The sequence below is a fragment of the Akebia trifoliata genome, chromosome 3 (genome assembly GCF_017979445.1).
Source record: "Akebia trifoliata isolate Shusen 1 chromosome 3, ASM1797944v1, whole genome shotgun sequence".
Classification (NCBI taxonomy): Eukaryota; Viridiplantae; Streptophyta; class Magnoliopsida; order Ranunculales; family Lardizabalaceae; genus Akebia; species Akebia trifoliata.
In genome coordinates, this window is record NC_141377.1 from 12,727,258 (window position 1) to 12,780,270 (window position 53,013).

The 53,013-nt window shown below is 35.1% G+C and overlaps 1 protein-coding gene across 1 annotated transcript; it reads left to right on the forward strand.

Annotated features, from left to right (window-relative positions):
- The first annotated feature begins 1,953 nt into the window (after positions 1 to 1,953).
- LOC147406015 (P-loop containing nucleoside triphosphate hydrolases superfamily protein) lies at positions 1,954 to 34,917 on the forward strand. The gene is made up of 7 exons (XM_086433939.1): positions 1,954 to 2,323; positions 23,512 to 23,655; positions 23,739 to 23,813; positions 23,941 to 24,140; positions 24,245 to 24,419; positions 24,539 to 24,955; positions 34,772 to 34,917. Exons 1-7 carry the CDS (start codon positions 2,072 to 2,074, stop codon positions 34,901 to 34,903), a joined length of 1,395 nt encoding a protein of 464 aa, XP_086290065.1. The 5' UTR covers positions 1,954 to 2,071; the 3' UTR covers positions 34,904 to 34,917.
- Positions 34,918 to 53,013: the final 18,096 nt, after the last annotated feature.

Genomic DNA, 53,013 nt, shown 5'->3' on the forward strand with positions numbered 1-53,013 from the left:
CTATTTTGATGCTGAAAAAAAGTGCTGAAGCGGTAAGCACTTCGCTTTTTTCAACACGGATAAGTATACCCTTTGTTTTTTTGAGCATGGACAAGTATGCCCTTATTCTTAAAAGGATATTACCTCTTATATCCCATGGATAAGTATATAAACACCCCACAAATTAATAAACCCACACCATAACTAAATTATTTTGTCTTGTATGGGTTAAAAGTTTTGGAATGAGTTGATTTTTGGTGAGGATGATCTCTACAATGAGGAGATCATCCTCACAAAAAATCAGCACAATCTTGAAACTTCTAACCCTATCAAAACAAGTTCAAGAACCGTAAATTATCCCTTTTTTAAAAAAAAAAAAAAACTATTTTTAACAAGTTAGAAGTTTCAAAATAGATTGATTTTTGGTGATGATGATCTCTAGACCATATAAACCATCCTCACTAAAAATTTGCTCATTCCAAAAACTTTAACCCATATAAAACAAAACAAAAAATGGCTATAGTGTGGAATGTCCTTATTAATTCATAGGGTGCTTTTATAATTACACATCCTTCATTTCCATCGAAAATTATTCATCCAAAATTAAGTTCTTTTAAAGTTGATTTCAAATTTTGGTGACTTGTATGACATTATTATTTTTAATTTGAAATTTGTGGGTTTTTATAAATAGAAATTATTATTTTATAATTGAAGATTATTTGAGTATTATTTATTATTAAAAATAAATTGTATTTTAATTTTATAAAAAATAATATATTTTATTGTGTTTGATAATAAATAAGTATTTGAAACATGTAAACAATGTATAATATGATTGTAAGGGTAACAAAGACAATTTATCAGTTTCAGCAATGTGTAACAAACATGATTCAACATCTAAACAAACAATTTTTTCAGCACTTAAATTCAGCGCTTATAAGTTTTAGCGCTTAATGCTATTCAGCACTTATTTTTTTCAGTTTAACAAACAGCACCGTAGTCTAATACAAAAGAATTACTTGGTTCCTACAATGTCAAATTAAAAAATTTGAGAAAATATATAAAATGAACTTGAAACCATACTTAGGACAAACACATAAAATGAAAAAAATAAAAAATAAAACAATTGGAGTTTAAAAAAATAAAAAATAAAAAAAAATCTATGTTGATAGCCCATGGTGATATGGAAAAAGCCACGTCAACAGACACCTATGGACATGCTATTAATGTTGACAGTCTAGTCAACACAGATAAAAAAAGGCTTATTGATTGATTATATTTTTTTGTCTTGTTCATCTAACTCATTAGTTAATGACATTGTTTGGTGTTTTTTGAATTCACCATTCTATTTGTATTGATGTAATCTGTTGATATTTTGGTTTTAAAAAGTTTGTAACATAGGAAGTAATAAAAAATGCAACAATGGGTCCCGTTCGTCACCCTTAGTTTTACCACACACACTTTAACAAACGCGTTTTGTCTTATATGGGTTAGAAGTTTCGGAATGAGCTGATTTTTGGTGAGGATGATCTCTATGGTGAGGAGATCATCCTCACCAAAAATCAGCTCATTCCAAAACTTCTAACCCCATCAAAATTGATTTACAAAAATTGGACGGTCCACGATTTTTCAATGTGTAAACATGGGGCTAAACATTTCGAATGGGCTGATTTTTGGGGAGGATGATCTTCTAATCATAGAGATCATCCTCACCAAAAATCAGCTCATTCCAAAACTTCTAACCCATGTAGGACAAAAAACGTTTGTTAAAGTGTGTGGTAAAACTTAGGGTGCTGAACATTTCCCATATATTGAGATTTTAGTTTATCTACTACACCACTACACAAGATGTGCAATAGAGACGTTAGGAATTTTTCTTGAAAGGAGTAGGTTCACTTATTTAAAATCAGGGACATAGAAGTCTTTTTCATTTTGGGTTTAAGGCGGTGCACGCACTAAAACACTAACCAAACTTCCGAGTTGCTAGTCGACACGTCCAAGTTTTAAAACGTTTTTTTTGTTAAAAATAAAAAACTGCGAAATATTGGTTTCGTTTCAGATATTTTCATTGCTTAAAGCCGCGAAAATCGAAATGGCTTTTGCTTGTCCTTGGTCCCCATTTCCCCTAACAGCTTCTCTCTCTCGACGAAACTCTAATCCTAATTTTTTTCTTCAAATTCGTACTGGAAATCGCCGAAGAGTTGTTCTAGCTTCAACTTCAATCATGGCTGTCGCGGTATCGGAGGAGGATATCTCTAAGCCATCCACAGCAGCGACAAAATTGGTGACTTTTCTAGGTAAAGGAGGTTCTGGCAAGACTACTTCTGCTCTTCTCTCAGCTCAGGTGATTCAAATGCTCAACTACAACTAGGGTTTGATGATTTCTGTCTTTGAATTCAACTGAAACCTGTCGTATCTTTAATTTTTTTTAATTAATTAATTAATTAATTACAAGAGTATATATGCGCTGCTGACCTTCATTTTTCAATTTCGCAATTCTACTTTGAGTTGCTTGAAGTAGTAGGTTAGTTTGATTGTTGGACAAGCAAGGTATATCACTTTGACTACACTGAAATTTACTTTTTGATTTTTTAAGTTTTTGGAATCTGTTAGAATGAATTTAATGACTTGAATTAAGAAAAGACATGCTTTTAGACACAACTGAATGGATTCATCCTAAGACCCAAGCAATTGTGGGGGACAGATTTTTGAACCAAATAAATGCGGAATAATTATGTTTCACTATTCAAAACTTTGATATGATTCCTAGAATCTTTATGTATCGATTTTAATCAAATCTAGTTAACCACAAATCAAAAATTTAGATTGTCCAATAGTTTAGAGTTACCTTGTCATTGATCAACTTAATTGATTGTTGAAGATGATCTTCACTTCCAAATCCATTCATTTTGTTCTCAATGGTGCTGCTTATCCTGTCAAGCTTTTCCTTGGGATTGAGAGAGTTTCATAAAAGTAAACCACACCAGCTGTCCCTCTATTATTGAGTTATATAGAACTCAATTAGGTTGATTCCTAATTGAAGAACTCTTCCTTGATTGTCTAGATTTCTAGAACTTATTACTTTTATCCACATAGTTTCTTAAAAATTATTTTATTTCCAATAGGTTTCTCAAAATCAATTAGAATCACATTACTTGGTAAGTTCCTTTTAGAGGCCTATTGTTTTTTGCTGAATATTAGCCGCCTATTTATTAGGACTAAATTAATTAAAAAAAGTAAGTGGACCCAACATAATATTTAAATCACACAGGATGTGCATGTTACAGTTGACCCCCCTAGAATATAATATTTAACTTTTGGGTCCCTCCCACAAATATCATTATCAGATAACTCCTTCCTTATTCATCAATATCCCATACATAGATCTTTTGGATATCAATCTACTATCTGACCTATAATCTTAGGTGCTGTTTGTTAAACTGAAAAAAATAAGTGCTGAATAGCATTAAGCGCTGAAACTTATAAGCGCTGAATTTAAGTGCTAAAAAAGTTGTTTGTTTAGATGCTGAATCATGTTTGTTACACATTGCTGAAACTGATAAATTGTCTTTGTTACCCTTACAATCATATTATACATTGTTTGCATGTTTTAAATGCTTATTTATTATCAAACACAATAAAATATATTATTTCTTATAAAATTAAAATACAATTTATTTTTAAATAATAAATAATACTCAAATCTTCAATTTATAAATAATAATTTCTATTTATAAAAGCCCACAAATTTCAAATTAAAAATAATAATGTCATACAAGTCACCAAAATTTGAAATCAACTTAAAAAGAACTTAATTTTTTATGAATAATTTTCGATGGAAATGAAGGATGTGTAATTATAAAAGCACCCTATGAATTAATAAGGGCAACCCACACTATAGCCATTTTTTGTTTTGTTTTATATGGATTAAAATTTTTGGAATGACCAAATTTTTAGTGAGGATAATTTATATGGTCTAGAGATCATCCTCACCAAAAATCAGTTTATTTTGAAACTTCTAACTCGTTAAAAATAGTTTTCAAAAAAAAAAAAAATGGACAATTTACGATTCTTGAACTTGTTTTGATAGGGTTAAAAGTTTCAAGATGTGCTGATTTTTTGTGAGAATGATCTCCTCATTGTAGAGATCATCCTCACCAAAAATCAACTCATTCCAAAATTTTAACCCATATAAGACAAAATAATTTAGCTATGGTGTGGGTTTATTAATTTGTGAGGTGTCTATATACTTATCCATGGGATATAAGAGGTAATATCCTTTTAAGAATAAGGGCATAGTTGTCCATGCTCAAAAAAACAAAGGGCATACTTGTCCGTGTTGAAAAAGCGAAGTGCTTACCGCTTCAACACTTTTTTTCAGCATCAAAATAGTGCTGAATTTTTTTCACTTATTTTCAGCAATAAGCACGAGTAAACAAACGCGCTATTTTGACAAAAGTGCTGAATTTAATTTTTTTCAACAATAAGCACTGAAAAATAGCGCAAACAAACACCACCTTAGTGTATGTTATTGGATCTCTAATATGATAATTTGGGTTGGAAGATTGTTGGATTTATGTCTTCTCCCTCGTTTGTTGAGTATTTAAACGCAGGTAGATTAGGGAATTAAATTTCTGATTGTTATTATTATCAACAAAGTACAACCCCTAGGATATATATACAACAATAATCTGTAACTAAGTCCTAGATAAGTTGCACAAGAATAAGACCAGATAAGTTATCTATAGCTAGGAAATATTTAAATTTAAAATACAACATTAATCCCTAACTAATAAGATATAGTTAACCAATCCAACTAATCAGCCTATCCTGATGCCTAAGATTTCGAATCTTTCAACACTCCCCCTCAAGCTGATGTGTAAATATTACACAATCCTAGCTTGTTCGTTAATGATTTGAATTTATCCTTAGGAAGCCCTTTTGTGAAGACATCTACCACTTGTTCCTTAGAAGGAATATACGACATACAGACAATTTCACTTTCCAACTTCTCTTTGATAAAATGACGATCAATCTCATTGTGCTTGGTCCTGTCATGTTGGACTGGGTTATTGGCAATACTTATTGCTGATTTACTATCACAGTATAACTTCATAGAAGCTTCGAAACAATTCTCAGTTCTTCTAATAATTTTTTCAGCCAAAGTAGCTCACATAACCCGAGTGCAATTGCTTTATATTCTGCTTCAGCACTGCTCCGGGCCACAACCTATCGTTTCTTACTCCTCCAAGTGACTAAATTGCCTCTAATGAATGTACACCACCCAGATGTAGATCTTCGATCAACCACCGATCCTGCCCAATTTGCATCAGTATGTGCTTCCACTGTTAACTCTCCTCCCTTCCTGAATAATATACCTCGGCCTGGGCAGTCTTTTTGATACTTCAATATTTGAAAAATTGTATCAAGATGTTCTTCCTCCGGATCATGCCTAAATTGACTAACCACACTTACTGAGAAAGAGATATTGGGTCTTTTATGTGATAAATAGATCAACTTCCCAACTAGCTTCTAATAGCTTTAACGATCAACTTTCTTCCCCCTTTCCATCATTCCGTTTTTATGATTGAGAGAAATTGGAACATCCATCTGTTTGCTTCCTAGCATACCAACCTCCTTAAGTAAATCAATGTTATATTTTCTTTGTGACACAAATATCCCTTCTTTTGATCTAGTGACCTCCATACCAAAGAAATACTTAAATTGTCCAAGGTCCTTAACTTCAAACTCGGCAGCCAATATTCTCTTCAATTTTTGAATTTCAGCAACATCCCTTCCAGTAATAATTATGTCATCGACATACACTATTAGAATTGTGACTCCCCCTCCATTTAAATGCTGATAAAACATTGTATGATCAGCTTGTTCTTGTGAGAAACCTGCCTTTCGAATAGTTTTAGAGAAATGATCAAACCAGGCCCGTGGTGACTGTTTTAGCCTGTAGAGAGATTTTTTTAGCTTGCAAACTCTACCCTTTCCTTCATTCCTTCAAAACTCGGTGGTAGCTCATGTACTCCTCCTCTTCTAGTTCCCCGTTCAAGAAGGCATTCTTCACATCCATTTTATGTAAGGTCCAGTCATTTATTGCTGCCAACGATAGAAGTACTCTCACTATATTCATTTTCGCAACCGGTGCAAAGGTTTCTTGGTAATCAATACCATACGTTTGTATATACCCTTTTGCAACCAGTCTTGCTTTAAGTCTTTCTATGGTTCCATCAGCTTTATGCTTGACTGTGAACACCCATTGGCAACCCACTGGTACTACTCCTCTCGGTAAAGACACAATCTCCCAAGTTTTATTTTTTTCAACGCCCTCATCTCCTCTAAAACTGCTTCTCTCCACTCTAGATTTTTCATGGCTTCTCTAATATCTTTTGGTATAGTGACAGTTTCTAGATTCATTATGAAGGCCCTATAAGATGGAGACAGGGCATGATAGGACATGAATCTTTGTATAGGATGCAGAGTGCAGGATCGTACACTTTTTCTTTGGGTTATAGGTAACTCTTTTTCTGGACAAGGTTCAAGTGGACTTGAATTCTGAGCTGGTTGTGACTGGATTGGATTCTCGATTGCAGTGAGGCTCGGACCTGAATCTGGATTCGATTTTGGAGATTGGCTAGTGTTTTCTGACTGTGTTATTTCTTTTAAATGCTGCTGTCTCCTTGAGTAAACACTGAGTTCAGGGCCTTTTTTTGTATTGTCATTCCTCTTCGGTCGATCATCAGTAAATGGCATAGGTTGAGGGTTAATGGATCTTATTGACTCTAAGGACTGACTTGGTGATTCTACGGACTCTAAGGACTGAATTGTCCTGGAAAGTGTTTCCCAAAAATTTGCTTCACCCAACATTTCCCCCTGAAGTGAATTTGCTAGGAAATATGCTTGATTTTCGAAGAAGGATACATCGTAACTTACACGCATTTTCTTGGAGATAGGGTCATAACATTTGTAGCCCTTTTGGGTTGGAGAATAACCAAGAAAGATAGTTTTTATGGCCTGGGGGTCGAGTTTGTTACGGTTGTGGGAATGGACATGGACGAAGGTTATACATCCAAAGACATGGAGAGGAATAGAAGAGAGAAGGTGAGATTGAGAAAAAGATTGTTTGAAGACTTGAATTGGTGTTTTGAACTTGAGAACCCGAGAAGGCATGCGGTTAATAAGAAAGGAAGCTGTTAAAATGGCTTCACCCCAAAAACGTTTAGGTACATGATTTGTGCACATAAGGGTACGGGCTACTTCCAATAGATGGCGGTTTTTTCGTTCGGCTATACCATTTTGTTGGGTAGTATCTATGCATGAGGAATGATGAATGATACCATGGTCATTTAGATACGAGCCTAAGATTTTGGAAAAGTATTCAGTTCCATTATCTGTGCGAATCATTTGAATTTTTGTGTGAAATTGATTTTGAATCATAAGATGAAATTGTTTAAAGATATGAAATGCTTCAGATTTTTCTTTCATAAGGTAAACCCAACAAAGACGTGAATGGTCATCAATGAATGTAATAAACCAACGGGAATTCGATAGATTTGGAATACGAGACGGACCCCAAATATCACTATCAATCAAAGTAAATGGAGAAGATTGTTTATATGGTTTAGAACGAAAAATAGCACGTTGGTGTTTAGTCAACTTACAAAATTCACACTGAAATTGGACTGGTTTCTGACTCTTGAACAGAACAGGAAATAACTTTTGTAAATATCGAAAACTAGGGTGACCTAGACGCCTATGCCACAACTTTATTTCTTCCGACACAGAGGAGACTTTATTGACCACTTGAGCTTGTTCCTCTTGGATAGTAGCATTGTCAAAGTAATAGAGCCCACCAATTTCTTTAGCACTGCCAATCATCCTCCCCGAATTCAAATCTTGAAATTCACAATGTGAGGGAAAGAATTTAGTAATGCAGTTATTTGTTTTTGTGAATTTGCTTACTGCAAAAAGATTACATGAGAGGCTGGGTACATGTAAAACAGATGAGAGAGATAAATTTGGAGAGAGAGATACACTCCCTTTTCTAGCAATAGGAGACAAAGAACCATTAGCAATCTGAACCTAATAACTTTGATTGACCAGTCATGTGGTGAGACGAACCAGAGTCTATGATCAATGGAATGGGAGAGGATAGGAGAGTACCTTGTTTGGCTATAGTACAAGTTGGAGTCTCAGTGGTACTAGAGGCATCTGTTGGGGCTGATTAATAAGCTGTTGCAACCAGTCAAAGTGCTCCTTAGTGAATGGAGACAAGGATGAGGAGGGTTCAGTCCCTGCAGTATAGGCATGGGAGGAACCAGTAGGATGGTTGGATCGGCGCGGATTTGGCCCGTGGTTAGGAAGGTTAGAGGGACGGCCATGAAGCAGCCAGCATGTTTCCTTTGTGTGTCGAGGCTTATTGTAGTGCTCACACCTCAAATTCGTCTTTTGGTCTTGTTTGTGTGTGGCTGGTCGAGTGTAAAGGCCGCCAACAAGTGCAGTCTCTACGGGTTCAGTAAGCAGGGTGGAGTTCTCCATATCGGGGACCAGGCAAGGAGCATTCATGGCGCCCTTCCGGCATTCCTCGTGTGTAATATATGCGAAGACCTCCATGGTAGACGGTAGAGGCTCCTTTCCAAGGACCCGTTCGCGTGCAACATCAAAATCGGAATTCAGGCCTCCAAGGAACTCATACACACGGTCTTTTTCTAACAGCTGCTGGTAAAGAACGCTGTCGTTTGTGTTTTCCCATTCGATCATCGAGAGATGGTCGAGTTCCTGCCATAAAGTCTTTAGCAGATTGAAGTATCGAGTTACGTCATGATCTCCCTAACGAATATCCTTCAATTGAGTCTTTATAGCAAACACTTGGGCTGAGTTGCCGCGGTTGGAGTACGTCATAGCCATGGCGTCCCAGATTGCTTTTGCATTGGTAAGAAAGAGATAAACCTGACCAATATCAAATTCCATCGAGTTAATTAGCCATGCCATGATCATGGTGTTCTCGGTTAGGGCAGATTGGTCTGCTTCTACAGCTGGACATTTGACAGTACCCGTCAAATATCCAAACTTTCCACGACTAGTGATAAACATCTTGACAGTTGAGACCATTGGAGGTAATTCAATCCGTTGAGTTTGAGAGTGGTAATCTGTAGAGAAGGTCTGGGGTAGAGGAGCGGCTGGTATTTGTAGTTGTGGTAGAGACGGTGCTTGGAGAGGAAGTCTGATCAGTGCTAATATCAGACATGGTTGTGAATGGAAAAAAAAACAAAGAAGACAGAAAAAAAATGCGTTTTAATGCTCTGATACCATTAACGCAGGTAGATTAGGGAATTAAATATTTGATTGTTATTATTATCAACAGAGTACAGCCCTTAGGATATGTAGACAACAATAATCTATAACTAAGTCCTAGATAAGTTGCACAAGAATAGGACCATATAAGTTATCTACAGCTAGGAAATATTTAAATTTAAAATACAACATTAATCCTTAACTAATAGGATATATTTAACCAATCCAACTAATCAACCTATCCTGATGCCTAAGATTTCAAATCTTTCAATAGTATTGTATTATTTGCTTCTGTTCCTGAGTGTCACGTGTCATGCTCTAGTTTGACTTGTGACCTTATATTCGTAGTTGCACCTTCCCTATTAGATCGGTCTTTTGGGGTAAATGGTTTGTCAACATGGTATCAAAATGCTTGGTTTGTATAGGTTACGGGTTTGAGTGTTCTCGAGGGAATTTTCCACCCTTATGGGTGAGGGGGAGTGTTGTGTTATCCACCTCTGCTCCCGGGTATCACGCGCTCACTTATCGTGCCTCAGTTCGACCTATGACCTTCTTATATTCATAGTTGTTTTTAACCTATCCGATCGATCTTTTGGGGTAAATGGTTTGTCAACGTTGTCGGGCTTGAGACTTCATTTGCTACTTGTCTAGTGCCTAACTTACCCCGTTTAGGTTAATAAGCCTTTTAGCCCATTCTTTTAAAGTGAGAAAGCCCTTAAAAGGGATTTTTTTTTAAAACCCGTTAAATAGTTATTGATATTTGAGATACCTTTTATTTCATGATTTGAAATGAGTTTTTTGTGGGTCGGGTTGTACGTGGGTTAACACGATACGTTAATTAAATAGGTTAATGTCCCTAACTTAGACACAACTCGTTTAATATTCAGGTTAAACAGGTTGCACGATTCGAGTCGTGTTAAGAATTGCTACCCTTAGCTTTTGTCGCCTTACTGGACACCCACTTGTGTGGAACCGTTAGGACAGTAGGTTGTTGATTGGCTGTTGAATGCCTAGCTATCTTACTTAGTAAGGCCTTGCTCCCCTTCTTTTTATATAAAAGAAAGAACAAATGCATATGGACTGGCTCATTTTCCTTTCAATCTAGAAACAAAAAGTTATCTCCAATTCATTATGCAACTCATACCCCCCCCACCCCCCCCTTTCATGTTCCCCAACTAACTTGATAGCACATCAAACAACTTTGTCGGAGAAGGAAACATTCAATTAAGAGGAAAAAAACTGGAAGGTCATCCTGACGAAGAAGACATCTGTAGGCGGCATCTTAAGGAGTGTGCGTCTGGAAAATTTGCCACAATAATGATGTTGATATATAAAGCATAAATTTTTTTTGAAGTTTTAATTTGACAACTCAGAGTGCGATACCTAACCGTCTATCATTTCAATAAATTAATAACAACTTAATGTTTTTTTAATTTTTTTTTTGATAAATGTTGAAGATTATGTTAAGAAAAAGAGAAATGGTAGGAAGTCTGGAAATCTGACTTTGTAGGTGCCAGCTAGCTTTGTTGTAAAGTCTATGGGTGACTATACCATTTACCTGAGTTCAATTTCAATCTGCATTGAGTTACTGATCGCATTTAAAATAGAATAGAAGACCTAACTCATACACAAAGTAGAAAAAGAGAAAGGAAATAGGAAATAGATTATCATCACTCTTGGCAAACCATCTCCCACCTAAACATAAGATCCTTAAATAAAACACCCTTAAATTCCATAAACAATTTACTTCAAAAGAACAACAAACCTAAAATAGCTTGATGTTTACCCATGATTGATTAGACCAATGGACCACTCGATATGAAACTTGCACTGCGTTGAATTGAATTATTTACATCCTCCTGCCCTAAGATTGAGTTACGACACATTTGGTTCAAAATCAGGTTCTACTCAAACCTCAATCTCATGATTAACAAGCACTTTGTCTCTCTGTTGCGTTGTTGCTAAACCAATGATGAAAGCAGAAGAATTTTAGAAGAGAAAAGTCAAGTCTCATAATGAGAACTTGGCATATATTTATAACCAATAATAAGTGAATGGAAATAAATGCCCTTACAAAGAAATAGTAGAAATAAACTAATATTAGTCAAATTAGAACTAACTATTCTAATATTTTCAATACTCCCCCTCAAGCTAGGGCAAATATATCAACTAGGTCCAACTTGGTAAAATGAGAGTTAGTGACAGAAGGTCCAATAGACTTCGTAAGTATATCGGCCAGTTGATTTGAAGAAGAAACAAAGACTGTCTCAAGTGCACTAGATCAAACTTTCTTCTTGAGAAAATGAACATCAACTTCGATGTGCTTAGTCCTTTCGTGAATGACTGAGTCAAATACAAGTATGATAGTAGATTTGTTATCATAGAACAACGATGAGGAACTCACAGTAGGAAATTCCAACTCTATCAGTAAAAAACTAAGCCAAAGAAGCTCACATGTGCTAAGAGCCATTGCACGATACTTAGCTTCAGTAGAAGAACGAGAAACCACTCTATTTCTTACTTTTCCACGAGATGAGGTTACCATCACAAAAAGTATAGAAACTAAGGGTAGATTTCCTATCTATAAGAAAACCCGCATAATCAGTATCAGTGAAACAAGACAAATGTGGCTGAGCAATAGAAGAATAAAATAGGCTTAGACCAGGACGAGACTTCAAGTAGCGAAGGATACGATACACGACATCAAGATGAGAGGTATGTGGAGTATGCATAAACTGACTGACTACACTAATCACGAAAGTCATATTTGGTCTAGTGTTTGTCAGATAAATCGAGCTGTTTACGAATCTCTGGTAAGATGAAGGATCAGATAATTTTTTTCAGATTCGGCATGAAGATGATGATTTTGATCTATTGGGAAAGAGGTAGGACGACAACCAAACATACCAGTGTCTTGAAGAAGATCTAATGTGTATTTGCATTGAGATAACGAAATACCACAACGTGAACAAGCTACCTCTATCCTCAAAAAGTACTAGAGGGGATCTAAGTCCTTAACCTCAAAAACATTACCCAATTGCCTCTTAACCCTTTCAATCTACTGTGCATCATCTCCAGTTACTATAATATCATCCACATAAACCAAGACAATGGTATTGCGGCCACTTACTCCTCGTCGAATAAAGTAAGTACGGTAAGAGTGGCATCTGGAAAACTTCATAGATAGAATAACCTTAGAGAAATATTAGAACTAGGCTCGTGGAGATTGCTTTAGGCCATACAGAGATTTGAGAAGGCGACATACTTTTCTAGAATACTCCCCCTAAAGACAAAATCCAGGAGGGGAATCCATATAAATGACCTTTGTCAGATCACCGTTTAGAAATACATTCTTCACATCAAGCTGGTGAAAAGGCCATGAATGGTATGCCTCTAAAGAGATAAGAAGACGGACAGTAGAAAGTTTGGCTATAGGGGCAAATGTGGCACCAAAGTCCTTTCTCGAAGTTTCCGTAAATCCCTTAGCGACGAGGCGGGTCTTGTAAAGATTAACAGTATCGTCTGCGAGATACTTGATCGTGAAAACTCATTTACAGCCAATAGTCTGCTCTCTAGTGGGAAGGGAAACAAGTTCTCAGGTGTGATTCTTTTACAATGCATCTATCTTAATAGTCATGGCTCTAGTCTACTTAGAATCGTGTAAAGCCTCGAATACAGACCCAGAAACTCGAATAGTATCTGTGGTGGCAAGATAGGCTCGATAAGAAGGAGAGAGACTTTGATAGGAAACAAACTGGGTGATAGGGTGATCAGTAACACACCCTTGCTTACCTTTGTGTAGTGCAATAGGTAAGGGAGAGTCATAAATAGAAGGAATAGGAGTAAATATAGAAGGGGGTATACCTGAGTCCAATGAAGAGGTTGGTAAGGTTGGAGAGGGGGGAGGGCGACGAGAGTAAACCTGCAGGAATGACAAAGATACAAATGGAGAGAAAACTAGAGACGGTAACACTATAGGAGAGGGATCTTGCAAAGGAAAAGAGTCATGTAAAGAAGATAAAGTACAAAAATATGGAACATATTCAAAAAATGTGATATCCAGGGAATGAATAATACAATAAGAGAGGGGATCATAACATTGATACCCCCTTTGACATAGATGAGTAACTTAAGAAAACACAATGAATAGCTTTCTCATCTAGTTTGGTACGATGGAGAGTTTTATCCTGAACAAAGTAGGTATACCCAAAAACTCTCGGTGTAATGGGGAAAAGAGTACTATCAGGTCAAAGAACATGAAGAGGCACTTGTCCCCCTAAGGTGTGGTTCGAACACGATTCAAGAGGAAAGCAGTAGTAAGAATTGCTATATTCCAATATGACTTAGGAACATGTATCCTTTGCAGAAAGCAACGGACGATGTTCATGAGGTGGCGATTCTTGCATTTCGCAACCTCGTTTTGCTCAAGAGTGTATGGGCAAGTTAACTAATGAAGCATACCACGCTCATGAAGATGGGACTGAATCCCATCAGAAATATATTCCTCTTCATTATCTGTTCTAAGAGATTTGACAGTAATGTTGTACTGAGTCTGAATCATTTTTAGAAAATTAACAAAAATAGGGAGCATCTTAGAGCGAGAACACATTAAATAAACCCAAGTACAGTGCGAATAGTCATTAATAAATGTAACATAATATCTATGACCATTAAAAGCAATAACAAGGGAAGGCTCTCACATATCATAATGAACTAAATAAAAAATAACATTAAATCTATGTATGCGAGGAATATAAGAGGTACATGTGTTTTTAGAAAGCTCACACATAGAGCACTGAATTTGGGTCCATTACAAGAGATTTTTAAAGCAGGAAATAAGGAACATATGTGTTAAAAATTAATATGTTCTAAGCGAGCATGCCATAAATCTAAAGTTTGAGGATAAAAAGAATGATACCTAGTGAGTGGGAAGATGGAAGCTTGAGCAGTAGTACGTGGAGCTTCAAATAGGTACAACCCATCCCTCTTATACCCCTTGCCAAAAATCCTCCTCGAAGTCAGGTCCTGAAAAACACAGTGAGTAGGAAAAAAAATGTTACAGAACAATTTAGAGATTTGGTAATACTACTCACAGACATAAGGTTAAGAGATAGGTGAGAAACATGAAGAACAGAATCAAGAGGAAAATCTAGGGATAAGGAGATAGTTCCCTTACTGTGAATAGGGGTAAGAGACCCATTAACAATGTGAATATTCTTATGAGTAGTAGGAAAAATGGATGAAATAAAATGATAGGACTCACCAGTCATTTGATAAGAGGCACCAGAATCAATGACCCAGTTTGGAGGAGCAGAGCTAGATTGAGTGACATGAAATGCGGAAGAGGTACCTAGAGGTGTGATGATAGATGCAACTGCTGAGGATGAGAGAATCTGAGCTTGGATCTGATCCCGTACAATAGCTGTAATCTAGGTTTGGAGATATTGCAAATCAATAATTCCAAGGGAAGCAGGATCAGCGGAGGTAGATTTCACAACAGCAGCATGGGACTGTCCCCCAGAAGATCTCAACATTGTGGGTAGATTTCTCACAATGGCTATACATAAGACCACTTCTTTTACCATGTCCACGGCTTCCACGGCCTCGATTCCCGGATCCTTGAGTACAGGAATTAGAGAAACTTGAATTGGCTGCAAGGGCCATTTGATTTGTATCTAGAGTAGAGATAATGACAAGGGACTGAGTCTAAGAGGGAACTATATGGTGATGATGCTCATCGCTATCAATAGTCGCAAATGTACCAAATAAGGAAGGTAGAGGACTGATTTAAGTATTTGGGTCCACAGTGCTTCAAACTCAGGGTGTAGACCTATGAGGAACTAGTATGTCTGATGTCGAGCAATCCTCTTGACTACACACCCGGCTACCTCTGCAGACTCATAGTGTGAGAGTTCCTCCCAGCAGGACTAAAGGAATTCAAAGTAATTTGCAACACTATGATTTCCTAGAGTAGCCTGAGCAATATCTCGGTAAAGTTCATAAATCTCTGAGTTATTTCACGTATGTGCAGATGTTTGAGTGAGAGCTGACCACAAGGAAGAGACGGTCTCATGATACATAAAAATAGTGTAGATGCATTGCTCCATGGAATTATATAACCATCTAAGAATGGTGCAATTATCGATTTCCCATTATTCAAATGTGGATCAGTGAGGGGTGGCTTAGGAGTAACGCCTGATAGCCAATCAAATTTTCTTCTACTACCTAAATAAAATCGCACAAATCAGGACCAGGACTGATAGTTATGACCATCTAGTGGGGCATTGGTTATACGTTGGACTGAGAAATTAGCTCCAAAGGTTGTGTTAAAGTCCTTAGTCGTGATTTATCGTCATTACACACTATGAACAAGAAGAAACTTTGGATTGAAGGGAGATCTCCCGTAGTAGTATTGTTGAAGGGCAGAAAAGAAAAAAAATACTACTGATTGTTGTCAGCAATACTTGAAACAGCCACTGCTTCTGTCGTAAGACACCAAACTGCTAATGATCATTGTCGGCAGTACCAAAAAACAACCATTGTTGCTGTCGTTGGGTAAGAAAAGTGCTAGTAATTACTGTTGCACACCCAATAGCAGACCATCAAGCAGTTGTTGCTAGTTGAAGGATTCCACACAGTACCTTGCTGTTGATGGAGGTCACAAAACATCACCTTTGTTGTCGTAAATTATAGAGACTCCACCTAATTGTTGTCGCAGGGTTAAACCAACCCAAAAAAAAATCGTAGGTCATAAAGGTGTCACAGGTCACAGAGCAGGACTCTGCTGCTGTCGCAGGTTTTGTACAACCCAGAGATACTTTCGTATGGTTGTAGCAAGGTAGGAACCCTATTAAAGGCAGAAAAATTGAACAAAACTACCCATGAAAAGCAGAAACCCAATCGTAGGACAATAAACATAGCGCAAATCTCTATTGCAGCATGTGAAGAACAAATAAAATCTCCATCGCAACATACGATTAAGAGAATATGAATCAAAAAGAAAAAAAAGGGGCCCCTTGAAGGGGAGAAATTCCGAATGGGGCTGCTACTAGGTGATTAGGGTTAAAGTGTAGTGGGATTAGTGAGATAAGAAAGAATAAAGAAGGAGAAAAAACGAAGAGGGAGGGTCAAAGTGGGATTGGGTTTTTCTTTAGCTCTGATACCAATAAGAATTTTAGAAGAGAAAAGTCAAGTCTCATAATGTGAGCTTGGCATATATTTATAACCAATAATAAGTGAATGGACATAAATGCCCTTATATATAAATAATAGAAATAAGTTAATATTAGTCAAATTAGAGCTAACTATTCTAATATTTCCAATACAAGCTTCTAAATTCTGTCTTTTTTAGTGCATTTGTAAACCCTTAAAAAAGGTTTGACAACTTTTTTTTTGTACGATTTTGAAGTTTTTTTTTTTTTTAAATAGTTTCCTATTACTAAATTTTAATTGCATTGAATATGGTTATTCATGCATTTGGGATAAGGTTTTTCAACCTTTATCTCTTTATTCACAACAATTGAATGGGACATGACATCTAATTTCTTTCAAAGAATCATCATTGCCCTCTCTATTGGAATTTGGAAACTCATAGTTTCCAAATTTTCTAAGGAAAAGTCAATTACTCCCTTCGAGAGGTCATCAATAGCATTCTTGGTCTACTCTTCTTTTGGAGCAAATTGTTCAAGGAGTTCTTTGAAGGCTTTCTTCGTTGATGGTTTTTTTGTGTGTTTTGTTTGTTTGTTTGTTTTGTTTTACTTTTACTTTTGTTTGGTATGTCCGCTCAACATCCTTCTTGTTATATTTTCTTACTTTCAATGGAATTTGTATTAACCTCCTCCCCCTGTGGAGTGTGGAGAGATATTTCTACTTTGGGAGTGGTCTTCGGGGAGCACATTAGATTCGAAGTAGGTGGGGGGATCACATTCATTTCTAAGAGGATAGGTGGTGTACTGATACCCTTTTATAGTTTCTGTTTCTGTTTCCCGGTTTGTATTCACTTTCTTTGAGGAAAAGAATGTCTGTCTTTACCTTTTCGATTCCTAACGAGAGGGGAAAGTCTGGGAATCTAGGTCTTAGAAGAAGACTGAATGATTGGGGTATTGTGGATGCTATCTCTATCTTAGATTTACTAGTTTCTACAAATCCTTCGATGGTCAGAGCAGATCATCAAATTTGGAAGGGCAATAGTGACGGTTGCTTCACGGTTAGTTCTTTTTATTTGCTTTTTGTAGACAACACTGAGTTTTGCCTTCCATCTTCTTTGATTTGGGTTTCAAAGGTTCTTTCTAAAGTGTCTTTTTTTTTTTTGTGGTTGGCGGCTTTGAATAAATTGCCAACAATCAACTCTCTTAGACATAAAGGCCTTGTCTTGATTGACTTTTGTTGCTTGTGCAAGTCTAGTGGTGAGTCGGTTGAGGTGGCCCATGGCATTTGGACTTTTTTTCTCTCATTGTTTGAGATTTCGTGGTGTCTTCCTAGTTCGGTGGTCTCTCTTTTGTTTAGTTGGAAAATCCATTCCTTTTCTGATAGGTGGAAGATTATTTGGAAGTTCATTCCCTTTGCGATCTGTTGGGACTTGTGGAAAAAAAGGAACTTACGCACATTCAAGGGTATAGAAAATACCTTGCAAAAGCTCATCTTTAGTATTCTCGGTTTGTTGTTCTTTTGGTGTAAGCAATACAAGGAGTTTAGAGGTTTCTTTTTTGAAGATTTTATGTTTAGATGGGAAAATGTAATTAGGGAGTGATCGCTTTATCTTTCTCTTCCTCCCTTTCTTTGTTTTTTCTGAGGACTTCTTGTCCTCTTTTATCAATAAATTTTACTTAAAAAAAAAAAACCTCCTCTCCCCCCCCTCAAAAATGATAAAGGACGAAAATAGGACTCTTTCTCTAGTTAATGAGGTTTTATTCTTGTGAAGGTAGGATCTTCTTTGCGGATGTTTGAGTAAGATCCACTTGTTAGTCATACCAATTCAATCCTTATTCTCTAGTTTAAATGTTATGAATTGTTTTAGAAAATCTATTTAGACTAATAACCATCTAATTTACCTTTAATGAGACTCTCAATCACCTTAATTGAAGAAAAAAATTGGACTCTTTCCCTATTGAATGAGGTTTTATTCTTGTGAAGGTAAGATCTTCTTTGTGGATGTTTGAAAAAGACCCACTTGTTGGTCATTCAAATTCCATCACTTTTCTCTAGTTTAAATGTTATGAATTGTTTTAGAAAATCCATTTGGACTAATAAGCATCTAAGTTACCTTTAATGAAAGACTATAACGCCCTATAAAATTTATTATGTATCTCGAAGAATAAATTTTATGAAATTTGCTGATTATTAATCAAAGTTGTAATGGGATAGTTTGTGAGTCAATCATATATTGTTTGTAGGTTTAGAACTATCGAAAAACATAGTTTTGCTTGAGTTTGATTTGTTGATTTAAGTTAATTGATTCAAAAAGATGTTTTAGAAGTATATATATACATATTCATTTATGCCGAATCTATGGTAACCATTTTTGTCCCTACCTAAGATTGTGACACATACCCTCAAATATAAAATTATTCTCACATAACAAGATGGAACCCGAGCTTATTTAAATACATATGTTAGAGCAATTCACATCTGAGCGATATCACATAGGGACCTAAGATTCGTAGCTCATATTTGATTTGAACCCGAGCTCGTGTTTGATCTAATCTCGAGCTTGTATCTGATCCCTAACTCATATTTGATCTAATCCCTAGCTCGTATCCGATTTGGTCCCTAACACATATCTAAATTCAAGTATATCCTTTCACATTAAATAAGATGCATACAAGATCTTATCAGATTGGTGGGACACACATGTCAGATTGATGGGACATCACATGTTAGAATTCTTCATTTTCTACTTTGCATTAATGATTTGAAACACTTACACATCAGACTCAAGTGCCTTCTTACAAGTGGTGGACGCATCTTCCACAGCACTCAAGTACATGATGGAGACATCAAATCTTGAAGAGTTGATTTTAGTTTTTATTTAGATTTATATTTTAAGGTTTTAATTTTATTTTTTTTGGGCTTATTTTGATGTTTTATTAGCCCATAGTCTTAATATAATATTTGGGGGCAGGGCAATTTAGTAATTTTAGTTTGTCTTTTATTTAAATTTGGGTTGGAAAACTAGGAGAGTTGTTTGGTATTTTAGTTTGACTTGGATTCTTGATTGATTTTCTTTATATAGAATGTATTAGTTTTTTTTAAATGAAGAATTTAGATGAATAAAAAATGAGTTTATTTTATGGAATGAAGTCAGTTCTCCACCATTTTTGGTGTGATTCCAAGAAACCCTTGGTGGCGGGTGTGAAGTAGGTGGTCTATATCTTCTCAACAGGGCTTTTGTTCCAGTAGCTCTTCATTCATCTTCGAGCACCTTTCAGTGGCATTGTCGGTTTAGTTATCTTTCTCCTTATGTTTTACAGAGTCTAGTTCCTACTTTAAATAAAGATTTCACACTTAATTGTGAAGCATGTCAGTTTAGCAAATACCATCGAGTGTCTTTTCCATTTAGTGAGTCTTAGAGAGTCCAATCCTTTTCGTTTAGTGCATTCTAATGTTGAGGTCTTTCCGCCATTTTTATTTAGGTTTTAAATATTTTATTATTTTTGTGGATGACTATTCAAGGATGACTTGGTTATTTTTAATGAACGACCGTTCTAAGTTATTTAATATATTTGAACAGTTTCATATGGAAATTCGAACCCAATTTGGTATTTCTTTATGTATTTTACGTTCTGATAATGCAAAAGAATTTTTTCTTGATTGTTTATACTAATTATTTTTAGTCTCGCGGTATCATTCATCAATCTTGTGTTCATACCCCTCAACAAAATGGGATAGCTAAACGTAAAAACCACCACCTTCTTGTGGTTAAACGTGTCTTGATGTTTCAGATAAAGATTCCCAAATATTATTGGAGTGAGGCTGTGCTTATTGCTTATCATCTCATCAACCATATGCCTATTGTTGTCTTTGATAACGCTTCTCCACATCAAATCTTATTTCCTTATCGTCTTATTGTTCATCTTCTTCGTGTGTTTTGGGTGTCTGTTTTGTTCATCATTTGGGTCTTGGTCGTGACAAGTTAGATCCAAAAAGTTTGAAATGTGTGTTTTTTGGGTATTCTCGTATCCAAAAGGGTTATCAGTGCTATAGTCCCACATTACGCAAATACTTTGTGTTGATGTTACATTTTTCAAGTTTACACCATACTTCTCCACTGGTCATCTATTGATACTACATTAAAGAGTATTCATTTACCTGTTCCTGTTCCTATTTCTTAAACTAGTCATGCTCCACAACTTCGAGTTTATCATAGGAGGACTACTACTGTATCACCAACACCAACTTCTTTGTCGTCTGAAGATCCATTTCCACCTCTTGTATGGGTACTTCCTTCCGTTTAGGTAATGGATGTTGCTTCATCTTCTAGTGAATTACTTATCATTATTCGCAAAGGTACCCGTTCTATGTTACTAGATATCCTATCTCTAATTTTGTTTCTTATGCTTCTTGTCTTCTTTTATCTCCACTGTTTCTATTCCTAAGAATCTCTAAGGTGCCTTATCTCACCTGAGATGGAGGATAGCTATGGTAGGTGAGATGGATGCTCTACATCATAATGATACTTGGTATTTGGTTTCTCTTCCTCTTGGGAAGCATGTTGTTGGTTGTAGGTGGGTCTACGTTGTTAAATTTCATCCCGATGGTATAATTGATAGATTGAAAGCTTGATTAGTTGTTTAACGATTCACATAGACTTATGGAGTTGACTATGCTAAGACTCTCTCCAGTTGCAAAAATTACTTCAGTTTGAGTGTTGATTGCATTATCTGCTATGTCTGATTTGCCTTTGTATTAGTTAGATGTTAGAAATGCCTTTCTACATGGTGATTTATATGAGGAAGTGTACATGGAGCAACCACATGGGTTCGTTACTCAGGGGGAGACCGAGAAAGTGTGTAAGCTTCAAAAAACAATTTATAGTTTGAAGCAATCTCCACGGGCATGATTTGGTACGTTTAGTGATGCGGTTCTTGCATTTGGGATGATGCGATGTGAGACAGATCATTCAGTTTTCCATTAGAAAATTGAAATGGGGTATATGTTGCTTATAGTCTATGTTGAAGACATTGTTTTGACCAGTAGTGATGCTGATAGGATATAGAGGTTGAAGTTTTATCTTCAACAACAATTTCATACCAAGGACTTAGAAAAATTGAGGTATTTTCTTTGTATTAAGATGGCTCGTTCAAGTTGTGGTATTAGTCTCTCTCAAAGGAAATGTGTTAAATTTGTTAGAAGAGACATGGTTATTTGGGTCCAAGCCAGTGAGTACTCCCATGGATCAGAAGTTGAAACTTATAGTTGAACAAGAATATGTGTTTGATGATCCCAGCAGATACAGGAAGTTAGTTGGAAAGTTGAATTACCTTACCATCACAATTCACAAGACTAGACATCTCACATGTTGTTAACATTGTGAGTCAGTTTATGGAAGCATTTAAGATGCCACACTGGGTAGTTGTACAACATATTATGAGGTACCTAAAGGGATCTCTAGGGCGTGGTTTGTTGTACAAACCAAATGGTCATACTCAGATTGAGAGATATACAGATGCAAATTGGGCTGGTTCTTTTTCAGACTTGAGGTCTACCACAGGTTATTGTATCTTCATAGGAGGTAATTTTGTATCATGGAAAAGCATGAAGCAAACAATGGTGGCCAGATCAAGTGTAGAAGCTGAATATGGAGCATGTCTCATACTTCTTGTGAACTTAATTGGTTGAGACATTTTCTCTAGGAGATTGGTTTCATAGTAGAGACTTATGAATCTTTTATGTGATAACCAGACAACCATGCATATAGTTTTCAGTCCGGTGTTTTACTAGCGGATGAAGCATATCGAGGTAGACTATCATTTTGTTCGTGAAAAGTTTCCGAGTGTTGAAATTGCCATCATATATCAAGTCTGGAGATCAATTTGTTGATTTGTTTACTAAATCGTTGGGAAGTGATTGGGTTACTTTTCTGTGTAACAAGTTGGGATTATATGATATATATTCTCCAGTTTGAGGGGGAATGTTAGATATATCGGTATTTTATATATATGTCATAAGGGCATATGTGTAATTTCATTTCATTTCTAGTTTTACATATATACCACTGTTCATAATGCAAGCCTGATAAACCTCTCTTTATATAATTAGACCCCAAGGTTTCATTTGGTATGAATTATCCCAAAACTAAGTTGTCCCTTCATATCAACAGTGTAACCTTCAAAAGAAATGACGGAGACAAATGAAATGGGACCAAACATCTCAAACAAAATTACGATGACTTATAAATTAACAGAATCGTCACTAGCTTTGCACAACGAACAAAATTTGATTATAATAATACCGCGAGAAATAAGGTGCTCCACAGTCAAAATTTTATATAGGGCAGTTATCCAATGATGAAAGACACTTTTGAGGGAATTCTTGATCCCTAAAATATGAATGCTGGGAAATCTCAACTGCTTGACTATGCCAGCTAAAAACGATCTGAATGATGGAACTCCATAGAAACTCCTTGCTTACACCCAAATGGCTTCATAACAGGAGAAACCTCCGAATAAGAAAAGGATATTTGTTTTTCTGTTTTTTATTTTTTATTTATTGCTTTTGATGTAGTTTAGGTTGGCCCTTCTTGACCTCCTCCCTGTATGTTCCCTTCTGTTTTAATGAAATTAACACTAATCAAAAGACAAAAAAAAAAAAAAAAAGGAATCACTAGCAAGGGACGTGTAAAAGGAAATGCAAATAGGAGTCTTCTAGTCTAAAATTAATTATTCATGATCAATATAAATGACAAGCATAAACCCAAGTAGAGAAATACGGCCAAGTTCACAAGGAATAAACATCAACATCAGCATTAGCATCAGCATCAAGAGAATCTATACTTTCTATAGAATTACTATTTAATCTATAATTACTTTATATTGGACAAGCGAAGGAGATTTAGGTTTTCCACTGGTTTAGCTTAAATATGTTTCCTGTCATATTGTGAGCTAATAGCCGATTGAAGAGCTAGGAAACTTGGGATTGTGCTTTCAGATTTTACAATTTTGATGATGGTACTAGAAGAAGGTAACTCGAATTTTGCATTGAATATTGACTGATTTCTTTATTGGACTTTAGTATTATGCCAATGCTGGGCTGAATACATGCTTGGTAACACATTCTCAAGACCCTACTGCTGAATATCTTATGGGGTGTAAGATCGGAACTTCTCCTACTGTATGCAAGAACAACCTTTCGGCTGTTAGGTTGGAAACCTCTAAAGTGTGTCCTTCTTCCCTTCTCTCTCTTCTATTCTACTTAAAGTTGCATTTTTTTGAGCTGGGCTTAGTTTAAAATAATTGCAGATGCTTCTTGAACCTCTCAACCGGATGAAGCAAGCAGATGCCCATCTTAACTTGTCCCAAGGGGTTCTTGAAGGGGTGGGTATGTAATATTCTCTCCTTCACTATTAGGTGCACATCTGTTAAAAAGCATAACCAGGCTTGATTGATTTCTTTGAAATGAATTTTGTTTATACTTTACACGGTATTTTATTATGTGGAGTAGGTGGTGGGTGAAGAGCTTGGAGTACTTCCTGGTATGGATTCTATTTTCACAGCCTTGGCACTTGAGAAACTGGTAGGCTTTCTAGGAAGGAGGACTGTGGCTAAAAAAAGCCACTCACAAGAAAATTTTGACATAATTATATATGATGGCATTAGCAATGAGGAGACGTTGCGAATGATCGGTGCATCTGAGAGAGCAAGGTTAGAGGAATTTCCTTTTGATAATACCCTTTCTTATTCCCCCAGCACACATACACCCTCCTTTCTCTGGTGATCTCTACCTGAAATGATATATTACCAAACAGATGGTATTTGAGATATTTGCGGAACATGGCTGAAAAGACGGATATTGGGCGATTGATTGCTCCTTCACTCTTGAGACTAGCAGATGAAGCTATGAGGTTAAATGATGGTGGGTTGCGCCTTCATGATGGAAAAATGAGTGCAGATATATGGGATGACATTGAACAGATTCTACAGGTATTCTTGTTTTGGTTGTATCTGTCTTTCTTCTCAACTTGGACAATCTTTTATCAATTCAAATATTGGGGAATTTTTCTCAAATAAGCTTTCTTCATTCATGGTTATGTGGTCTGCAGAGAGTGTCCACTGCCTTTACCGAACCATCAAAGTTTGGCTGCTACCTCATGATGGACCCAAGCAGCTCGACATCTGTTCATTCTGCATTACGTTATTGGGGTTGTGCAATCCAATCAGGTGCTCAGATTTCTGGTGCATTTGGCTTTGCCCCTCCACAAGCTTGTGCAGAATCAGCAGCACTAATAATAGAGAAAAAGTTTTCACCTTTGCCTTTTGCACTAATGCCATACCTTTCAATGGATTCCCCCATTGCTTGGGATACAGTTGTGCTCGGGGAAGATGCACGTAATCTTCTTTTTGCTGGAGCCAGCAGTAGTAGTAGCAAGTTTCAGTCCTCAGTAAAGTTTGATAATGCCAAGAAGACGGTGACCCTTTTCATGCCAGGGTTTGATAAGTCAGAGATCAAGCTATACCAAGTATGTCCCATATCTTTTTTTAAACTGGATCTCTGGCTCTTCCCTTATTCTTCATTATATTTGTGTGAGTTATGCTATTTCCCGGTATTATTAGAAGGATTCCTTTTTCTTTGAAAAGCATGGTTAGATAACATGAATTTGTGATGCACCTTTCATAAGCAAATCACAAAATAGGTGTGGTTATAAAGCTTTCAGGTTCTAGGTTATCACAGCATGCATTTTTATCATCCTCACCAAAAATTAGCCCTAGGCTCATCTCCATGTGTGCCACCACAGACCCTTTTGAAGAACAATGAATTTCATCACCATGTAAGTGTTTCCCAGCCCATATTTATACAGTTTTATTATGATTTTTACAAAGGCCTGTAGGTGGCTCACATCAAAATGAGTGAAGGTCTGTCTTGACGAGAACACCTTTAAATTCTTTAAAGACTTTACTCCAATAGGAAAGGAAACTCATAGTAGAATTATGATCTCATGACAACGCTCTCGCCCTTAAAACAATCTGGAGTTCCTTTCTTTCCAAATACCCCAACATACGACGAATGAGACTGTCAACCGTAGGATCCTTTTCGCACCTGAAAAAAGAGAGCCAAGATGCTACCAACCTTCAAAGAAACATGAGATAGAAATTTGAGCTTGAGAAGCTCAAAGAGATTAAAAATGGAGAAGAAACAAGACCAAATCTTATGAGCAAAAAGACAAGGAATAAGAAGAAGGTCAACGTACCGAAGCTGGGTAGCTGCCTAGCTTGTGGTTCGCTCTTACAAAGGGAACAATAATTTGCTGCAACAAAGCCTTGATAAATGAGTTTGTACATTGTGAGGATTCTATTCAGGATGACTGTCCAAATAAAAAAGGATATCTTTGATGGTATATTTGGACCCCCAAACTACAACATGAGTAAATTGAGGATATGATTCATTGGATAGGGACATGATAAAAGGATTTGACAAAAAAAATCCTTTCTAGACTTCCATTCCTAATTCAACGATCTTGAGTTTCTACAGGACTCTAGTTGACTGAGATGTACGATGCCCTAACTACCCTTTTGAACTTCCCTGTCATTCAAAGCTCTTCTGAAGCCAAAGTCCCAAGCACACATACACCTTATGAATTAAACAACATACACAGATTTTTTGTTGGACAATGCATATAACTTTGGAAATTGATCCTTTGAGAGGCTTTGGGCTGCACCAACAATCTTACCAAAAATGCACCTTATCTCCTCTTCCAATCCTGAAAAAGATTACTTTATGGAAACTAGAGGTACCTTCATTACTCCTTTCCACACACCATGGCCAAAGGGCAATCTCACCCCCAACTTGAAGCCCCTTTGCCAAACTTTGCATTAATAATTCTCATACGCCTAATATCAGTCTCCAAGCCAAAGTATTACAACCATTTCAGAAGAAGGGCCATATTCATCACTCTCAACTTATGGAATCCAAAGCCCCCATGTTTCGGTGCACAAATACGATTCCAACTAATTAGATGATGTTTCTTTTGCCTTATCATTCCCCAAGAAATCCCAAAATAGTTTACTGAGCTTAATCTCCACACTTCTAGGCATAGGTAAGAGCGAGAGGAAATACATCGAAACACTTGACAAAGGGCTTTTAATAAGTCATCTTTCTTTATTAAAAAGATACTTCAACTTCCAAGAACTTATTTTGCTGCCCACTCTTTCTGGAATCAGATCCCACAGCTTTATTATTTTAAGGAATAACGAAGGAAAGATAGATCCAAATAAGAGGAGGGGAAGGATTCCATGTGATACCCCCATGCCTGAGTCAATGATTCAACATTCATACAAGATCTCCATTCAACTTCCTAGATAACATCCTTCTCTTGGCCGCAATGTTGACAAGGGAGATAGAGGGTCACCGTGTATTAGACCATCAGAACTCTTGAAAAATCCAACTAAGTTGCCATTCATTAACACCGAGAATGACAGTGAGGAAATGCATTTCATGACCAACTAATCCACTTCTCTCCAAACCCATTTGGCCCAATATATATTACAAAAGTTTCCAATTGATGGTCAGTGACCCTTTTATAGTTGATCTTGTATACTACCCCAGGTAATCTCGATCTTCTAGATTCAATGCATTCGTTAGCAATTAATAAACATCTAGGATTTGACGCCCCTTTACGAAAGCTCCTTGTGCAATCCCAATAAGTTTAGCATGGGTGATTTGGTTCTAGAAGCAAGTAGGTTGGAGATGATTTTGTAGATCGATCCCACCATACTAATCAGTCTCATATACAAAATACTTCTACGCTCGCCTTCTTTGTAGATCAATCCCACCAGACTAACTAGACAAGAAAGTGGTATCCTCCGTTGTTTGTCTTCACACCCAATTTGTTATTTGTCAAAGATGCGTTCTAATGAAAATGTTCCTTGAGACATTTTTTGTCCTTTTGATGTACTAGATCATACCACCTTGCACTCCTTCACATGTGCATGATCATCGTATCCAATTTTAAAATTTAAATTCTCTAGATGGAAATTACTTTAGAGTCTAATCGGATTTAAAGTCGATTCACGTTTTTCTTTTATTGTTGATTTCTCTAGGCTCTTAATGGTACTTTTAGTGCACCTCATCTTCTTCAGGTTGCCTTGAAACTCAGGTTTTGCCGAAGATGGTAGAATTGATGCAGGACTATGGAACTAACTAAAATGATGGTTCTGAGATTATGAAGAAATTACCAATGACAATGAATATATAAACTATCGGATTCTATCATAGAAAATGAGAAAATTCTTATAAATAGCTAGCAAATAATTCTAGACAATGTTTTAAGTTCCGCCAATTTGAATCTAAAATATTAAATTGAGGGATCTTATGAAAGATGGAACTTCCAACTAGCCTAAAGTATTAATCTAACAATATCCGAGAAGATATAGAAAATTAGGGTTCCTAATGTTAGATTGAGGGTTGGAAGAAGGTTAGATTAATAAAAATAAGGTATTAGGATGGTCTAAACTTGCTGTAAATTATTGGACAGCAAGTGAGGATGATTTTTGGATTGATTTTGGTCGATTCGGTTAAGGTTTTGGGACTGGTTTTTGTTGAGCAGCAATATTGTAGTTTTGGTAGAGGATTTGGTAGGTTCTATTATGTGTAGGATCTCTAAAAGATGTTGGTAAAGACTTACCTAGGGTTTATAAATAGAAAATTATGAAAAAATGATGAAAAAAAAGAAGTAAATGAGACTATACCTACAAACCAAGAAGAAAATGAAAGATATTGATGATTCTTACTCATCAAGATGAATGCCCCAACATTCGAGATAGGAAAACTAGAAATTCTATAGATTGTATAAAAAAAAAGCTCTACATAAAGATGTGCTTAAATAGTAAAACAAAACCTTAAAGAGAAAAAAACCAAAGCTACCCTTAAGTTAAAGATAAATTACAAAAATTTCTAATTTTTGTAACTCTCTCCTAAAATTTCAACCCTTATAAACTTAATAAAAAGACATACTTAACCAAGCATCTATTCTTAGACCATGGGCCTATAAAATATGAAAATAAGTCCCAAAACATAAAAAAAAAAAGTTCAAAATAAAACCAAAAAAAAAAAAAAAAAAAATTTAAATAAATTCTAAGGATTCTAACACTATTGTCACATGTTGGTTATTCTAATTCAAGCAGCAAGTCTTTCTTGATCCAAATGCAGCTTACATACAATCTACAATGTGGAGTCTTCAAAAGATCTTGCACACGGGATCTTCAAGTCCTCTCTGTGGCTATCACCAATTCACAAGGAAGCTTGTGATTTTCTCTTCCTATGATAATATTTAGAAGGTGATGATCTGATGTCCCCATCAACTCCCCCTGATTGGGAAAAGTTCGTTTTTGACGAAATAAAACTATGGTATCGCTCCAAGAGATCTGGGTCAATCTTTTGTAACCTTGTCTCTATAAACCAAGAGCAATCTGAATCTGGCAACTTCTTCTACTTAACAAGAACTTTCTAATATCTTTCATGTTGGGTTGAAACCACTTGATCTCAGATATCCTTTATTTCTTCTTACTTTTGAGGTATACTAGGTGTAGGAGGCAATGGTATGGGAATTGGTGATGGAAAATGCCATGGGTCATGGGTTGGGTAAAAAATAGAAGTGGAATGGTTAGCATGATGATCATGAGATGAATTATTGGGTGGTAGTGTTGATCCTTGAAAAGGCGCAAGATCTTCCACATTAAATGTTGAACTACTTCCCATGTTAGATGGAAGCTCTATCACATATGCATTAGTAACCATTCTTTTCAATATTTTAAATAGTCCAACATTGTGAGCTTGCAACTTCTTTACAACTCTCTGTGAGAATTGCTCAGGTCTAATACGAATCATCAAATAGTCACCTACTAGAATTTCCTTAAACTTGCGGTGTGAATCAGTATGCATTTTATAATTTTCATTTTTTCAAGGTAATTCTTTTCCTAATCTTAGAATGCAATTCATGAATATGTTGTGCAAATGATTGTGCCGACTTGGATGGCCTGTGTGAAATTGCCATAGGGATGAAATCAATAGGTGTCCTACGCTTGTAACCATGAACTACTTCAAATGGATTCATGCCTGTGGTCTTATTGACAGAACTATTATATGCAAACTCAGCTATGGAAAATATGGAATCCCATTATTTAATATGATCACCTACAAGACATTGCAATAAATTTCCTAGACTCCTATTGATCACTTCAATTTGACCATTTTTTTGTGGGTGGTATGTTGAAGAAAATTGCAGTCTAGTACCCACCCATTATATGCCACAACGTTTTTCAAAAGTAACTCATGAATTTAACATTCCTATCAGATACTATAGTTTTTGGTAATCCATGCAAACGAACAACCTCTTCAAAAAATATTTTGGCAACATTAGAAGCGTCAGAGGTCTAAGAACGAAATGAGCCATTTTAGAAAAACAGTTTACTCCTTTAAAGATGGAATCATGCTTCTTGATAGTCTTGGGAAGCCTAAGCACGAAGTCCATGCTAATATGTTTCCAAGGGGAGTGTGGCACTGGCAAAAGGGTATACAACCTAGTATTCTCCTTTCTCTGTTTTGCCAGTTGACAACTACCCAACAATTTTGGCTACATCTCGTTTGAGACTTGGCCAATGAAATCTATCATCAGTAAAGACAATAGTCTTGTCTAGCCCAAAATGTCCAGCCGCTCCATCAGCATGGAGTTCCCAAACGAGGAAGTCTAGCAATGAGGTACGGGGAATGCAAAGTTTAGTGTTGTTAACCAGGTAGCCATCCTGTAAGACAAACCCATTGTTATTGCTCGCTAGATCACTCATAAGTGAACTGTATAGTTCTCCAAAATTTGGGCACATGGGATATTCATCTTTTAATCGCTCAAACTTGGTTACTTCGACACTCATAGAGTGTACTAATGCAATTCTAAGACTTGATGCATCCGTTAGCTTATTCTCTACTCCCGCTTTATGTTTTAACACAAAAGTGTACTCTTGTAGAAATTCAACCCACTTTGCATGTCTTGGGTTTAATTTCTTTGGGTAACTAAGGTACCTAAGGGCTTCATGATTTGAGAATAACACGAATTATCGCGGTAGTAGATAATGTCGCCAATATTGTAACATAAAATTCCTTTTCATGAGTAGAATATTTTTTTTCTTGCCTCATTCAGTTTCGCGCCATCAGTTCCTTGTGGGCAAATTGTTGCTTCTTGATCGCCTAGCCTCAATTTGAGGGGTGATGTCAATAAGATACACTATATATATTTAGCCATAATTATTCTCTCTAGTTATAGCATGATTTTGTATCATAGTTGTGGATATTTGTCAGTCAAATGCAGGATTTATATTTAGTCGTAATTAGTCTCTCTAGCTATAGCATGATTTTGTATTATAGCTGTAGATATCTTGTAATTAATAGGAAGATTATAGTTTCCTTATTTAGTCTCTCCTTAATTGTTGTAATTGCTGACATTCAACCTGGTAATCAGCTTGATACTTTCTATATAATATGAGGAACCCTCACAAGGAAAAGTATTCAGTGCAATTGACACTCACATCATGGGGTATGAGCTCTGGACGTAAGCCCATCCTAAATCTAGAGAGGGTTATGCGGGGATTTTCATTGACATCACATAGTATCATGTACTCTTCAAATTTCGCGACATATTCATTGGTAGTCATAGATCCCTAGTGAAGGGTTTGCCATTGGTCTAGAAATCTCTCTTGATAGGATGGGGGATGACATTTCTCCTTGAGCTTATTTTTCATCTTAGCCCAATTGACAATGGGATACTCATAAACTCTCTCAATCATGCGTTCAACATTAGTCCAATAGATTTGGTTTGGCCCACTAATTTCATCTTGACAAACCTCACTCTACGACCTTCAGACATCTCATGTCACTAAAAAAAAGTTGTCTATGTTTGGTAACCAGTCAAGAAAGGCCTTTGGGTCAAGTTGTTTATCAAAGTTTGGGACCTCAATCTTGACGTTACGCATAACTCTATCATCAGGATCATAATCCCAAAACCTTAACACGCCGTGGTAGAGGTAATCTACTTTTTCCTTCGCCTCGACCTACTAAACCTCCACCTTGACCTCCAATATTTCCCTCAGTGTCATCTAAGGCATCAGGGTTCTTCTGTAAGGCAAATTCCTAAGTGGTCAAGCAACCATTGATCTCGGTGGTATTTTGAGCCACACGGTCTAAAAGGGCTGCTATTGCTCGAGTAAGCTCATCGAGCTCCATCTTAGGGTGGTCAACCTAAACACTACGAGTGGACATATATGCAACCTAAGACTCAATGTTGGCCTAAAACTTATGCACAAAATAATTTATATGAAGCCTATACTAAATGTGTGATGATAAAACCCTAAGCTAAACCTATGATCTCTAATACCAAATATGATGCAAGACTATGGAACTAACTAAAATGATGGTTAAGAGATTATGAAAAAATTACCTAAGACAATGAATGTTATAAATTACCAGATTCTTCCACGGAAAATAAGAATAGTCTAATAAATAACTAACTAATAATTCTAGACTATCTTTTAAGTCTTGCCGGCCTGAATCTAAAATATTAAATTGAGGGATCTTATGAAGGTAGAATTCCCAACTATCCTAGGGTATTAATCTAACAATATTTGAGAAGATATAAAAATTTAGGGTTCCTAACGTTATAACTAGGGTTGGAATATGGTTAGATTAATAAAAATAAGATTTTATAATGGTCTAAGCTTGCTGTAAATTATTGAATAGCAAGGAGGGATGATTTTTGGATTGATTTGGTTAGGGTTTTGGGACTGATTTGTGCTAGGTAGCAACATAGTAGTTTGGGAGAGGATTTGGTAGTTCTATTATGTGTAGGATCTCTAAAAGATGTCGGTAAAAACTTACCTAGGGTTTAGAAACAGAAAAATCACAAAAAACTATGAAAAAAGGATGAAGAAAAAGAAGAAAGTTAGACTATACCTGCAAACCAAGCAGAAAATGGAATATATTGATGATGAATGCCCCAACATTTAAGATCGGAAAACCAAAAATTTTATAAATTGTATTAAAAAAAACTCCATAAAATAACATAAAGATATAATTAAATAGTAAAATAAAATGTTAAAGAGAAAAAGACGTAAGTTACCTTTTAGTGGAAGATAAATTACAAAAATTCTCTAATTTTCGTAACTTTCTCTCTCCTAAAATTTCAATCCTTATAAACTTGATAAAAAGACATACCTAAGTTACTAAACTACCCCCATGCATCTATACTAAGAGCATGGGCCAATAAAACATAAAAAGGTCAAAAATAGAAAATTAAATAAATCCTAAGAATTCTAACTCTTTTTAGTAATTTATTTTATACTATCTTTTTAATGGAAATCTATAAGAATATCTCTATATTTTTCCTTGTTTTTATTCAAATTAGTCAATTATTTATATTCAAGAAACGAAAAAAAATAGAATTATATTATTAATATTAAATAAAAAAAAAAAATTCTATTATTTTTATTTTAATAGTCTCTTTTTAAAAAATGAAATAAATTACTTCCTTTTTCTAACTTTGAATTTTCTTGATTTCCATCAAGATAAGAATTTTCAGAAACTGGGCTATTTTTATAGCCCTGTCATTTGTTGATCATTCTAATTCAACTAAAACAAGTCTTCCTCGATCCAAATGCAGTCCACATGCACTCTCCAATGTGGAGTTTTCAAAAGATCTTGCACATGGGGCCTTCAAGTTCTCTCCGTGGCTATCACCAATCTACAAGGAAGCTTGTGATTTCCTCCTCGTATGGTAATATTTAGAGAGTGATGATCTAATGTCCCCATCAAGAATACCTTGAGATTTCTTTGGTTCTTGATTTGCTGCATCCTAGTCCCACGTCTTTTGTCTCCTTTGATTGGAGTTTTCCAACACTTGAATCATAATAGGTTTTTGACTTCAATTCCGATTGAAACATTGATTTGTTATCGATGATTTGTATCGCCGGAAAGATCCATCTAGGGTAGTAGAAACAATGCTATTTCAAACGCTAGTCCTTGCCACTCCAAGATCCATGAATTTTCTTGTGCATTCTGTTGTCCATCAATCCCCCAAGTTTATCTTTTATGTCCCCACAGATGATAGGGAGTCCCATCAATTAAATCTAGCATTGTCCTAAAACCTGCTATGTGGTCTATTAACGAGAGCAAATCAAGGATAGAAATTGACTGACATAACTGATATCCTTGGGGATTTTGACTTTCATAGCTCTTCAAACAATTGTGTTGACTTTCCTTAGGGGTGGCAATGGGTTGTGTCATGTGGTGTACGGTCGTGTTGAGGTATGGATGTTCTGAACTCATTTATTAAACAGGTAACATGACATGACCCGTTTAATAAACAGATTGAGTAGTGTTGTGTTCAGGTTGACACATAAAACTCATGAACACTACATGATTGTAACCTGCTTAACCTATGTTTCATGATTTACATGGGTTATATACAAGTCGGGTTGTATGCCGGTCAACATGACACATTAATGAATTGATAATTAAATGGGTCGATGTCCCCAACTCGGACACGGCCCATTTAATAACTGGGTTAGATGAGTCAGCACGGTTACGAGCTGGACATGATTAAGGTTTACCCAAAACTGCTAACTTTGTATTGTTTTCGAGTCATGTTCGTGGGTTGTGTTATGAATTGCCACCCTATCTTTGCTAATAGACTTTGAACAGTAGTTCACTTCTGATTCTTTTCCAAAATCCCATTAATTTCGAAAAGTTTGGGATCCACTTGAGCCAGCATCTAGAATCTTCACAGTAGCTTGCTTCACAGTGATTCTTCACCTATTGTGTCTCATCGCTTTTTAGCATCTATAGATTCCACAGACCAGAAAAACCGTGCAAAAAAATGATGCGATTTTTCAAAACAAGGTACCAATTGCTTGGAGAAACGGTAGATAGTGGCACGTGGTCAACTCGTGCCCCATGTGTAGATGGAAATTTTAAGAAAGTCTTTGTTTCATAATCCTCCTCAAGATATCTTAGCAGACTTTGTAAGTAGGTCCACCCCTTCATTAGCATTTGATAAACCAGAATGTCAAATGCACAAATTTGAATAAGAAGCATACCTAAGCAGTTTGCAAATGTCTCTTAAAACTTGATGAGAAAAATCTGTGCTAGTCTGCTGGACATGTGCATCCATCCTGCAAATTTCATTACTCGTTCATGTTGGCATTTGTGTTGTACTTGCATGGTTGACTTTCTTAGCTTTTAAACTAATTATTTTTTATTATTATAATGAGCATTGTTAATTGTCTGGACATTGCAGTACCGGGGAGGATCCGAGTTACTGGTAGAAGCCGGGGACCAAAGACGTGTCATTCATTTGCCTTGTGCAATCCAAGGAAAGGTGGGAGGTGCTAAGTTCACAGATAGAGTTCTTGTAATTACAATGAAGTAGGCCTTACAGTTTCTCTTAGAGTTTCTAAAAAAAAAACAATAAAAAGGAAAATTGGCAAGAGACAGTAAATGAATTTATTCAACCCCAATAGAAAAAAATTGATTCGTCTGTATGATTGCATTGGGAAAATGGTTTCTCCTAAAATGCAATTACTAGGTATATGATTACATATCTTACCTGAAATTCATTCCCCTCTCAAAGCGATTTCCACTTTGGGCGGAAAAATGTTTTCCCACCCCACAGATATTATCAGTGATAATTCTTTTTATTTATATTTTTATGTCACGTCCTTTTTCGTCCTTTACTAGTTATCATGTAATATTTAAATAGGAATGAAGGAAGAATAAAATATACTTTTATGAAATTCTTCTTCTCTTCTCTCCTCTAAATCCTAGATCAATTTCTATATGCTATCAAAGCCTAAGAATAAGTTTGAGTCAGACTCAAATTTGTTGTGTTGCCTTCAAGAAAAGATATTCTATACTAATATGAGGTTGCATTGAATGCAATAATCAAGACATAACCAAAATGTTCTCAACTTCCCTTTGAACGTACTTAAGATTTGAGATGTTAGGTTGTTTCTCTTTTTCATTCAAATAAATCGTCTCTTGTCTTTTATGGATAGCTAATTTTGTAGATTGAGCCTATTCTAAGTAGTTTGTGCTATCGAGTTTGACTATAGTGATCTGAAGGTTTGAATTTTCATCTTTAACTTGTAAGGATCCAAATTCATTATAATAGACCGTTTGAAGAAAAAGAAACTACTCGTAGAAAATCCAGATCACACGAGATTACTAGGAAATATTAACGAATCACATACGACATAAGAGTTGAATTTATATCCACATTTAGAAAAAATATAATTCTGACTCACCTTGAAGACTATTACAACGGTGACATGGGTTGTAATAACCAATCAAGTAAAAAGTTACCTGTTGGAGATTCACAAAACTCTTAGATGACTTGAAGCAACCTTAGGTGACCTTAGGTGACTAGAGGCAGTCCTATGAGGTTGTTGGATGATGTGCGACAACCTCTAGAGGTGGCTATTGGCGTCCGACAACCCGTAGAGGTGGCTGGAGTGGTGTGATATTCCCCCCTATAGGGTGGTTGTTGATGTGCACTAGCCCCTAGGAGGTTGTTGGGTGGCTAATGACAGTCCTAGATGATTCCTAGGTGATCAGCAATAGCACTAGGATGGTGGGCGACAACCCTAGGGTTGCATAAAGGTGAAAATTGAATCTTCTATTTGTTTTAGAACTCTTTTCGACCTTCTCAGTCATCACCAAGTTGGGTATGTGTAATATCTGTGCACTAACTTGAAGGGGAGTGTTATCATCGATAGTTATTTTTATTTATATTTTTATGTCATGTCATTTTTTCTCTTCCTATTTATCATGTAATATATAAATAGGAATGAAGCAAGAATAAAATATACTTTTTTGGAATTTCTTCTCTTTTTTTCTTTCTATCTTCTCTAAATCCTAGATCAATTTCTACAACTCCATCCCTTGAAAAAGGATTATCCCACTAAATAATGTCTCTCATGATTACCTCCAAGCCAACACTAAAAATCAACTCCTTTTAACATTTTCCTTAAAATTAATATTCCCTACAATTTGATTAATATTTTTTTTCCCTTGTATATTATGAGTAGGGCTTAAAATGGGTCAAATTTTATCTGAAATTCGAGTGATCTGAATTCGATTTTTAGCGGATTTGATTACTTCAAGCATATCCGAATTAAAATATGGGTCGGATATGAGTTGATGTCCCTTTACCTGGGTCAGAAACGGGTCCATCCCTATATTCGAATGATATATTATTTTGTATATTGTATATTGTATGTTATATTTTTATATTTTTTAATCTATCATTCATCAACAAATGAGTATTAGGTGTAGTAGTCAAAGTTTCTTTTCAAAATCGAATTAATTAATTCGGTTGGATCGGTTTTGGATATAAGTTTAATGAAAGTAAAAAAATAAAACAAAAAAAATCTAACATGATTTGAACTAATAGGATCGGAGTCGGATCCGGATCTGGATTTGAACCCAAATTAAAATCCGGATATGGATATGAGTAGACCAATATCCGGCCTGAACCCTATCCATTTTAAGCCCTAATTATAGGGTCAAATATTTTCAATTCCTTTGAGGCAATTCTTGCTACAATTCCACTAAAAAAATAAAGAGTTAGATGGAGACAGATTCACATTGAAAGCTCAATTTATTTTTACTTTTAAAGTTTGTCTGATAACTATTTTGAAATGTCCCAAATACACTTTTTCTTTTATTTCTTTTAATCTTAAGTCAGTAACAATGCTTGTGGATTGTATTTGCCAACGCAATAAGATGTCACTTTATACATTGAGCAAAATTGTTATGTAGCACGAATTTATTGTTGGCATTTAACATCTTAATTTTTATTTTACTAATTTTGTAATCGTACAAGGGAGTGAGCTTGTAGTGAGAGGTTGACTACTCCATACCAGAATAAGACTCAGCAAAATAATAATAAATAAATAAATACAAGAGAGAGCTTATCGTAGGAGGTCGGCTACTCCATACCAGAATAAGTCTCGCAAAATAATAATTAAAAAAATACATGGGAGTGAGCTTCACAATAAGAAATAAATAGTAGTCACATAATAAAGTAAAACTCTTAACATCTGTCATATTGTAGAGGAGAAGACGCCTCTAGCTTCAATAACATTCAGTTTAAAAGGAAAGACTGTAGACACCCAATTTTTGTACACTCGCTTGATTGATCAACCTGTCAACCCAATTGTGATGATTCCAGTGATGGTGAATGTTCTAAGAGATTTTATTCTTCTTTTTTAAATTCTACAACTTTCACATTGAATTCTTTCATCCATCTATTGAAATATTTTATTTTGAAAAAAACTTTGTTCCATGCAAGCTATGATTTTCTTCGAAATACATTTTCAATGCAATTTCCTTTAAAACCTAAAATAGTATTATTGCATTTAATATGCTGACATTTTATTTTTAATATTCTTTTGATGGATGCATTTAAAATCTTTTATCATTCTTTTTTTGGTTGATGCATTAAAACTTTGGTGGATGGTTGAACAAATTGTTGAAAACAAATTTTTTTGTCGATGCATCACACATGATGGTAAGCCTGAACAATGAAACTCATATAAATATGTAGATTAACCTTGAACAATGAAAGTCAAAACAAAATGTCTAGTTAAACTTTGGTTGTTAGTTGGCATAATAGCTATAAAATGTTGATAAATATTAAAGTTGGGGGTTAACAAGTTTTGACAAGTGCTTTTAAATTATATTTAAATGACAAGGTATGCGAGCTGTTAACAAACTTTGGATATAAGTTGACATAAGGGCTAGAGTATGTTGACACATATTGAGTTTAAGGTTGACAAGTTTTGAGTAATACTTTTAAAGAATATTTATATGACAAAGCACGTTGTATGTTGACAAACCTTAGTTGTATGTTGAAAAACATTTAATATAAGATGACAATTTTTGGGTAAATCTTTGACAAATCTACTATAAATGATTTAAATGCTTATATTTTCTATGTTATTTTATTTTTTAGGTTGTGCTGAAATATGGAATCTAATATAAGCATTGATCTATTATGTTTTTATAATGGATTCATTGAAGAGAATATCAGAGGATGTATTTATAAAGGAGGTAAAAGGATGGTAAGAAATTGTTCTGCTTCAACATGTTTTACTAATTTTGTGAAATTTTTTTACAAATGAGCGAAATTAACAAAGAAAGAACAAGAATTACCTTTAAAATTTTGGTTTTTCATTATCCATGTGATATTGATAGAGAATGTGACTCTATTGCCTTGATTATCCATGTGATATCGATAAGTAGACACTTAGAATTTTCTACTTGAATCAACAACTGATGTCTAAGAAATGTTCCCATCATTATTTGGATTGAGAGATAACTTAATTCAAAGAGGTAATATGGATAATTCAAAAGTAACAGTAGATGAAAAAATAAATCTCAATGGAAAGTAAATTCTTATCACTGCAAGTGATTTTAATATAACAAAAATATTAGCAAAAAAATAAGAAATGTCAACGAAGAACAAATTCATGTTAACAATAGAGATTTGAACACTAGAGTAGTTGATATTGTACTAGTAAATGAAAAAGTCGATTATGAATTGTTGGGATATATTTATGAATCGAAAGATACATATGAAATGAAGAATGACACCCAACCTATATTTGGATATTTTGACTCAACAGAGAAAAACTTGATCTCAGAAGATATAAAAAAAATAGAAGAAGATGACTCAGTATTTGAAAGATTTGACTTTGACTCTGTCAAATATAATGAAGATCTTTACAAGAAGGAAATAAAATTTTATGTTAGCCAAATATTTGAAAAAGGATTTGAAGACATGTGGTCCACAATATTTTCGATCTCAAGCATAACCTCAGCTCACCTGATCATCTTATATGTTCAAGTAAAGAAAATGATTGTCAATGACGTGTTTACATTACAAGGCTAGATGGCACACCCCAATTTCAAGTAAAGATAGAAAAACAAGCACACTTGTGAAATGAAAATGAAGGGCTTAGGGAATTTGCAGGCTTTGATGAAATGAGTTGCGGATTTGATCAAGAAAAAAATACGTGATAATCCATCAATAAAATCGAAAGACATAACATCGAAAATTCAACATTATCATGGATTTGATATCAACTACAAAGTTGCTTTAAGAGTAAAGGAAATGTGTCTAAATAAAGTATGACCATTTTAATATACTATTTACTGAATATGCTGTGTAATTACAACGTAAATATATTGTTGACAAAACAAATTTATTATGTTGACAAAGTGTTCTCTTTATATTGTCAACTTTACCTTACATTGATTGATCTTACATACATTTGCACACGTAAATTAACATTGACAAACACATTATTATATTGAAAAAAAAAAATTTCTTATGTCAACAAAAGTCTTGATATTGTTGATTAAACATGTAAATGATGATTATTATTTTCTTTATGTTATTAAGTATCTACAAAAATACTTACACTCTTTTTTTAACGTTTACATATCAACGTAAATTACAGTGAGTCCTACCAATTATTAATGAGTTATTCTGCTAAGCTAAAGACATGTGATTTAGAATTCTTTATAGATATTATAACTGTTGGGAGGGAAAAACATTTTCAAAGATTTTATTGGACTTTTGTGCCTTTTGTCAGAAGTTACAAGAATAATTCCGTCCAATGGTAATAATTGATGGGACTTTTTAAAAAGTAAATATAGTGGAATACTCCTTTCTACCATAGGTATGGATAAAAATAATTTTATTTTTTCCCTAGCATTTGCAATTGTGGATGATAAAAATAATGAGAGTTGTAATTGATTTTTTTAAGAACTTTGGAGATAATGTCGTAGGTTTTGAGTCTCCATTCATCCTTCAATCAAATAATAATTCTAACATTCTCTATACGGTATCTCGCATTCTTCCTAACACAATTCACACCTATTGAGAGACTTACAAGGACATACAAATAGCAATAAGAGGGAAAATAGTGGTTAATAAGTGAGACCGATAAGAGAATAACTTTGCAACATTTGTACAATGATAGTAATTTGTGTTTTAAATACATCGAGATTAAAAACAGACCCAAAACATATCTCCTAAAAAGAATTCTTCTCCTGATCCGAAAGATTTGATAAGAACTACTGAAGTTTATCAACAAATGATCTGGATGTGATCAAGAAATTTCTACTATTACTTCTTTCATTTTTCTGGAAATTTTTTTTTAAGTTCTTAAGACAATAAATTTGTCAACATGACGTATTATAATTTTCAACTTTAATAATATATTTGTCAACATAAACTACATATTTGGCAACTTTACTTTCATATTTGTGAACATAATCGCTGTCAATTTTGTCAACATAAATCTTAATATATGTCGGCTAAAAGCACTATATTTGGTATCTGTTTGGTTACCATCACAATAGAATATAGAGTTAGAATTACAAAATAATTTTTTAATATGAATAATTGCAAAAGATTGAATCTGGTACACAAACAAATATATATATATATATTTTTCAATGAATTCAATTCCTTTCAATTATTTTTCAATAGAATTAATATTCTATCACACAGCCACTTACACACAAATAAAAACAACATCTACTTTTTTTTCAAAGAGATTGAAATTAGAATATAGTAATTATGTAATATTTAAATAACTCAAAAATTTTCAAATAAGCACATATAATTAAATTACATAAATCGAATTTGTAAATGTTATATATCTATCAATTATTTTCAGTCAAGTTGACAATATAACGTAATAAGTTTGTCAACATAACTTATATATTTGTTGTTGAATAACATGGATCAGGTCTTTGATATTTATATATGATAATGGTGATTACAAGATTCCAAAGTCCCATTAAACTTGTAAACCAGTCGTGTGAACCTTGTTGTACCTAGATAAATTGAAGATGAAGTATTGACATGATTATACGTGAGAGTCCAACCCTTTCTATAGTAATCTCGAGCTCCCTTTTATAATGGAAGGGAAGAGAGACTTCTCTTAGTCAAACCTCCTAACACAATTGTTGCGAGTTGTTACTTTCAGGTCCAAGGTAAGGTCATGTCCTGATACGATGCCAACGACCTATCACTGTCAAGTCCAGCAAAAGATTGTACTGCACCTTGTTAAAAGCCTGCGGATGTCAGTACTGCCAGTCTCTATAACATGTCAATCATCCATATGACCCTTATGGGGCTAGGCCTTTTCCCCATAGGTGTTTCTATGTGGGCGTTGTGACTAAAATGTCAGAGTGATGCTCTTTTCATAATGTAAGAACTTTAAGCTCTCGAAGGACACCATGTGAAGGCTTTGTTGGTGACATATGGCAACTTTGGCATTGCCAAGTGGCAAATCACGATGACGGCAAGTGATAAACACATTGCCCATATCTACAATAGTCCCTTGCGCAACGCATGAGTGCATATGTTTCTTGTGTGGTCATGTGGTGGGCATGTTAATACTCATTAGTTCCTTGATTGATTTTATCACAAAGTACACAAAGCTCGATGTCATTTATTTGTAAAAACATAGGGGAGCATAAACGTATGGTGCCCAGAGAGGAGAAATGACCACCTCGACACCTAATGAGGGTGCACATGATGCAATATCGCAACACACGACGCCTTTATTTATGACCCACGACACCTTGCACACACGTTGCATATCATGGTGCACGACGCCTTTGTTTAGGGTGCACATGGTGCAATATAGTGGCGCATGACACTTAATTGATATCGTACATGGTATGACGTTGTGGTGCACGGCACCTAAATTGAGGTGCAAACTGTGCAATGTCGCAGTGCACGACGCCTTTTATGAAATTGATTACTAAGTGACTTTATGAGATGCACGACGTACTCGGAGAAATTCCTTTGGCTCCTTAGTGGAGGTGCCTTCGAGATGCAAGCTCATAGTGCCTTCAAGATTTTTTCTATGTATGACAAAGACTATAAGCTCTTAGTACTTTCAATGCATGGCCCCTTTAGGTCGCAAGCTAATGGTGTTTTTGGGTCAAATGCTTATGGTACCTTGGGGTCAACAACTTATGGCGTCTTCAATAGCTCTTTAAATAGTACTACAAAGGTCATAAGCCCTTAGTGCTCTCAATAAAATGAGCCTTGAGATCACACAAGCATGGAACCTCGGGGTTACAAGCTTATGACGACTTCAAAGGTTCTTCTAAATGTATGACAAAGATCATAAGCCTTTATTGCTTTCAATACATGGCACCTTGGGATCGTAAGCTCATGGCGCCTCCAAAGGTCCTTCCAAATGTTTGACAAAATTCTTATAAGTAAGCTTATTCATGGGTCTCTGTGGCGTCCCGCCAAATGCTAACACAAATCCTCATGTCAGATCTCGAGGTACTAGGTGGCACCTCGAAATTTCGGCATGGTCTCCTCTGTTTATGTTAGCATTCTAAGGCGTTCAACCTACACCTGATAAACGACATACAATCCTGCATACAAATACAAAATATAATACTAGCGGAAGCTTATATACGTCTAATAACGTACAAAAGATTAGAGTGCGGAAGAATAACCAGAATACAAGATTATACAAAATTCCTCACTCTAACAGAAATCCTAACACTCAAGACAGAATCCATAAGATTATCTCAGGGAACTGACACCACTAGGGGATATAACCCTAGTACTTACCAGGTGACGGACTCTAGTTGTCTATTTGACCAACCAGATGATCCTCATACATGCTCTATACTTGCCTCGTCAAGCTCTGAATCTGAAACTAAAAAATGAAAAAGGAAAGGGTGAGTAACAATGGTTACCCAGTAGGGAAACAAACAATTTCTGCCAATAATCTCTCCTAACATGAACGAATAAACATACTGAATCATTTTAAAATATACAAAATTTTAAAGAAGAAACTACGATTAACTGGTACATATAGCCAGGGATGAGCAACTAAATATTTTAAAACTCACATTACATCGATCATCATTACTCACTATAACATTATCTTTTTATACAAATCTAATTGATCAAATGGAAACATTAAACATGGATTTCATTTTATATATCAAAATAAGCAACAGATACATAATACACAATGGTGGAGTATTGGAATTAGAGAGTTGGGATTCACGACTGGATCGCTCCCAGTCGGGACATGATATTACAATTCTTCTTTGGTTTTTAGTTCCTGATTTTATGGCCGGTCGCTGCACTTACCACGCTTGGTTGACCATTTATCCGGCTCAGGCTGGCCGTTTGACGTGACCGTAAGCAATGGGTCTCTTTTCGATGTGTCAGAACGTTCGACTACTATAGATTGTTAGTGATCACTAACCAATCATCTTCGTCTATGCCTATCAGGCGTGCATGTGATTCCCAAATATATAAACCATTCGTATACGACCACCTTTACATTACAAGTTCACTGGTAAAGATAGAGAGGAATAACCCGGATTCTAGTTGTAACTCCACTCTCATACGCGTCCCATACCACGTATGAGCTTGGTGGTCCCTACCGTACATCCCAAGATAGTACACCACTCCAGATGATATGACGCACTACCCTTTAGGCATTCACAGACTCTTTAACAGCTCACAAAATAGCTACATATATATATATATATATGTTATTTTCATTTGAAAACAAAAGAAAAATTAACAATACAAGATTGAGAATGGATATCCAGTTTCCTACCATGCAAGTGTGGCCACCCGGCCTAAAATAAATAATAAAACGGAAACGTAAACAGCGCCTCGCGCTAATAGAAAGTAAATAAACATGCAACCAGTAATATTATCCCTGGATATCTGTTCACCAACCTACACACAACACAACAACGTAAAATGCAGACATCACCCCTCGGGTGTGACTCTGACATTTTACCGTTTCATACCCTTTTTCCCTTTTTTCGATTTTTACAATTTCCAATCTCTTTAATAAAATATTCATTTTATGATATTCATCAACTCAATATGAGTTCATTGAATATTAAATCACATTTTTCAACTATAGAATTTATTTCTATCAATAATATTGAAAAAGAATACAAATTTTATATCAAAACGGGGTCCGAGCAGTGCATAAGACCTAATTTATGAAAATAACCCGTTAAAATACTCTACCCATGTATAATTTGTTAAAAATACAATTAAACATATCAAACATGCAATTTCTAGTGTGAATTTTTGAAATAACAAAAAAAAAATTATATATTTTATAAATATATTCAAAATTTTTTCGATAAAATCCTAAATGCAATTTTCACAATCTACGATTATTAATATAAATTGAGAGTTCCTTACAATCTCTAGGCGAAAGGATCGAAGCATGTGCGCGAAAATCGAGACGATCGGCACGAAAATCGAGATAGATCAAACTTTGAAGTGGCTAATTTTTAAATCAGGCCTAGTGGTTTTGAAGATCTCGGCTTGCTCGTCTCTTCTCCCTTCTACGACAAAAGACGGTTTGACCCCGAAATGGATGAAATCCGAGGTCGAAGTTACGAAATCTCCGTATATACGTACGGCTTATTTTTGACGATATTGGATGAAAAAGAAAGTGAAATGGAAAGAGGTTGGGTGGATTTTGTAAAGAGCGCAGCTGCGGATCTTTTTCTCTTCTGCAGCGATTGTCGAAAGTGGACCGTTTGCGAGGGATCTGAGGTGGAAAATCGGAAGAAAAAATGAATTTTTTCGTTTATTATCGCGGCTGTATGGACGAGTTTGGGGAAGATGAGATAAAAAAAATTAAAATATTATTTATATAAAATTTGGGACGAATTCGACATTTTTTCAATTATTTTGATCGACGATAACTTGACTGTCCGGACTCCAAAACTGAAAAATGAATACTCTATTTCGCCTAATTTTTCGTTCCAAATCTAATAGTGTAGTCAATTTCTACAAATTATGTCTCTATAAAAAATTTACATTTTTGTCCTGAGGTGACCCTTAAACTTGATGTCGTTTTCATTTTTGACGATAATTCGACATTCTGATATCCAAAAATGACAAATAAATAGTTCATGTTCAATAATTTTTCGTTACGAATCCAATGGTATAATTGAATCTTAAAAATTCTTTTTCTAGCAAAAAGTCACTATTTTAGCCTAATCCGACTTGGTAATCGAGGATTTTGCAACTTTCACATTCGGACTCGCACTTGAGCGTGCTTACAAGCTAAAGTATGTTTTTAGATCATTTTGAATCCAATGGTGAGGTCAGATTCTATTAAAAATAATCAGAAACATCCTAATTTCAAGATTTTCTTAAAATTCCACTATTTATTTTTTTCCTCGAGATACGAATCAAAAACTCCGGGTGTTACATTCTCTTTCAACATATTGTTCTCCTTGGGCCCCAAAGTCTTCCACCTAGGAACTAGAAGGTATTTTTCATTTATTCTCTTTCATAAGAAATCATGGAAAACCTTAGTTTTAACGACAATTTCTTTGAATATGCCGCCTCCGCCGAACATGACAAATCTCCTTCGAAAAATTCTTGTGAATTTCTTTCAAATGAGGGGAATTATGAAGATGTGATTCCTCCTACTTCTACGAAAATTTATTTTCCTTTTGAATGCAATGAATTTTCTACTTTTACAACAACCCTTGTTTCTCATGCTCATCTTTTCGATTTGTGGGGAGAATGGGTAACCGAAACTTTAGCTAACAATTACAAATTTGAGTTGCTTGATCGCGTTGGGCTTGTTGATGCTTTAATTACCTCATGAAAATTAAAAGTAGAGAAAGACATTGAAGGTCTATTGATGTTAATGTTGCGTAGGAGTAGTAGAAGTCATACTTTTATTTGTGTTTGAGGAGAGGTTCGGGTGTCTTTAGAAGATGTTCATGTCCTTCTTGGTTTGTCTATTCATGGATACTTTAAATCTATAGATTTAAGTTCCTTGTCTACAAACGAAAAGGGCCTAGTTGATGGATTAGTTGCCTGTATTGCAGTATTAAAGCGAAACATCAACCCTCTAAACAAACGTACCAAGAATGACTGTTCAAGTCATGCAAAATTTGTCGGGTGAATACATCACTTTTATAGATTCTCTACTGAAGAAGGCTTTACGCGAGGGGTTGGTTAGGGTGAACCTTGTAATGTCACCTCGTTGATCGCATTGTGGTTGTCTCGCCACATAGTTGAATGTTATCCTTCTGAAAAGATTCAAGATTTCATCTTCCCTTAGCTGTGAAAATGCTGTCCGATACTACACTTCCTATAGGGGTGATTTTCTTAAGTAGTTTTTACAGGAATCTCGACTTATTCATTGAGGATGCAAATCATTTGGACGGGTGCGAGATTATTTAGAGTTTTCTTAATGCTTTTTTCTTACAAATGTGGCTATGGGAGCATTTTCTAAAATATGCTCCCCTAACAAGTGAATTTGCCAAATCTATTAAAATGGAGATATACTTAGCTTAGGTTTGGCTATTACTGATGACGTTCCTAACTGTTTTCCCTGAGCGTGGTGATGGTTTAATGTTAAGAGTAGCTCTAGCTTGATTCCATATTTGGACTTATATCATCTTTCACTTTTCGACCTTACAGGTGTACTCTTAAAGGCATTTCTCCGATTGATGTGTGCCCCGATGTTAGTAGTATTATCTACCTTAAAAACAGAGATTCTCTTGATTTCTCTGAGCTTATTTTCTTATTGTACACTACATCTTCTTTCAAGGTGAGTTTTATTAAAGGTATATAGATACCTTTGTCATACAATCTAGATCGATATGCACATCAGTTTGACTTCGATCAAGGTGTCCCCACTAGTTTTTGTATGAGTCCCTCGATCGATGATGCTTTGGATGCATTCTCTTGTCTCTATATGCATCAATTTGTTCAGCCTCGTGAGGCGAGGCTATTTTTTCTGCATAAGAAGTGTATTGGTTTTCTTAGTCATTTGACCTCCGTCCATAAGTACAAGTGATAACAAACGTTCTGTTTTCAATCAAATATTAAAGCCTATGATATCTATGGCTAATTTAGCAACCTCTTATTATGACTTTAAAACTATTTAGTCTTTCGCTTCGTCACCTAGTTTGGGAGACATTGAAATCGCCTTGACATTTTTTCACTCAATAGTGAAAAGAAGTCCAATTGGTGAATTTGAGATTTTTCTGAGAATTGGGAGCCCCCACCTAGTTTAGGTCTAGGAACCAAAAATAACTCTAAAATGGATCAGGATCAATCCATAGATAAGAGAAATCAGTAAGAGATCAAATAACAAGTTTCGAAAGGTGTTAAGCATGGAGTCCGCCCGATCAAGATGATCGGTCTCTACTATAATCCAAAACTATCATATGGTCAACGGGCCAACACTAAAGTCCAACTAAAGACCAATCATCATCAATTTATACAAGATTTGCTAAATAAATCATATGGCCATAATCTCTTCGAATATCACACAATTCCTCGAAACCCGTATGTTAGGAAAAAATGAACAATTTGAAAAAGCACAATTCGCATCCAATACCCTAAGGCTTACATGACAAGTTTTGATTAAAAAAATAAAATTCAGTTAAAATACCATATGTATAAATAATATTCAAATTAGTCATCGATCTCAAGCATGAATAATTACCAAATTGATTATTGATCTCAAGCATAGATAATTATCAAATTAGTCATTATTTTACACGCGGATCGGTCAAGTGAATCATTATGCCAAATTGCCAAACAAATCCCATGGCTACGATTCCCTCAAATCAAAATATTCTCATCTTCTAAAATCACACTAAGGAATTTTTTAAAAGCCATAATTCTAGTTAATTTGGCAACTTGATGTATACGGGAAGCAATGGAGCAATTTGATGGTCATATTTATGAGAAGAACATCATTCTAATCCTACAACACATAGAAAAATCAAAGAGTGGAGTCACATGCATTTCTATAAAAAAAATCATTTTAAATCCTTCCATGTGCCTAAAAAATCAATGAATCTACCAATTAACTGAACGTGAAAATTCCATACTTGATCACCGTACCGATGCCCTCGAAATCAATGAGTTGATTTGGCTAAGTTTAATATAAATTTTCACACTAAATTGATTAAAAAAAAGACCCCAAAATTAGAAAATCGACTCAATTTTTTTAGAAAAATCTTTCGAACTCAATGTACCAACCTTAAAACAGTGAGTCGACTCACTTATGAATCTATTTCATGGGAATGTTTTTTTATCTCACATAGTCACAAAAAAATGCCAAAACAATCGAAATCATTTATATACCAAATTGATCATCCTACCTATGTTGTTATTTTCGATTGTCAAAGGACCTATCAATGATGATTGTGGTCGTTGTGGATATCTTTAGAACACATAGATTATAAAGAGAACACACTCTTCTCCTTCCAAGTCTAATGGTTTTTGGTGCATGAATGACCTAAACCAGATGGAGGCACAAAAGAGTAATTTGAGAGATGTATGGAGATCGAAGGAATGAGAGAAAGAGATGGTCAATAAAAAGTATGAAAGAGAACTATGGAGGGGGTTGCAAGTATAGGTGTGGGAATGTTGTGAAGGAGATGATGAAATGGTGAAATCGAGAGAAATGAAAACTTGAGTGGGGCTGGGGTGTGAGTAATGGCTAGGGAAGAAAATGAAGGAGAAGGTATGTTGGGGATGTGAGTGGACAGAGGCTACTATCGATGATGATGAGGTCGCTAGTGACGCTAACGGATGGGTGTTATGGTGATTGATAGATGGCTGAGATGGATGAGAAAGAGGTGAGATGAGATGAAAGTGGGGACCTGAAAGAGGGTGAACAACTACTATAATGAGGACATTGGAGGCTTGGACGAAGGATGAGTGATTTATTTTTCTTTTTTCTTGCTGTTCAATAGAAAAAGAAAGAATGTGAGAGACGTTGGGGCTAGTTTTTTTGGTTGAAGAAGGTTTGGAAAAGAAGATAAAATAATCTTCTTCTATTCTCCTTTTTCTTCTATTTTCCTTTCTTATTTTTTTACTCTTCTTGCTCCAGAATATTTTTTTTTCTTTCTTATTGTTGCTGTCCAAAAACATGAGTTTTTTGTTCTTTCTTATTAATTCTTTCTTTCCTCTTTTGAAGTCTTTTTTTTAGAGAGAGGGAGAGATGAATCTCTCTTGGACATGAGAATGAGTGATAATCATTGTTTTTCTTTTCTTTTTTTTTTCTACTTTCCCTTTTTCTTTTTTTACTCTTCATTTGTTTTATTGGTTCTTTCTTTTAATTTTTATTTCTTCTTTGACCATACCAAAAAGAGAATCTTCTCATTGTATTTGAGTTTAAATGGAAAAGAAGAAAAGGAGTATGATCCCATACATCGTGACTCACACCACTCCCATAGCTCAATGTTAGGCTAAATTCATCGATTAATTTAATATTTTAATGTTCACTTTAATGGATTGATTAAATTTTTATTTACTTTTGCTAGATCGATTGAATTTTATTTTGAATGTTGATTGGTCGATTAAATTTTAATTTGAATATTGATTTAAGAATTTCAAGTTGGTCGTTCAATTGAAGTTAAAATTTTCAATTTTGATTGTTTAATTTGATTTCGGTCATCTAATTAAAGTTCAATTTATTTTCTATCGCATTTTCCTAGGAATCAAAGTTCTCTAAGTAAAAGTAAAAGTCAAATATGAAGGGGCATTTTGGTCATTTTTGTAATTCTTCGTAAAATTCTCTGTTTTCATCAATTTTAGTCTAGTTAGACTCAAAATCACATCCTGAGGCTAATGAAGATATTTTCAAGACGTTTCGGAGACGTGAGACCCACAATGGGTATTTTCGCCATTTTGTCAAATTTTGTGAATTTTATCTTGCGATTTTTTTGTGTACTAATATGATTATTTCTAAGTCTTGAAAGATATTTTCCTAGTGTCACGTGATCTCTAGGTTATCAAAATGTGTAGCAAACCTAATCGTACATACTTACTAAATTAAGTGTATGGCGTAGCGATCCTAAGCGTGCGTAATTCTATGTTGAATGTGTTAAGGAAAGAAGTTGAAATTAGGAGGACTAAGAGAAAAATAAAGGGAATGGGAAGAATGCCTTTCATAAATTTTTGAATTTTTTGTATATTTTTTTACTCTTCATTAAGAATTCACAACATGTGACGAATTATCAAATCAAATAAATACAAGAATGGGGTGTCTACAAACACCCATTTTTTTTTATAGAGGGTGGAAGCAAACTAGATAGAAAATCTACTTTGGTAGATAGTGCTACATTTGAATGGCAAAGACAATGACATTTCATTTTTGCAGCTTAATTTGGGGGTTCGTCAGGGTGTCCAAATCCTTGAGGGTATAACTCTCATCAAACTAAAAGGTGTCAGATCCTTCAGTGTGATCTCTCACTGATGGAAATGCACATACGCAATAAAAGCAAAATTTCAAAATTATGACAAGGTTGAATGATGAGGCAGTTGGAGTCATAATATTATCGTAATCAGGTGATGTAGGAGCTTCGTTAAATTTTATTTAAAATTATTTTTTAAAATTTGAAAAGTTACAATCTAGTTTCTCAGACTCGAATTGGCTGGAGGGCCATACTTCTCAGGCTGATGTTTGTAGGAACTTATTAATATCCTTATTCAACTTATTCAAAATATTGAAGGGCCGTGTTTCACGGGCTAGGATTTGCAGGAACTTATTAAAATCCTTATTCAACTTATTCAAAAACTAGAGGGCCACATTTCTCAAGCTGGGATTTGTAGGTACTTAAAAAATCCTTATTCAAAGAGTTGGAATCTCATTTCTCGAACTCGAATTATTAGAGTCACGTTTCTTGGGTTTGGGCAATAACTTAAAAAATCCTATTACAACTTATATTAAAGTTGGAATTTCATTTCTCATACACGAACTTACTAGGGCCACACTTCTCGGGCTTGTGTTAGTTAGAGCTACAGTATTATTAGGCTCAAAGATTGAAAGATTGGACGTTTATTGGCTTATCATGCACCTGAATTCATAACTCATTGGGCTTCTACAAGATTTTTAAATTTTTGAGGAAGATTTTTCTTTTTGATGATGCAAAAACTTTGTAATCAAAGTTATTTTCAAAAATGCCCCTAATTTCAAGATTGGCTTATAACTAAAACTTGACTATAAAATTGATGGAATGGATTGCACTTAGAAAATATGGACGAGAAACTATAGATACTGATAAATGACAGACAGAAGAATTAACATTCCTTTAAATTTTCTTAAGATTATCATTAATGCAATAAGAAATTGATCATTTTCTTTCGAATCCGTGATCACACATGAGTACCTCACCTTCCAAAAAAGTAGCTACTAATTTCATTAGTGCTAATGCAAATGGAAACCATTGATCAAGAAGGACTTCGGAGACTGAAATTTAATTGAGAAAGAAATAAAAATATAAGACCAACTCTTCTAGTTGCGCCTCTACCCTAAATACGCTACCCAACCTGTTGAGAAAAGGTCAAATTCAAATTTGTTAAATTAAAGGAAGCTTAATCAAAGAGAGCAAACAAGAAGATCTGACTGAGTTGATGATGGACCAAATCTTGAAAAGTGAGTGAAAGCGCCCTCGATCCGCGGAGTACGCGGATCCGCTTTTGACCTTTTAGGCTTGGGAGTCGCCACCTAGTTATTACGGTCTAGGAATCGAATATAGACTCGAAACGGATAAAAATGACCAATCTACTAAAGAAAAACTGAGTCCGGGGATCACATTACAGGGTTGTAAGGTGTTAGGCACCAACCCCGCCCGGCCAATGCCGGTCTCTACTTATCCCAAATAAGACTACATTGTTAACAAAAAAAAAACCTAGATGAAAAAAAATCAAAGAAATTTTACCTCCGAACGCAACGATTCTATTCCCTCAGATCTGATAAAACCGCTCCTTGTATCATACTCCTTGCTTCATTCTGTCTCCGCATCTGATTTCTGATCTTTGAGGCAAGGTATCTCTTTCTTAGATCTGGATTCTTCGAATTTTTTATGGATTTTGAGATATTTTTGAAGGACTTCTAGGTATTTTTCAAGCTAAAATCGAAGTATGGGTGTTAGGTAAGGAGTTGGGGTTTCAAAATTAGGGTTTATGGGAGGATAGGGAAACTTTTTTGACCTATTTCTCTTAGGATTTATTTTTTTATACGAAAATAGGGTGTGAGGACCCCTATTTATAGATTTTTTAAGTGTTTGTTTAGATAAAATTAGTGTTTAATTATAATTCTTTTAGTTAGAGTTATATTTTAATTAGAATTATTTTAGGTAGAGTTATATTTTAGTTAGAATAATTTTAGGTAGAATTATATTTTTGTTAGAATTCTATTAAATAGAGTTATTATTTAATTAGGATTGTTAAATAAAATTATTATTTAATTAGAACTCTATTAGGATTTTAACTTTTGGTCTTATTTGATTGACTTTAAGATTTTGACTTTAGTCTTACTTGATTGACTTTAATATCTTGACTTTAATCTTACTTGATTGACTTTAATTTTGATTTTAGTCTTACTTGATTAACTTTAATATCTTGAATTTAGTCTTACTTGATTGAATTTAATTTTTTGGAGAACC

Bases quoted from the DNA above. Each gene is read 5' to 3' on its own strand.
- LOC147406015 (XM_086433939.1), top strand. From the start codon at position 2,072: ATGGCTTTTGCTTGTCCTTGGTCCCCATTTCCCCTAACAGCTTCTCTC. The intron at 24,420-24,538 runs GTATTCTTGTTT...TGTGGTCTGCAG, and splicing joins ACATTGAACAGATTCTACAG to AGAGTGTCCACTGCCTTTAC. The intron at 24,956-34,771 runs GTATGTCCCATA...TGGACATTGCAG, and splicing joins CAGAGATCAAGCTATACCAA to TACCGGGGAGGATCCGAGTT.